Below are 72,089 nucleotides of genomic sequence, written 5' to 3'. Positions count from 1 at the left end.
ACCCTGGTTAGGCGCGTAAGTGTAAAATGTAAACTTGAAATGTTTTTGATCAATTGCCGCGCTCCTGTTTATGGTAGACGGGTGTATGATTCTGATTATAAACGATCAGGTTGTCCTCTAGGTGATACGTTTTGTTTTGTAGGCCGGTATACTTTATTAGCCGGAAACAAAAAAGCGGAAGTTGCTAGGAATTTTGAATTTTTTGGGTTTTCGATGGCCACTCCTCTCTTCAACCCATATAAGACGTTGATAACTCTGCGTAAAGTGCACATGTGCGGCGACCGCAATCAAATAGTTTAATCCGTCTAATTCACCCTGGTTAGGCGCGTAAGTGTAAAATGTAAACTTGAAATGTTTTTGATCAATTGCCGCGCTCCTGTTTATGGTAGACGGGTGTATGATTCTGATTATAAACGGTCAGGTTGTCCTCTAGGTGATACATTATGTTTTAAAGGCCAAAATACTTTATTAGCCGATAAACCAAACCGGAAGTTGCTAGTTATTTTGAATTTTTAGTTTAGTATAAGACGTTGACATCTCTACGTAAAGTGCACATGGGCGGAGACCGCAATCGAATAGTTTAATCCTTCTAATTCACCCTGGTTAGGCGCGTAAGTGTAAAATGTAAACTTGAAATGTTTTTGGTAAATTGCCGCGCTCCTGTTTATGGTAGGCGGGTGTATGACTGTGATTATCAACGATGAGGTTGTCCTCTAGGTGATACATTATGTTTTATAGGCCCGTATACTGTATTAGCCGGAAACAAAAAACCGGAAATTGCTAGGATTTTTGAATTTTTTGGGTTTTCGATTGCCACTCCTCTGTTCAGCACATATAAGACGTTGACATCTCTACGTAAAGTGCACATGGGCGGAGACCGCAATCAAATAGTTTAATCCTTCTAATTCACCCTGGTTAGGCGCTAAAGTGTAAAATGTAAACTTGAAATGTTTTTGGTCAATTGCCGCGCTCCTGTTTATGGTAGGCGGGTGTATGACTGTGATTATCAACGATCAGGTTGTCCTCTAGCTGATACATTATGTTTTAAAGGCCAAAATACTTTATTAGCAGATAAACCAAACCGGAAGTTGCTAGTTATTTTGAATTTTTGGGGTTTTCGATTGCCACTCCCCTGTTCAACACATATAAGACGTTGACATCTCTACGTAAAGTGCACATGGGCGGAGACCGCAATCAAATAGGTTAATCCTTCTATTTCACCCTGGTTAGGCGCTAAAGTGTTACATGTAAACTCGAAACGTTTTTGGTCAATTGCCACGCTCCTGTTTGTTATGAACGGGTGTATGATTGTGATTATGAACGATCGGGTTGTCCTCTAGGTGATACATTATGTTTTATAGGCCCGTATACTGTATTAGCCGGAAACAAAAAACCGGAAGTTGCTAGGATTTTTGAATTTTTTGGGTTTTCGATTGCCACTCCTCTGTTCAGCACATATAAGACGTTGACATCTCTACGTAAAGTGCACATGGGCGGAGACCGCAATCAAATAATTTAATCCTTCTAATTCACCCTGGTTAGGCGCTTAAGTGTTACATGTAAACTTGAAATGTTTTTGGTCAATTGCCGCGCTCCTGTTTATGGTAGGCGGGTGTATGACTGTGATTATCAACGATCGGGTTGTCCTCTAGGTGATACATTATGTTTTATAGGCCCGTATACTGTATTAGCCGGAAACAAAAAACCGGAAGTTGCTAGGATTTTTGAATTTTTTGGGTTTTCGATTGCCACTCCTCTGTTCAGCACATATAAGACGTTGACATCTCTACGTAAAGTGCACATGGGCGGAGACCGCAATCAAATAATTTAATCCTTCTAATTCACCCTTGTTAGGCGCTAAAGTGTTACATGTAAACTTGAAATGTTTTTGGTCAATTGCCGCGCTCCTGTTTATGGTAGGCGGGTGTAGGACTGTGATTATCAACGATCAGGTTGTCCTCTAGGTGATACATTATGTTTTATAGGCCCGTATACTGTATTAGCCGGAAACAAAAAACCGGAAGTTGCTAGGATTTTTGAATTTTTTGGGTTTTCGATTGCCACTCCTCTGTTTAGCACATATAAGACGTTGACATCTCTACGTAAAGGGCACATGGGCGGAGACCGCAATCAAATAATTTAATCCTTCTAATTCACCCTGGTTAGGCGCTAAAGTGTTACATGTAAACTTGAAATGTTTTTGGTCAATTGCCGCGCTCCTGTTTGTTATGAACGGGTGTATGATTGTGATTATGAACGATCGGGTTGTCCTCTAGGTGATACATTTTAATTTATAGGTCCACATACTTTATTAGCCGATAAACAAACCGGAAGTTGCTAGTTATTTTGAATTTTTGGGGTTTTCGATTGCCACTCCTCTGTTCAACACATATAAGACTATGATGTCATTATGTTTTAAAGGCCCACATATTTTATTAGCCGATAAACCAAACCGGAAGTTGCTAGTTATTTTGAATTTTTGGGGTTTTCGATTGCCACTCCTCTGTTCAACACATATAAGACGTTGACATCTCTACGTAAAGTGCACATGGGTGGCGACCGCAATCAAATAGGTTAATCCTTCTAATTCACCCTGGTTAGGCGCTAAAGTGTTACATGTAAACTCGAAACGTTTTTGGTCAATTGCCGCGCTCCTGTTTGTTATGAACGGGTGTATGATTCAGATTATAAACGATCGGGTTGTCCTCTAGGTGATACATTATGTTTTATAGGCCCGTATACTTTATTAGCCGGAAACAAAAACCGGAAGTTGCTAGGATTTTTGAATTTTTTGGGTTTTCGATTGCCACTCCTCTGTTCAACACATATAAGACGATGACATCTCTACGTAAAGTGCACATGTGCGGCGACCGCAATCAAATAGTTTAATCCGTCTAATTCACCCTGGTTAGGCGCGTAAGTGTAAAATGTAAACTTGAAAAGTTTTTGGTCAATTGCCGCGCTCCTGTTTATGGTAGGCGGGTGTATGACTGTGATTATCAACGATCAGGTTGTCCTCTAGCTGATACATTATGTTTTAAAGGCCAAAATACTTTATTAGCAGATAAACCAAACCGGAAGTTGCTAGTTATTTTGAATTTTTGGGGTTTTCGATTGCCACTCCCCTGTTCAACACATATAAGACGTTGACATCTCTACGTAAAGTGCACATGGGCGGAGACCGCAATCAAATAGGTTAATCCTTCTATTTCACCCTGGTTAGGCGCTAAAGTGTTACATGTAAACTCGAAACGTTTTTGGTCAATTGCCACGCTCCTGTTTGTTATGAACGGGTGTATGATTGTGATTATGAACGATCGGGTTGTCCTCTAGGTGATACATTATGTTTTATAGGCCCGTATACTGTATTAGCCGGAAACAAAAAACCGGAAGTTGCTAGGATTTTTGAATTTTTTGGGTTTTCGATTGCCACACCTCAACACATATAAGACGATGACATCTCTACGTAAAGGGCACATATGCGGCGACCGCATTCAAATAGTTTAATCCGGCTAATTCACCCTGGTTAGGCGCTAAAGTGTAAAATGTAAACTTGAAATGTTTTTGGTAAATTGCCGGGCTCCTGTTTATGGTAGGCGGGTGCATGATTGTGATTATCAACGATCAGGTTGTCCTCTAGGTGATACATTATGTTTTAAAGGTCCACATACTTTATTAGCCGATAAAACAAAACCGATAGTTGCTAGTTATTTTGAATTTTTGGGTTTTCGATTGCCACACCTCAACACATATAAGACGATGACATCTCTACGTAAAGGGCACATATGCGGCGACCGCAATCAAATAGTTTAATCCGTCTAATTCACCCTGGTTAGGCGCGTAAGTGTAAAATGTAAACTTGAAATGTTTTTGATCAATTGCCGCGCTCCTGTTTATGGTAGACGGGTGTATGATTCTGATTATAAACGATCAGGTTGTCCTCTAGGTGATACATTATGTTTTATAGGCCCGTATACTTTATTAGCCGGAAACAAAAAACCGGAAGTTGCTAGGATTTTTGAATTTTTTGGGTTTTTCGATTGCCACTCCTCTGTTCAACACATATAAGACGATGACATCTCTACGTAAAGTGCACATGGGCGGCGACCGCAATCAAATAGTTTGATCCGTCTAGTTCACCCTGGTTAGGCGCTAAAGTGTAAAATGTAAACTTGAAATGTTTTTGGTAAATTGCCGCGCTCCTGTTTATGGTAGGCGGGTGCATGATTGTGATTATCAACGATCAGGTTGTCCTCTAGGTGATACATTATGTTTTAAAGGTCCATATACTTTATTAGCCGATAAAACAAAACCGAAAGTTGCTAGTTATTTTGAATTTTTGGGGTTTTCGATTGCCACACCTCAACACATATAAGACGATGACATCTCTACGTAAAGGGCACATATGCGGCGACCGCATTCAAATAGTTTAATCCGGCTAATTCACCCTGGTTAGGCGCTAAAGTGTAAAATATAAACTTGAAAAGTTTTTGGTTAATTGCCGCGCTCCTGTTTATGGTAAGCGGGTGTATGATTGTGATTATAAACGCTCGGGTTGTCCTCTAGGTGATACACTATGTTTTAAAGGTCCACATACCTTATTAGCCGATAAAACAAAACCGGATGTTGCTAGCTATTTTGAATTTTTGGGGTTTTCGATTGCCACACCTCTGTTCAACACATATAAGACGATGACATCTCTACGTAAAGTGCACATGTGCGGCGACCGCAATCAAATAGTTTAATCCGTCTAATTCACCCTGGTTAGGCGCGTAAGTGTAAAATGTAAACTTGAAATGTTTTTGATCAATTGCCGCGCTCCTGTTTATGGTAGACGGGTGTATGATTCTGATTATAAACGATCAGGTTGTCCTCTAGGTGATACGTTTTGTTTTGTAGGCCGGTATACTTTATTAGCCGGAAACAAAAAAGCGGAAGTTGCTAGGAATTTTGAATTTTTTGGGTTTTCGATTGCCACTCCTCTGTTCAATACACATAAGACGTTGACATCTCTACGTAAAGTGCACATGTGCGGCGACCGCAATCAAATAGTTTACTCCTTCTAATTCACCCTGGTTAGGCGCTAAAGTGTAAAATGTAAACTTGAAATGTTTTCGGTCAATTGCCGCGCTCCTGTTTATGGTAGGCGGGTGTATGATTGTGATTATAAACGATCGGGTTGTCCTCTAGGTGATACATTATGTTTTATAGGCCCGTATACTTTATTAGCCGGAAACAAAAAACCGGAAGTTGCTAGGATTTTTGAATTTTTTGGGTTTTTCGATTGCCACTCCTCTGTTCAACACATATAAGACGATGACATCTCTACGTAAAGTGCACATGGGCGGCGACCGCAATCAAATAGTTTGATCCGTCTAGTTCACCCTGGTTAGGCGCTAAAGTGTAAAATGTAAACTTGAAATGTTTTTGGTAAATTGCCGCGCTCCTGTTTATGGTAGGCGGGTGCATGATTGTGATTATCAACGATCAGGTTGTCCTCTAGGTGATACATTATGTTTTAAAGGTCCACATACTTTATTAGCCGATAAAACAAAACCGATAGTTGCTAGTTATTTTGAATTTTTGGGGTTTTCGATTGCCACACCTCAACACATATAAGACGATGACATCTCTACGTAAAGGGCACATATGCGGCGACCGCATTCAAATAGTTTAATCCGGCTAATTCACCCTGGTTAGGCGCTAAAGTGTAAAATATAAACTTGAAAAGTTTTTGGTTAATTGCCGCGCTCCTGTTTATGGTAAGCGGGTGTATGATTGTGATTATAAACGCTCGGGTTGTCCTCTAGGTGATACACTATGTTTTAAAGGTCCACATACCTTATTAGCCGATAAAACAAAACCGGATGTTGCTAGCTATTTTGAATTTTTGGGGTTTTCGATTGCCACACCTCTGTTCAACACATATAAGACGATGACATCTCTACGTAAAGTGCACATGTGCGGCGACCGCAATCAAATAGTTTAATCCGTCTAATTCACCCTGGTTAGGCGCGTAAGTGTAAAATGTAAACTTGAAATGTTTTTGATCAATTGCCGCGCTCCTGTTTATGGTAGACGGGTGTATGATTCTGATTATAAACGGTCAGGTTGTCCTCTAGGTGATACATTATGTTTTAAAGGCCAAAATACTTTATTAGCCGATAAACCAAACCGGAAGTTGCTAGTTATTTTGAATTTTTAGTTTAGTATAAGACGTTGACATCTCTACGTAAAGTGCACATGGGCGGAGACCGCAATCGAATAGTTTAATCCTTCTAATTCACCCTGGTTAGGCGCTAAAGTGTTACATGTAAACTTGAAAGGTTTTTGGTCAATTGAAGCACTCCTGTTGATGGTAGGCGGGTGTATGACTGTGATTTTCAACGATCAGGTTGTCCTCTAGGTGATACATTATGTTTTAAAGGCCAAAATACTTTATTAGCCGATAAACAAACCGGAAGGTGCTAGTTATTTTGAATTTTTGGGGTTTTCGATTGCCACTCCTCTGTTCAACACATATAAGACGTTGATATCTCTACGTAAAGTGCACATGGGCGGAGACCGCAATCAAATAGGATAATCCTTCTAATTCACACTGGTTAGGCGCTAAAGTGTAAAATGTAAACTCGAATCGTTTTTGGTCAATTGCCACGCTCCTGTTTGTGATGAATGGGTGTATGATTGTGATTTTCAACGATCAGGTTGTCCTCTAGGTGATACATTATGTTTTAAAGGTCCACATACCTTATTAGCCGATAAAACAAAACCGGATGTTGCTAGCTATTTTGAATTTTTGGGGTTTTCGATTGCCACACCTCTGTTCAACACATATAAGACGATGACATCTCTACGTAAAGTGCACATGTGCGGCGACCGCAATCAAATAGTTTAATCCGTCTAATTCACCCTGGTTAGGCGCGTAAGTGTAAAATGTAAACTTGAAATGTTTTTGATCAATTGCCGCGCTCCTGTTTATGGTAGACGGGTGTATGATTCTGATTATAAACGATCAGGTTGTCCTCTAGGTGATACGTTTTGTTTTGTAGGCCGGTATACTTTATTAGCCGGAAACAAAAAAGCGGAAGTTGCTAGGAATTTTGAATTTTTTGGGTTTTCGATGGCCACTCCTCTCTTCAACCCATATAAGACGTTGATAACTCTGCGTAAAGTGCACATGTGCGGCGACCGCAATCAAATAGTTTAATCCGTCTAATTCACCCTGGTTAGGCGCGTAAGTGTAAAATGTAAACTTGAAATGTTTTTGATCAATTGCCGCGCTCCTGTTTATGGTAGACGGGTGTATGATTCTGATTATAAACGGTCAGGTTGTCCTCTAGGTGATACATTATGTTTTAAAGGCCAAAATACTTTATTAGCCGATAAACCAAACCGGAAGTTGCTAGTTATTTTGAATTTTTAGTTTAGTATAAGACGTTGACATCTCTACGTAAAGTGCACTTGGGCGGAGACCGCAATCGAATAGTTTAATCCTTCTAATTCACCCTGGTTAGGCGCGTAAGTGTAAAATGTAAACTTGAAATGTTTTTGGTAAATTGCCGCGCTCCTGTTTATGGTAGGCGGGTGTATGACTGTGATTATCAACGATCAGGTTGTCCTCTAGGTGATACATTATGTTTTATAGGCCCGTATACTGTATTAGCCGGAAACAAAAAACCGGAAATTGCTAGGATTTTTGAATTTTTTGGGTTTTCGATTGCCACTCCTCTGTTCAGCACATATAAGACGTTGACATCTCTACGTAAAGTGCACATGGGCGGAGACCGCAATCAAATAGTTTAATCCTTCTAATTCACCCTGGTTAGGCGCTAAAGTGTAAAATGTAAACTTGAAATGTTTTTGGTCAATTGCCGCGCTCCTGTTTATGGTAGGCGGGTGTATGACTGTGATTATCAACGATCAGGTTGTCCTCTAGCTGATACATTATGTTTTAAAGGCCAAAATACTTTATTAGCAGATAAACCAAACCGGAAGTTGCTAGTTATTTTGAATTTTTGGGGTTTTCGATTGCCACTCCCCTGTTCAACACATATAAGACGTTGACATCTCTACGTAAAGTGCACATGGGCGGAGACCGCAATCAAATAGGTTAATCCTTCTATTTCACCCTGGTTAGGCGCTAAAGTGTTACATGTAAACTCGAAACGTTTTTGGTCAATTGCCACGCTCCTGTTTGTTATGAACGGGTGTATGATTGTGATTATGAACGATCGGGTTGTCCTCTAGGTGATACATTATGTTTTATAGGCCCGTATACTGTATTAGCCGGAAACAAAAAACCGGAAGTTGCTAGGATTTTTGAATTTTTTGGGTTTTCGATTGCCACTCCTCTGTTCAGCACATATAAGACGTTGACATCTCTACGTAAAGTGCACATGGGCGGAGACCGCAATCAAATAATTTAATCCTTCTAATTCACCCTGGTTAGGCGCTAAAGTGTTACATGTAAACTTGAAATGTTTTTGGTCAATTGCCGCGCTCCTGTTTATGGTAGGCGGGTGTATGACTGTGATTATCAACGATCGGGTTGTCCTCTAGGTGATACATTATGTTTTATAGGCCCGTATACTGTATTAGCCGGAAAAAAAAACCGGAAGTTGCTAGGATTTTTGAATTTTTTGGGTTTTCGATTGCCACTCCTCTGTTCAGCACATATAAGACGTTGACATCTCTACGTAAAGTGCACATGGGCGGAGACCGCAATCAAATAATTTAATCCTTCTAATTCACCCTTGTTAGGCGCTAAAGTGTTACATGTAAACTTGAAATGTTTTTGGTCAATTGCCGCGCTCCTGTTTATGGTAGGCGGGTGTAGGACTGTGATTATCAACGATCAGGTTGTCCTCTAGGTGATACATTATGTTTTATAGGCCCGTATACTGTATTAGCCGGAAACAAAAAACCGGAAGTTGCTAGGATTTTTGAATTTTTTGGGTTTTCGATTGCCACTCCTCTGTTTAGCACATATAAGACGTTGACATCTCTACGTAAAGGGCACATGGGCGGAGACCGCAATCAAATAATTTAATCCTTCTAATTCACCCTGGTTAGGCGCTAAAGTGTTACATGTAAACTTGAAATGTTTTTGGTCAATTGCCGCGCTCCTGTTTGTTATGAACGGGTGTATGATTGTGATTATGAACGATCGGGTTGTCCTCTAGGTGATACATTTTAATTTATAGGTCCACATACTTTATTAGCCGATAAACAAACCGGAAGTTGCTAGTTATTTTGAATTTTTGGGGTTTTCGATTGCCACTCCTCTGTTCAACACATATAAGACTATGATGTCATTATGTTTTAAAGGCCCACATATTTTATTAGCCGATAAACCAAACCGGAAGTTGCTAGTTATTTTGAATTTTTGGGGTTTTCGATTGCCACTCCTCTGTTCAACACATATAAGACGTTGACATCTCTACGTAAAGTGCACATGGGCGGCGACCGCAATCAAATAGGTTAATCCTTCTAATTCACCCTGGTTAGGCGCTAAAGTGTTACATGTAAACTCGAAACGTTTTTGGTCAATTGCCGCGCTCCTGTTTGTTATGAACGGGTGTATGATTCAGATTATAAACGATCGGGTTGTCCTCTAGGTGATACATTATGTTTTATAGGCCCGTATACTTTTTAGCCGGAAACAAAAAAGCGGAAGTTGCTAGGAATTTTGAATTTTTTGGGTTTTCGATTGCCACTCCTCTGTTCAACACATATAAGACGATGACACCTCTACGTAAAGTGCACATGTGCGGCGACCGCAATCAAATAGTTTAATCCGTCTAATTCACCCTGGTTAGGCGCGTAAGTGTAAAATGTAAACTTGAAAAGTTTTTGGTCAATTGCCGCGCTCCTGTTTATGGTAGGCGGGTGTATGCTTGTGATTATAAACTATCGGCTTGTCCTCTAGGTGATACATTATATTTTATAGGCCCGTATACTTTTTAGCCGGAAACAAAAAAGCGGAAGTTGCTAGGAATTTTGAATATTTGGGGTTTTCGATTGCCACTCCTCTATTCAACACATATAAGACGTTGACATCTCTGCGTAAAGTGCACATGGGCGGCGACCGCAATCAAATAGTTTAATCCTTCTAATTCACCCTGGTTAGGTGCTAAAAAGTTACATGTAAACTTGAAATGTTTTTGGTCAATTGTCGCGCTCCTGTTAATGCTAGATGGGTGTATGATTCTGATTATAAGTGATCGGGTTGTCCTCTAGGTGATACATTATGTTTTACAGGTCCACATACTTTATTGGCCGATAAAACGAAACCGGAAGTTGCTAGTTATTTTGAATTTTTGGGGTTTTCGATTGCCACTCCTCTGTTCAACACATATAAGACGTTGACATCTCTACGTAAAGTGCACATGTGCGGCGACCGCAATCAAATAATTTAATCCTTCTTATTCACCCTGGTTAGGCGCTAAAGTGTTACATGTAAACTCGAAACCTTTTTGGTCAATTGCCACGCTCCTGTTTGTTATGAACGGGTGTATGATTGTGATTATGAACGATCGGGTTGTCCTCTAGGTGATACATTATGTTTTATAGGCCTATATACTGTATTAGCCGGAAACAAAAAACCGGAAGTTGCTAGGATTTGTGAATTTTTTGAGTTTTCGATTGCCACTCCTCTGTTCAGCACATATAAGACGTTGACATCTCTACGTAAAGTGCACATGGGCGGAGACCGCAATCAAATAATTTAATCCTTCTAATTCACCCTGGTTAGGCGCTAAAGTGTTACATGTAAACTTTAAATGTTTTTGGTCAATTGCCGCGCTCCTGTTTATGGTAGGCGGGTGTAGGACTGTGATTATCAACGATCAGGTTGTCCTCTAGGTGATACATTATGTTTTAAAGGCCCACATACTTTATTAGCCGATAAACAAACCGGAAGTTGCTAGTTATTTTGAATTTTTGGGGTTTTCGATTGCCACTCCTCTGTTCAACACATATAAAACGTTGATATCTCTGCGTAAAGTGCACATGGGCGGAGACCGCAATCAAATAGGATAATCCTTCTAATTCACCCTGGTTAGGCGCTAAAGTGTTACATGTAAACTCGAAACGTTTTTGGTCAATTGCCACGCTCCTGTTTGTTATGAACGGGTGTATGATTGTGATTATGAACGATCGCGTTGTCCTCTAGGTGATACATTATGTTTTATAGGCCCGTATACTTTATTAGCCGGAAATAAAAACCGGAAGTTGCTAGGATTTTTGAATTTTTGGGGTTTTCGATTGCCACTCCTCTGTTCAACACATATAAGACGATGACATCTCTACGTAAAGTGCACATGTGCGGCGACCGTAATCAAATAGTTTAATCCGTCTAATTCACCCTGGTTAGGCGCGTAAGTGTAAAATGTAAACTTGAAAAGTTTTTGGTCAATTGCCGCGCTCCTGTTTATGGTAGGCGGGTGTATGCTTGTGATTATAAACTATCGGCTTGTCCTCTAGGTGATACATTATATTTTATAGGCCCGTATACTTTTTAGCCGGAAACAAAAAAGCGGAAGTTGCTAGGAATTTTGAATATTTGGGGTTTTCGATTGCCACTCCTCTATTCAACACATATAAGACGTTGACATCTCTACGTAAAGTGCACATGGGCGGCGACCGCAATCAAATAGTTTAATCCGTTTAATTCACCCTGGTTAGGCGCGTAAGTGTAAAATGTAAATTTGAAATGTATTTGGTCAATTTCCGCGCTCCTGTTTGTGGTAGGCGGGTGTATGATTGTGATTATCAACGATCAGGTTGGCCTCTAGGTGATACATTATGTTTTATAGGTCCACATACTTTATTAGCCGATAAAACAAAACCGGAAGTTGCTAGTTATTTTGAATTTTTTGGGCTTTCGATTGCCACTCCTCTGTTCAACACATATAAGACGTTGACATCTCTACGTAAAGTGCACATGTGCGGCGACCGCAATCAAATAGTTTAATCCGTCTAATTCACCCTGGTTAGGCGCGTAAGTGTAAAATGTAAACTTGAAATGTTTTTGGTCAATTGCCGCGCTCCTGTTTGTGGTAGGCGGGTGTATGATTGTGATTATCAACGATCAGGTTGGCCTCTAGGTGATACATTATGTTTTATAGGTCCACATACTTTATTAGCCGATAAAACAAAACCGGAAGTTGCTAGTTATTTTGAATTTTTGGGGTTTTTGATTGCCACTCCTCTGTTCAACACATAGAAGACGTTGACATCTCTACGTAAAGTGCACATGTGCGGCGACCGCAATCAAATGGTTTAATCCGTTTAATTCACCCTGGTTAGGCGCGTAAGTGTAAAATGTAAACTTGAAATGCTTTTGGTCAATTGCCGCGCTCCTGTTTGTGGTAGGCGGGTGTATGATTGTGATTATCAACGATCAGGTTGGCCTCTAGGTGATACATTATGTTTTATAGGTCCACATACTTTATTAGCCGATAAAACAAAACCGGAAGTTGCTAGTTATTTTGAATTTTTTGGGTCTTCGATTGCCACTCCTCTGTTCAACATATATAAGACGTTGACATCTCTACGTAAAGTGCACATGTGCGGCGACCGCAATCAAATAGTTTAATCCGTCTAATTCACCCTGGTTAGGCGCGTAAGTGTAAAATGTAAACTTGAAATGTTTTTGATCAATTGCCGCGCTCCTGTTTATGGTAGACGGGTGTATGATTCTGATTATAAACGATCGGGTTGTCCTCTAGGTGATACATTTTGTTTTATAGGTCCACATACTTTATTAGCCGATAAAACAAAACCGGAAGTTGCTAGTTATTTTGAATTTTTGGGGTTTTCGATTGCCACTCCTCTGTTCAACACACATAAGACGTTGGCATCTCTACGTAAAGTGCACATGTGCGGCGACCGCAATCAAATAGTTTAATCCGTCTTATTCACCCTGGTTAGGCGCGTAAGTGTAAAATGTAAACTTGAAATGTTTTTGAGCAATTGCCGCGCTCCTGTTTATGGTAGACGGGTGTATGATTCTGATTATAAACGATCGGGTTGTCCTCTAGGTGATACATTTTGTTTTATAGGTCCACATACTTTATTAGCCGATAAAACAAAACCGGAAGTTGCTAGTTATTTTGAATTTTTTGGGTCTTCGATTGCCACTCCTCTGTTCAACATATATAAGACGTTGACATCTCTACGTAAAGTGCACATGTGCGGCGACCGCAATCAAATAGTTTAATCCGTCTAATTCACCCTGGTTAGGCGCGTAAGTGTAAAATGTAAACTTGAAATGTTTTTGATCAATTGCCGCGCTCCTGTTTATGGTAGACGGGTGTATGATTCTGATTATAAACGATCGGGTTGTCCTCTAGGTGATACATTTTGTTTTATAGGTCCACATACTTTATTAGCCGATAAAACAAAACCGGAAGTTGCTAGTTATTTTGAATTTTTGGGGTTTTCGATTGCCACTCCTCTGTTCAACACACATAAGACGTTGGCATCTCTACGTAAAGTGCACATGTGCGGCGACCGCAATCAAATAGTTTAATCCGTCTAATTCACCCTGGTTAGGCGCGTAAGTGTAAAATGTAAACTTGAAATGTTTTTGATCAATTGCCGCGCTCCTGTTTATGGTAGACGGGTGTATGATTCTGATTATAAACGATCGGGTTGTCCTCTAGGTGATACATTTTGTTTTATAGGTCCACATACTTTATTAGCCGATAAAACAAAACCGGAAGTTGCTAGTTATTTTGAATTTTTGGGGTTTTCGATTGCCACTCCTCTGTTCAACACACATAAGACGTTGGCATCTCTACGTAAAGTGCACATGTGCGGCGACCGCAATCAAATAGTTTAATCCGTCTAATTCACCCTGGTTAGGCGCGTAAGTGTAAAATGTAAACTTGAAATGTTTTTGATCAATTGCCGCGCTCCTGTTTATGGTAGACGGGTGTATGATTCTGATTATAAACGATCGGGTTGTCCTCTAGGTGATACATTTTGTTTTATAGGTCCACATACTTTATTAGCCGATAAAACAAAACCGGAAGTTGCTAGTTATTTTGAATTTTTGGGGTTTTCGATTGCCACTCCTCTGTTCAACACACATAAGACGTTGGCATCTCTACGTAAAGTGCACATGTGCGGCGACCGCAATCAAATAGTTTAATCCGTCTAATTCACCCTGGTTAGGCGCGTAAGTGTAAAATGTAAACTTGAAAAGTTTTTGGTCAATTGCCGCGCTCCTGTTTATGGTAGGCGGGTGTATGCTTGTGATTATAAACTATCGGCTTGTCCTCTAGGTGATACATTATATTTTATAGGCCCGTATACTTTTTAGCCGGAAACAAAAAAGCGGAAGTTGCTAGGAATTTTGAATATTTGGGGTTTTCGATTGCCACTCCTCTATTCAACACATATAAGACGTTGACATCTCTACGTAAAGTGCACATGGGCGGCGACCGCAATCAAATAGTTTAATCCGTTTAATTCACCCTGGTTAGGCGCGTAAGTGTAAAATGTAAATTTGAAATGTATTTGGTCAATTTCCGCGCTCCTGTTTGTGGTAGGCGGGTGTATGATTGTGATTATCAACGATCAGGTTGGCCTCTAGGTGATACATTATGTTTTATAGGTCCACATACTTTATTAGCCGATAAAACAAAACCGGAAGTTGCTAGTTATTTTGAATTTTTTGGGCTTTCGATTGCCACTCCTCTGTTCAACACATATAAGACGTTGACATCTCTACGTAAAGTGCACATGTGCGGCGACCGCAATCAAATAGTTTAATCCGTCTAATTCACCCTGGTTAGGCGCGTAAGTGTAAAATGTAAACTTGAAATGTTTTTGGTCAATTGCCGCGCTCCTGTTTGTGGTAGGCGGGTGTATGATTGTGATTATCAACGATCAGGTTGGCCTCTAGGTGATACATTATGTTTTATAGGTCCACATACTTTATTAGCCGATAAAACAAAACCGGAAGTTGCTAGTTATTTTGAATTTTTTGGGTCTTCGATTGCCACTCCTCTGTTCAACATATATAAGACGTTGACATCTCTACGTAAAGTGCACATGTGCGGCGACCGCAATCAAATAGTTTAATCCGTTTAATTCACCCTGGTTAGGCGCGTAAGTGTAAAATGTAAACTTGAAATGCTTTTGGTCAATTGCCGCGCTCCTGTTTATGGTAGACGGGTGTATGATTCTGATTATAAACGATCGGGTTGTCCTCTAGGTGATTCGTTTTGTTTTATAGGCCTGTATACTTTATTAGCCGGAAACAAAAAAGCGGAAGTTGCTAGGAATTTTGAATTTTTGGGGTTTTCGATTGCCACTCCTCTGTTCAACACATATAAGACGTTGACAACTCTGCGCAAAGTGCAAATGTGCGGCGACCGCAATCAAATAGTTTAATCACTCTAATTCACCCTGGTTAGGCGCGTAAGTGTAAAATGTAAACTTGAAATGTTTTTGAGCAACTGCCGCGCTCCTGTTTATGGTAGACGGGTGTATGATTCTGATTATAAATGATCGGGTTGTCCTCTAGGTGATACATTTTGTTTTATAGGTCCACATACTTTATTAGCCGATAAAACAAAACCGGAAGTTGCTAGTTATTTTGAATTTTTGGGGTTTTCGATTGCCACTCCTCTGTTCAACACACATAAGACGTTGGCATCTCTACGTAAAGTGCACATGTGCGGCGACCGCAATCAAATAGTTTAATCCGTCTTATTCACCCTGGTTAGGCGCGTAAGTGTAAAATGTAAACTTGAAATGTTTTTGAGCAATTGCCACGCTCCTGTTTATGGTAGACGGGTGTATGATTCTGATTATAAATGATCGGGTTGTCCTCTAGGTGATACATTTTGTTTTATAGGTCCACATACTTTATTAGCCGATAAAACAAAACCGGAAGTTGCTAGTTATTTTGAATTTTTGGGGTTTTCGATTGCCACTCCTCTGTTCAACACATATAAGACGTTGATAACTCTGCGTAAAGTGCAAATGTGCGGCGACCGCAATCAAATAGTTTAATCCGTCTTATTCACCCTGGTTAGGCGCGTAAGTGTAAAATGTAAACTTGAAATGTTTTTGAGCAATTGCCACGCTCCTGTTTATGGTAGACGGGTGTATGATTCTGATTATAAATGATCGGGTTGTCCTCTAGGTGATACATTTTGTTTTATAGGTCCACATACTTTATTAGCCGATAAAACAAAACCGGAAGTTGCTAGTTATTTTGAATTTTTGGGGTTTTCGATTGCCACTCCTCTGTTCAACACACATAAGACGTTGGCATCTCTACGTAAAGTGCACATGTGCGGCGACCGCAATCAAGTAGTTTAATCCGTCTAATTCACCCTGGTTAGGCGCGTAAGTGTAAAATGTAAACTTGAAATGCTTTTGGTCAATTGCCGCGCTCCTGTTTGTGGTAGGCGGGTGTATGATTGTGATTATCAACGATCAGGTTGGCCTCTAGGTGATACATTATGTTTTATAGGTCCACATACTTTATTAGCCGATAAAACAAAACCGGAAGTTGCTAGTTATTTTGAATTTTTTGGGTCTTCGATTGCCACTCCTCTGTTCAACACATATAAGACGTTGACATCTCTACGTAAAGTGCACATGTGCGGCGACCGCAATCAAATAGTTTAATCCGTCTAATTCACCCTGGTTAGGCGCGTAAGTGTAAAATGTAAACTTGAAATGTTTTTGATCAATTGCCGCGCTCCTGTTTATGGTAGACGGGTGTATGATTCTGATTATAAACGATCGGGTTGTCCTCTAGGTGATACATTTTAATTTATAGGTCCACATACTTTATTAGCCGATAAAACAAAACCGGAAGTTGCTAGTTATTTTGAATTTTTGGGGTTTTCGATTGCCACTCCTCTGTTCAACACATATAAGACGTTGACATCTCTACGTAAAGTGCACATGTGCGGCGACCGCAATCAAATAGTTTAATCCGTCTAATTCACCCTGGTTAGGCGCGTAAGTGTAAAATGTAAACTTGAAATGTTTTTGAGCAATTGCCGCGCTCCTGTTTATGGTAGACGGGTGTATGATTCTGATTATAAATGATCGGGTTGTCCTCTAGGTGATACATTTTGTTTTACAGGTCCACATACTTTATTAGCCGATAAAACAAAACCGGAAGTTGCTAGTTATTTTGAATTTTTGGGGTTTTCGATTGCCACTCCTCTGTTCAACACATATAAGACGTTGACAACTCTGCGTAAAGTGCAAATGTGCGGCGACCGCAATCAAATAGTTTAATCCGTCTAATTCACCCTGGTTAGGCGCGTAAGTGTAAAATGTAAACTTGAAATGTTTTTGAGCAATTGCCGCGCTCCTGTTTATGGTAGACGGGTGTATGATTCTGATTATAAATGATCGGGTTGTCCTCTAGGTGATACATTTTGTTTTATAGGTCCACATACTTTATTAGCCGATAAAACAAAACCGGAAGTTGCTAGTTATTTTGAATTTTTGGGGTTTTCGATTGCCACTCCTCTGTTCAACACACATAAGACGTTGGCATCTCTACGTAAAGTGCACATGTGCGGCGACCGCAATCAAGTAGTTTAATCCGTCTAATTCACCCTGGTTAGGCGCGTAAGTGTAAAATGTAAACTTGAAATGTTTTTGATCAATTGCCGCGCTCCTGTTTATGGTAGACGGGTGTATGATTCTGATTATAAATGATCGGGTTGTCCTCTAGGTGATACATTTTGTTTTATAGGTCCACATACTTTATTAGCCGATAAAACAAAACCGGAAGTTGCTAGTTATTTTGAATTTTTGGGGTTTTCGATTGCCACTCCTCTGTTCAACACATATAAGACGTTGACAACTCTGCGTAAAGTGCAAATGTGCGGCGACCGCAATCAAATAGTTTAATCCGTCTAATTCACCCTGGTTAGGCGCGTAAGTGTAAAATGTAAACTTGAAATGTTTTTGATCAATTGCCGCGCTCCTGTTTATGGTAGACGGGTGTATGATTCTGATTATAAATGATCGGGTTGTCCTCTAGGTGATACATTTTGTTTTACAGGTCCACATACTTTATTAGCCGATAAAACAAAACCGGAAGTTGCTAGTTATTTTGAATTTTTGGGGTTTTCGATTGCCACTCCTCTGTTCAACACATATAAGACGTTGACAACTCTGCGTAAAGTGCAAATGTGCGGCGACCGCAATCAAATAGTTTAATCCGTCTAATTCACCCTGGTTAGGCGCGTAAGTGTAAAATGTAAACTTGAAATGTTTTTGAGCAATTGCCGCGCTCCTGTTTATGGTAGACGGGTGTATGATTCTGATTATAAATGATCGGGTTGTCCTCTAGGTGATTCGTTTTGTTTTATAGGCCTGTATACTTTATTAGCCGGAAACAAAAAAGCGGAAGTTGCTAGGAATTTTGAATTTTTGGGGTTTTCGATTGCCACTCCTCTGTTCAACACATATAAGACGTTGACAACTCTGCGTAAAGTGCAAATGTGCGGCGACCGCAATCAAATAGTTTAATCACTCTAATTCACCCTGGTTAGGCGCGTAAGTGTAAAATGTAAACTTGAAATGTTTTTGAGCAACTGCCGCGCTCCTGTTTATGGTAGACGGGTGTATGATTCTGATTATAAATGATCGGGTTGTCCTCTAGGTGATACATTTTGTTTTATAGGTCCACATACTTTATTAGCCGATAAAACAAAACCGGAAGTTGCTAGTTATTTTGAATTTTTGGGGTTTTCGATTGCCACTCCTCTGTTCAACACATATAAGACGTTGACAACTCTGCGTAAAGTGCAAATGTGCGGCGACCGCAATCAAATAGTTTAATCCGTCTTATTCACCCTGGTTAGGCGCGTAAGTGTAAAATGTAAACTTGAAATGTTTTTGAGCAATTGCCACGCTCCTGTTTATGGTAGACGGGTGTATGATTCTGATTATAAATGATCGGGTTGTCCTCTAGGTGATACATTTTGTTTTATAGGTCCACATACTTTATTAGCCGATAAAACAAAACCGGAAGTTGCTAGTTATTTTGAATTTTTGGGGTTTTCGATTGCCACTCCTCTGTTCAACACACATAAGACGTTGGCATCTCTACGTAAAGTGCACATGTGCGGCGACCGCAATCAAGTAGTTTAATCCGTCTAATTCACCCTGGTTAGGCGCGTAAGTGTAAAATGTAAACTTGAAATGTTTTTGATCAATTGCCGCGCTCCTGTTTATGGTAGACGGGTGTATGATTCTGATTATAAACGATCGGGTTGTCCTCTAGGTGATACGTTTTGTTTTATAGGCCTGTATACTTTATTAGCCGGAAACAAAAAAGCGGAAGTTGCTAGGAATTTTGAATTTTTTGGGTTTTCGATTACCACTCCTCTGTTCAACACATATAAGACGTTGACAACTCTGCGTAAAGTCCAAATGTGCGGCGACCGCAATCAAATAGTTTAATCACTCTAATTCACCCTGGTTAGGCGCGTAAGTGTAAAATGTAAACTTGAAATGTTTGAGCAACTGCCGCGCTCCTGTTTATGGTAGACGGGTGTATGATTGTGATTATCAACGATCAGGTTGTCCTCTAGGTGATACATTATGTTTTATAGGTCCACATACTTTATTAGCCGGAAACAAAAAACCGGAAGTTGCTAGGATTTTTTAATTTTTTGGGTTTTCGACTGCCACTCCTCTGTTTAACACATATAAGACTTTGACATCTCTACGTAAAGTGCACATGTGCGGCGACCACAATCAAATAGTTTAATCCGTCTAATTCACCCTGGTTAGGCGCGTAAGTGTAAAGTGTAAACCTGAAATGTTTTTGGTCAATTGCCGCGCTCCTGTTTATGGTAGGCGGGTGTACGATTGTGATTATGAACGATCGAGTTGCCCTCTAGGTAATACATTATGTTTTATAGGCCCATAGACTTTATTAGCCGGAAACAAAAAACCGGAAGTTGCTAGGATTTTTTAATTTTTTGGGTTTTCGATTGCCACTCCTCTGTTTAACACATATAAGACTTTGACATCTCTACGTAAAGTGCACATGTGCGGCGACTGCAATCAAATAGTTTAATCCGTCTAATTCACCCTGGTTAGGTACGTAAGTGTAAAATGAAAACCTGAAATGTTTTTGGTCAGTTGCCGCGCTCCTGTTTATGGTAGGCGGGTGTACGATTGTGATTATGAACGATCCAGTTGCCCTCTAGGTAATACATTATGTTTTATAGGCCCATATACTTTATTAGCCGGAAACAAAAACCGGAAGTTGCTGGGATTTTTTATTGTTTTGGGTTTTCGATTGCCACTCCTCTGTTTAACACATATAAGACTTTGACATCTCTACGTAAAGTGCACATGTGCGGCGACCGCAATCAAATAGTTTAATCCGTCTAATTCACCTTGGTTAGGCGCGTAAGTGTAAAATGTAAACTTGAAATGTTTTTGGTCAATTGCCGCGCTCCTGTTTGTGGTAGGCGGGTGTATGATTGTGATTATCAACGATCAGGTTGTCCTCTAGCTGATACATTATGTTTTATAGGTCCACATACTTTATTAGCCGATAAAACAAAACCGGAAGTTGCTAGTTATTTTGAATTTTTGGGGTTTTCGATTGCCACTCCTCTGTTCAACACACATAAGACGTTGACATCTCTACGTAAAGTGCACATGTGCGGCGACCGCAATCAAATAGTTTAATCCGTCTAATTCACCCTGGTTAGGCGCGTAAGTGTAAAATGTAAACTTGAAATGTTTTTGATCAATTGCCGCGCTCCTGTTTATGGTAGACGGGTGTATGATTCTGATTATAAACGATCGGGTTGTCCTCTAGGTGATACGTTTTGTTTTATAGGCCTGTATACTTTATTAGCCGGAAACAAAAAAGCAGAAGTTGCTAGGAATTTTGAATTTTTTGGGTTTTCGATTGCCACTCCCCTGTTCAACACAAATAAGACGTTGACAACTCTGCGTAAAGTGCAAATGTGCGGCGACCGCAATCAAATATTTTAATCCGTCTAATTCACCCTGGTTAGGCGCGTAAGTGTAAAATATAAACTTGAAATGTTTTTGATCAATTGCCGCGCTCCTGTTTATGGTAGACGGGTGTATGATTCTGATTATAAACGATCGGGTTGTCCTCTAGGTGATACGTTTTGTTTCATAGGCCTGTATACTTTATTAGCCGGAAACCAAAAAGCGGAAGTTGCTAGGAATTTTGAATTTTTTGGGTTTTCGATTGCCACTCCTCTGTTCAACACATATAAGACTTTGACATCTCTACGTAAAGTGCACATGTGCGGCGACCGCAATCAAATAGCTTAATCCTTCTAATTCACCCTGGTTAGGCGCGCAAGTGTAAAATGTAAACTGGAAATGTTTTTGGTCAATTGCCGCGCTCCTGTTTGTGGTAGGCGGGTGTATGATTGTGATTATCAACGATCAGGTTGTCCTCTAGGAGATACATTATGTTTTATAAGTCCACATAATTTATTAGCCGATAAAACAAAACCGGAAGTTGCTAGTTATTTTGAATTTTTGGGGTTTTCGATTGCCACTCCTCTGTTCAACACATATAAGACGTTGACATCTCTACGTAAAGTGCACATGTGCGGCGACCGCAATCATATAGTTTAATCCGTCTAATTCACCCTGGTTAGACGCGTAAGTGTAAAATGTAAACTTGAAATGTTTTTGATCAATTGCCGCGCTCCTGTTTATGGTAGACGGGTGTATGATTCTGATTATAAACGATCGGGTTGTCCTCTAGGTGATACGTTTTGTTTTATAGGCCTGTAAACTTTATTAGCTGGAAACAAAAAAGCGGAAGTTGCTGGGAATTTTGAATTTTTGGGGTTTTCGATTGCCACACCTCTGTTCAACACATAAAAGTGATGACATCTCTACGTAAAGTGCACATGTGCGGCGACTGCAAACAAATAGTTTAATCCGTCTAATTCACCATGGTTAGGCGTGTAAGTGTGAAATGTAAACTTGAAATGTTTTTGAAAAATTGCCGCGCTCCTGTTTATGCTAGATGGATGTATGATTCTGATTATAAATGATCGGGTTGTCCTCTAGGTGATACGTTTTGTTTTATAGGCCTGTATACTTTATTAGCCGGAAACAAAAAAGCGGAAGTTGCTAGGAATTTTGAATTTTTTGGGTTTTCGATTGCCACTCCCCTGTTCAACACAAATAAGACGTTGACAACTCTGCGTAAAGTGCAAATGTGCGGCGACCGCAATCAAATAGTTTAATCCGTCTAATTCACCATGGTTAGGCGTGTAAGTGTAAAATGTAAACTTGAAATGTTTTTGATCAATTGCCGCGCTCCTGTTTATGGTAGACGGGTGTATGATTCTGATTATAAACGATCGGGTTGTCCTCTAGGTAATACATTATGTTTTATAGGCCCATATACTTTATTAGCCGGAAACAAAAACCGGAAGTTGCTGGGATTTTTTAATTTTTTGGGTTTTCGATTGCCACTCCTCTGTTTAACACATATAAGACTTTGACATCTCTACGTAAAGTGCACATGTGCGGCGACCGCAATCAAATAGTTTAATATTTGTTTTATAGGCCTATAAACCTGTAAACTTTATTAGCTGGAAACAAAAAAGCGGAAGTTGCTGGGAATTTTGAATTTTTGGGGTTTTCGATTGCCACACCTCTGTTCAACACATAAAAGTGATGACATCTCTACGTAAAGTGCACATGTGCGGCGACTGCAATCAAATAGTTTAATCCGTCTAATTCACCATGGTTAGGCGCGTAAGTGTAAAATGTAAACTTGAAATGTTTTTGATCAATTGCCGCGCTCCTGTTTATGGTAGACGGGTGTATGATTCTGATTATAAACGATCGGGTTGTCCTCTAAGTGATACGTTTTGTTTTATAGGCCTGTAAACTTTATTAGCTGGAAACAAAAAAGCGGAAGTTGCTGGGAATTTTGAATTTTTGGGGTTTTCGATTGCCACACCTCTGTTCAACACATAAAAGTGATGACATCTCTACGTAAAGTGCACATGTGCGGCGACTGCAAACAAATAGTTTAATCCGTCTAATTCACCATGGTTAGGCGTGTAAGTGTGAAATGTAAACTTGAAATGTTTTCGAAAAATTGCCGCGCTCCTGTTTATGCTAGATGGATGTATGATTCTGATTATAAATGATCGGGTTGTCCTCTAGGTGATACGTTTTGTTTTATAGGCCTGTATACTTTATTAGCCGGAAACAAAAAAACGGAAGTTGCTAGGAATTTTGAATTTTTTGGGTTTTCGATTTCCACTCCTCTGTTCAACACATATAAGACGTTGACAACTCTGCGTAAAGTGCACATGTGCGGCGACCGCAATCAAATAGTTTAATCCGTCTAATTCACCCTGGTTAGGCGCGTAAGTGTAAAATGTAAACTTGAAATGTTTTTGATCAATTGCCGCGCTCCTGTTTATGGTAGACGGGTGTATGATTCTGATTATAAACGATCGGGTTGTCCTCTAGGTAATACATTATGTTTTATAGGCCCATATACTTTATTAGCCGGAAACAAAAACCGGAAGTTGCTGGGATTTTTTAATTTTTTGGGTTTTCGATTGCCACTCCTCTGTTTAACACATATAAGACTTTGACATCTCTACGTAAAGTGCACATGTGCGGCGACCGCAATCAAATAGTTTAATAGTTGTTTTATAGGCCTATAAACCTGTAAACTTTATTAGCTGGAAACAAAAAAGCGGAAGTTGCTGGGAATTTTGAATTTTTGGGGTTTTCGATTGCCACACCTCTGTTCAACACATAAAAGTGATGACATCTCTACGTAAAGTGCACATGTGCGGCGACTGCAATCAAATAGTTTAATCCGTCTAATTCACCATGGTTAGGCGCGTAAGTGTGAAATGTAAACTTGAAATGTTTTTGAAAAATTGCCGCGCTCCTGTTTATGCTAGACGGGTGTATGATTCTGATTATAAACGATCGGGTTGTCCTCTAGGTGATACGTTTTGTTTCATAGGCCTGTATACTTTATTAGCCGGAAACAAAAAAGCGGAAGTTGCTAGGAATTTTGAATTTTTTGGGTTTTCGATTGCCACTTCCCTGTTCAACACAAATAAGACGTTGACAACTCTGCGTAAAGTGCAAATGTGCGGCGACCGCAATCAAATATTTTAATCCGTCTAATTCACCCTGGTTAGGCGCGTAAGTGTAAAATATAAACTTGAAATGTTTTTGAGCAATTGCCGCGCTCCTGTTTATATTAGACGGGTGTATGATTCTGATTATAAACGATCGGGTTGTCCTCTAGGTGATACGTTTTGTTTCATAGGCCTGTATACTTTATTAGCCGGAAACAAAAAAGCGGAAGTTGCTAGGAATTTTGAATTTTTTGGGTTTTCGATTTCCACTCCTCTGTTCAACACATATAAGACGTTGACAACTCTGCGTAAAGTGCAAATGTGCGGCGACCGCAATCAAATATTTTAATCCGTCTAATTCACCCTGGTTAGGCGCGTAAGTGTAAAATATAAACTTGAAATGTTTTTGAGCAATTGCCGCGCTCCTGTTTATATTAGACGGGTGTATGATTCTGATTATAAACGATCGGGTTGTCCTCTAGGTGATACGTTTTGTTTCATAGGCCTGTATACTTTATTAGCCGGAAACAAAAAAGCGGAAGTTGCTAGGAATTTTGCATTTTTTGGGTTTTCGATTGCCACTCCTCTGTTCAACACATATAAGACTTTGACATCTCTACGTAAAGTGCACATGTGCGGCGACCGCAATCAAATAGTTTAATCCTTCTAATTCACCCTGGTTAGGCGCGCAAGTGTAAAATGTAAACTGGAAATGTTTTTGGTCAATTGCCGCGCTCCTGTTTGTGGTAGGCGGGTGTATGATTGTGATTATCAACGATCAGGTTGTCCTCTAGGAGATACATTATGTTTTATAAGTCCACATAATTTATTAGCCGATAAAACAAAACCGGAAGTTGCTAGGATTTTTTAATTTTTTGGGTTTTCGACTGCCACTCCTCTGTTTAACACATATAAGACTTTGACATCTCTACGTAAAGTACACATGTGCGGCGACCACAATCAAATCGTTTAATCCGTCTAATTCACCCTGGTTAGGCGCGTAAGTGTAAAGTGTAAACCTGAAATGTTTTTGGTCAATTGCCGCGCTCCTGTTTATGGTAGGCGGGTGTACGATTGTGATTATGAACGATCGAGTTGCCCTCTAGGTAATACATTATGTTTTATAGGCCCATAGACTTTATTAGCCGGAAACAAAAAACCGGAAGTTGCTAAGATTTTTTAATTTTTTGGGTTTTCGATTGCCACTCCTCTGTTTAACACATATAAGACTTTGACATCTCTACGTAAAGTGCACATGTGCGGCGACTGCAATCAAAAAGTTTAATCCGTCTAATTCACCCTGGTTAGGCGCGTAAGTGTAAAATGAAAACCTGAAATGTTTTTGGTCAGTTGCCGCGCTCCTGTTTATGGTAGGCGGGTGTACGATTGTGATTATCAACGATCAGGTTGTCCTCTAGCTGATACATTATGTTTTATTAGTCCACATACTTTATTAGCCGATAAAACAAAACCGGAAGTTGCTAGTTATTTTGAATTTTTGGGGTTTTCGATTGCCACTCCTCTGTTCAACACACATAAGACGTTGACATCTCTACGTAAAGTGCACATGTGCGGCGACCGCAATCAAATAGTTTAATCCGTCTAATTCACCCTGGTTAGGCGCGTAAGTGTAAAATGTAAACTTGAAATGTTTTTGATCAATTGCCGCGCTCCTGTTTATGGTAGACGGGTGTATGATTCTGATTATAAACGATCGGGTTGTCCTCTAGGTGATACGTTTTGTTTTATAGGCCTGTATACTTTATTAGCCGGAAACAAAAAAGCGGAAGTTGCTAGGAATTTTGAATTTTTTGGGTTTTCGATTGCCACTCCCCTGTTCAACACAAATAAGACGTTGACAACTCTGCGTAAAGTGCAAATGTGCGGCGACCGCAATCAAATATTTTAATCCGTCTAATTCACCCTGGTTAGGCGCGTAAGTGTAAAATGTAAACTTGAAATGTTTTTGATCAATTGCCGCGCTCCTGTTTATGGTAGACGGGTGTATGATTCTGATTATAAACGATCGGGTTGTCCTCTAGGTAATACATTATGTTTTATAGGCCCATATACTTTATTAGCCGGAAACAAAAACCGGAAGTTGCTGGGATTTTTTAATTTTTTGGGTTTTCGATTGCCACTCCTCTGTTTAACACATATAAGACTTTGACATCTCTACGTAAAGTGCACATGTGCGGCGACCGCAATCAAATAGTTTAATCCGTCTAATTCACCCTGGTTAGGCGCGTAAGTGTAAAGTGTAAACCTGAAATGTTTTTGGTCAATTGCCGCGCTCCTGTTTATGGTAGGCGGGTGTACGATTGTGATTATGAACGATCGAGTTGCCCTCTAGGTAATACATTATGTTTTATAGGCCCATATACTTTATTAGCCGGAAACAAAAACCCGAAGTTGCTGGGATTTTTTAATTTTTTGGGTTTTCGATTGCCACTCCTCTGTTTAACACATATAAGACTTTGACATCTCTACGTAAAGTGCACATGTGCGGCGACCGCAATCAAATAGTTTAATCCGTCTAATTCACCCTGGTTAGGCGCGTAAGTGTAAAGTGTAAACCTGAAATGTTTTTGGTCAATTGCCGCGCTCCTGTTTATGGTAGGCGGGTGTACGATTGTGATTATGAACGATCGAGTTGCCCTCTAGGTAATACATTATGTTTTATAGGCCCATATACTTTATTAGCCGGAAACAAAAACCCGAAGTTGCTGGGATTTTTTAATTTTTTGGGTTTTCGATTGCCACTCCTCTGTTTAACACATATAAGACTTTGACATCTCTACGTAAAGTGCACATGTGCGGCGACCGCAATCAAATAGTTTAATAGTTGTTTTATAGGCCTATAAACCTGTAAACTTTATTAGCTGGAAACAAAAAAGCGGAAGTTGCTGGGAATTTTGAATTTTTGGGGTTTTCGATTGCCACACCTCTGTTCAACACATAAAAGTGATGACATCTCTACGTAAAGTGCACATGTGCGGCGACTGCAATCAAATAGTTTAATCCGTCTAATTCACCATGGTTAGGCGCGTAAGTGTGAAATGTAAACTTGAAATGTTTTTGAAAAATTGCCGCGCTCCTGTTTATGCTAGATGGATGTATGATTCTGATTATAAACGATCGGGTTGTCCTCTAGGTGATACGTTTTGTTTTATAGGCCTGTAAACTTTATTAGCCGGAAACAAAAAAGCGGAAGTTGCTAGGAATTTTGAATTTTTTGGGTTTTCGATTTCCACTCCTCTGTTCAACACATATAAGACGTTGACAACTCTGCGTAAAGTGCAAATGTGCGGCGACCGCAATCAAATAGTTTAATTCGTCTAATTCACCCTGGTTAGGCGCGTAAGTGTAAAATGTAAACTTGAAATGTTTTTGATCAATTGCCGCGCTCCTGTTAATGGTAGACGGGTGTATGATTCTGATTATAAACGATCGGGTTGTCCTCTAGGTGATACGTTTTGTTTTATAGGCCCATATACTTTATTAGCCGGAAAAAAAAACCGGAAGTTGCTGGGATTTTTTAATTTTTTGGGTTTTCGATTGCCACTCCTCTTTTTAACACATATAAGACTTTGACATCTCTACGTAAAATGCACATGTGCGGCGACCGCAATCAAATAGTTTAATCCGTCTAATTCACCCTGGTTAGGCGCGTAAGTGTAAAGTGTAAACCTGAAATGTGTTTGGTCAATTTGCCGCGCTCCTGTTTATGGTAGGCGGGTGTACGATTGTGATTATGAACGATCGAGTTGCCCTCTAGGTAATACATTATGTTTTATAGGCCCATATACTTTATTAGCCGGAAACAAAAACCCGAAGTTGCTAGGATTTTTTAATTTTTTGGGTTTTCGATTGCCACTCCTCTGTTCAACACATATAAGACGTTGACATCTCTACGTAAAGTGCACATGTGCGGCGACCTCAATCATATAGTTTAATCCGTCTAATTCACCCTGGTTAGGCGCGTAAGTGTAAAATGAAAACCTGAAATGTTTTTGGTCAGTTGCCGCGCTCCTGTTTATGGTAGGCGGGTGTACGATTGTGATTATGAACGATCGAGTTGCCCTCTAGGTAATACATTATGTTTTATAGGCCCATATACTTTATTAGCCGGAAACAAAAACCGGAAGTTGCTGGGATTTTTTAATTTTTTGGGTTTTCGATTGCCACTCCTCTGTTTAACACATATAAGACTTTGACATCTCTACGTAAAGTGCACATGTGCGGCGACCGCAATCAAATAGTTTAATCCGTCTAATTCACCCTGGTTAGGCGCGTAAGTGTAAAATTTAAACTTGAAATGTTTTTGGTCAATTGCCGCGCTCCTGTTTGTGGTAGGCGGGTGTATGATTGTGATTATCAACGATTAGGTTGTCCTCTAGCTGATACATTATGTTTTATAGGTCCACATACTTTATTAGCCGATAAAACAAAACCGGAAGTTGCTAGTTATTTTGAATTTTTGGGGTTTTCGATTGCCACTCCTATATTCAACACATATAAGACGTTGACATCTCTGCGTAAAGTGCAAATGTGCGGCGACCGCAATCAAATAGTTTAATCCTTCTAATTCACCCTGGTTAGGTGCTAAAAAGTTACATGTAAACTTTAAATGTTTTTGGTCAATTGCCGCGCTCCTCTTTATGGTAGGCGGGTGTATGATTGTGATTATAAACGCTCGGGTTGTCCTCTAGGTGATACAGTATGTTTTAAAGGTCCATATACTTTATTAGCCGGAAACAAAAAACCGGAAGTTGCTAGGATTTTTTAATTTTTTGGGGTTGCGATTGCCACTCCTCTGTTTAACACATATAAGACTTTGACATCTCTACGTAAAGTGCACATGTGTGGCGACCGCAATCAAATAGTTTAATCCGTCTAATTCACCCTGGTTAGGCGCGTAAGTGTAAAATGTAAACTTGAAATGTTTATGGTCAATTGCCGCGCTCCTATTTGTGGTAGACGGGTGTATGATTCTGATTATAAACGATCGGGTTGTCCTCTAGGTGATACGTTTTGTTTTATAGGCCTGTATACTTTATTAGCCGGAAACAAAAAAAAGGAAGTTGCTAGGAATTTTGAATTTTTTGGGTTTTCGATTTCCACTCCTCTGTTCAACACATATAAGACGTTGACAACTCTGCGTAAAGTGCAAATGTGCGGCGACCGCAATCAAATAGTTTAATCCGTCTAATTCACCCTGGTTAGGCGCGTAAGTGTAAAATGTAAACTTGAAATGTTTTTGATCAACTGCCGCGCTCCTGTTTATGATAGGCGGGTGTACGATTGTGATTATGAACGATCGAGTTGCCCTCTAGGTAATACATTATGTTTTATAGGCCCATATACTTTATTAGCCGGAAACAAAAAACCGGAAGTTGCTAGGATTTTTTAATTTTTTGGGGTTGCGATTGCCACTCCTCTGTTTAACACATATAAGACTTTGACATCTCTACGTAAAGTGCACATGTGTGGCGACCGCAATCAAATAGTTTAATCCGTCTAATTCACCCTGGTTAGGCGCATAAGTGTAAAATGTAAACTTGAAATGTTTATGGTCAATTGCCGCGCTCCTATTTGTGGTAGACGGGTGTATGATTCTGATTATAAACGATCGGGTTGTCCTCTAGGTGATACGTTTTGTTTTATAGGCCTGTATACTTTTTAGCCGGAAACAAAAAAAAGGAAGTTGCTAGGAATTTTGAGTATTTGGGGTTTTCGATTGCCACTCCTATATTCAACACATATAAGACTTTGACATCTCTACGTAAAGTGCACATGTGCGGCGACCGCAATCAAATAGTTTAATCCGTCTAATTCACCCTGGTTAGGCGCGTAAGTGTAAAATGTAAACTTGAAATGTTTTTGGTCAATTGCCGCGCTCCTGTTTGTGGTAGGCGGGTGTATGATTGTGATTATCAACGATCAGGTTGTCCTCTAGGTGATACGTTTTGTTTTATAGGCCTGTATACTTTATTAGCCGGAAACAAAAAAGCGGAAGTTGCTAGGAATTTTGAATTTTTTGGGTTTTCGATTGCCACTCCCCTGTTCAACACAAATAAGACGTTGACAACTCTGCGTAAAGTGCAAATGTGCGGCGACCGCAATCAAATATTTTAATCCGTCTAATTCACCCTGGTTAGGCGCGTAAGTGTAAAATATAAACTTGAAATGTTTTTGAGCAATTGCCGCGCTCCTGTTTATATTAGACGGGTGTATGATTCTGATTATAAACGATCGGGTTGTCCTCTAGGTGATACGTTTTGTTTCATAGGCCTGTATACTTTATTGGCCGGAAACAAAAAAGCGGAAGTTGCTAGGAATTTTGAATTTTTTGGGTTTTCGATTGCCACTCCTCTGTTCAACACATATAAGACTTTGACATCTCTACGTAAAGTGCACATGTGCGGCGACCGCAATCAAATAGTTTAATCCTTCTAATTCACCCTGGTTAGGCGCGCAAGTGTAAAATGTAAACTGGAAATGTTTTTGGTCAATTGCCGCGCTCCTGTTTGTGGTAGGCGGGTGTATGATTGTGATTATCAACGATCAGGTTGTCCTCTAGGAGATACATTATGTTTTATAAGTCCACATAATTTATTAGCCGATAAAACAAAACCGGAAGTTGCTAGTTATTTTGAATTTTTGGGGTTTTCGATTGCCACTTCTCTGTTCAACACATATAAGACGTTGACATCTCTACGTAAAGTGCACATGTGCGGCGACCGCAATCATATAGCTTAATCCGTCTAATTCACCCTGGTTAGACGCGTAAGTGTAAAATGTAAACTTGAAATGTTTTTGATCAATTGCCGCGCTCCTTTTTATGCTAGATGGATGTATGATTCTGATTATAAACGATCGGGTTGTCCTCTAGGTGATACGTTTTGTTTTATAGGCCTGTAAACTTTATTAGCTGGAAACAAAAAAGCGGAAGTTGCTAGGAATTTTGAATTTTTTGGGTTTTCGATTTCCACTCCTCTGTTCAACACATATAAGACGTTGACAACTCTGCGTAAAGTGCAAATGTGCGGCGACCGCAATCAAATAGTTTAATCCGTCTAATTCACCCTGGTTAGGCGCGTAAGTGTTAAATGTAAACTTGAAATGTTTTTGATCAATTGCCGCGCTCCTGTTTATAGTAGACGGGTGTATGATTCTGATTATAAACGATCGGGTTGTCCTCTAGGTAATACATTATGTTTTATAGGCCCATATACTTTATTAGCCGGAAACAAAAACCGGAAGTTGCTGGGATTTTTTAATTTTTTGGGTTTCCGATTGCCACTCCTCTGTTTAACACATATAAGACTTTGACATCTCTACGTAAAGTGCACATGTGCGGCGACCGCAATCAAATAGTTTATTCCGTCTAATTCACCCTGGTTAGGCGCGTAAGTGTAAAGTGTAAACCTGAAATGTTTTTGGTCAATTGCCGCGCTCCTGTTTATGGTAGGCGGGTGTACGATTGTGATTATGAACGATCGAGTTGCCCTCTAGGTAATACATTATGTTTTATAGGCCCATATACTTTATTAGCCGGAAACAAAAACCCGAAGTTGCTGGGATTTTTTAATTTTTTGGGTTTTCGATTGCCACTCCTCTGTTTAACACATATAAGACTTTGACATCTCTACGTAAAGTGCACATGTGCGGCGACCGCAATCAAATAGTTTAATAGTTGTTTTATAGGCCTATAAACCTGTAAACTTTATTAGCTGGAAACAAAAAAGCGGAAGTTGCTGGGAATTTTGAATTTTTGGGGTTTTCGATTGCCACACCTCTGTTCAACACATAAAAGTGATGACATCTCTACGTAAAGTGCACATGTGCGGCGACTGCAATCAAATAGTTTAATCCGTCTAATTCACCATGGTTAGGCGCGTAAGTGTGAAATGTAAACTTGAAATGTTTTTGAAAAATTGCCGCGCTCCTGTTTATGCTAGATGGATGTATGATTCTGATTATAAACGATCGGGTTGTCCTCTAGGTGATACGTTTTGTTTTATAGGCCTGTAAACTTTATTAGCCGGAAACAAAAAAGCGGAAGTTGCTAGGAATTTTGAATTTTTGGGGTTTTCGATTTCCACTCCTCTGTTCAACACATATAAGACGTTGACAACTCTGCGTAAAGTGCAAATGTGCGGCGACCGCAATCAAATAGTTTAATTCGTCTAATTCACCCTGGTTAGGCGCGTAAGTGTAAAATGTAAACTTGAAATGTTTTTGATCAATTGCCGCGCTCCTGTTAATGGTAGACGGGTGTATGATTCTGATTATAAACGATCGGGTTGTCCTCTAGGTGATACGTTTTGTTTTATAGGCCCATATACTTTATTAGCCGGAAAAAAAAACCGGAAGTTGCTGGGATTTTTTAATTTTTTGGGTTTTCGATTGCCACTCCTCTTTTTAACACATATAAGACTTTGACATCTCTACGTAAAATGCACATGTGCGGCGACCGCAATCAAATAGTTTAATCCGTCTAATTCACCCTGGTTAGGCGCGTAAGTGTAAAGTGTAAACCTGAAATGTGTTTGGTCAATTGCCGCGCTCCTGTTTATGGTAGGCGGGTGTACGATTGTGATTATGAACGATCGAGTTGCCCTCTAGGTAATACATTATGTTTTATAGGCCCATATACTTTATTAGCCGGAAACAAAAACCCGAAGTTGCTAGGATTTTTTAATTTTTTGGGTTTTCGATTGCCACTCCTCTGTTCAACACATATAAGACGTTGACATCTCTACGTAAAGTGCACATGTGCGGCGACCGCAATCATATAGTTTAATCCGTCTAATTCACCCTGGTTAGGCGCGTAAGTGTAAAATGAAAACCTGAAATGTTTTTGGTCAGTTGCCGCGCTCCTGTTTATGGTAGGCGGGTGTACGATTGTGATTATGAACGATCGAGTTGCCCTCTAGGTAATACATTATGTTTTATAGGCCCATATACTTTATTAGCCGGAAACAAAAACCGGAAGTTGCTGGGATTTTTTAATTTTTTGGGTTTTCGATTGCCACTCCTCTGTTTAACACATATAAGACTTTGACATCTCTACGTAAAGTGCACATGTGCGGCGACCGCAATCAAATAGTTTAATCCGTCTAATTCACCCTGGTTAGGCGCGTAAGTGTAAAATTTAAACTTGAAATGTTTTTGGTCAATTGCCGCGCTCCTGTTTGTGGTAGGCGGGTGTATGATTGTGATTATCAACGATTAGGTTGTCCTCTAGCTGATACATTATGTTTTATAGGTCCACATACTTTATTAGCCGATAAAACAAAACCGGAAGTTGCTAGTTATTTTGAATTTTTGGGGTTTTCGATTGCCACTCCTCTGTTCAACACACATAAGACGTTGACATCTCTACGTAAAGTGCACATGTGCGGCGACCGCAATCAAATAGTTTAATCCGTCTAATTCACCCTGGTTAGGCGCGTAAGTGTAAAATGTAAACTTGAAATGTTTTTGATCAATTGCCGCGCTCCTGTTTATGGTAGACGGGTGTATGATTCTGATTATAAACGATCGGGTTGTCCTCTAGGTGATACGTTTTGTTTTATAGGCCTGTATACTTTTTAGCCGGAAACAAAAAAAAGGAAGTTGCTAGGAATTTTGAGTATTTGGGGTTTTCGATTGCCACTCCTATATTCAACACATATAAGACGTTGACATCTCTGCGTAAAGTGCAAATGTGCGGCGACCGCAATCAAATAGTTTAATCCTTCTAATTCACCCTGGTTAGGTGCTAAAAAGTTACATGTAAACTTTAAATGTTTTTGGTCAATTGCCGCGCTCCTCTTTATGGTAGACGGGTGTATGATTCTGATTATAAACGATCGGGTTGTCCTCTAGGTGATACGTTTTGTTTTATAGGCCTGTATACTTTATTAGCCGGAAACAAAAAAAAGGAAGTTGCTAGGAATTTTGAATTTTTTGGGTTTTCGATTTCCACTCCTCTGTTCAACACATATAAGACGTTGACAACTCTGCGTAAAGTGCAAATGTGCGGCGACCGCAATCAAATAGTTTAATCCGTCTAATTCACCCTGGTTAGGCGCGTAAGTGTAAAATGTAAACTTGAAATGCTTTTGATCAACTGCCGCGCTCCTGTTTATGATAGGCGGGTGTACGATTGTGATTATGAACGATCGAGTTGCCCTCTAGGTAATACATTATGTTTTATAGGCCCATATACTTTATTAGCCGGAAACAAAAAACCGGAAGTTGCTAGGATTTTTTAATTTTTTGGGGTTGCGATTGCCACTCCTCTGTTTAACACATATAAGACTTTGACATCTCTACGTAAAGTGCACATGTGTGGCGACCGCAATCAAATAGTTTAATCCGTCTAATTCACCCTGGTTAGGCGCGTAAGTGTAAAATGTAAACTTGAAATGTTTATGGTCAATTGCCGCGCTCCTATTTGTGGTAGACGGGTGTATGATTCTGATTATAAACGATCGGGTTGTCCTCTAGGTGATACGTTTTGTTTTATAGGCCCATATACTTTATTAGCCGGAAACAAAAACCGGAAGTTGCTGGGATTTTTTAATTTTTTGGGTTTTCGATTGCCACTACTCTGTTTAACACATATAAGACTTTGACATCTCTACGTAAAATGCACATGTGCGGCGACCGCAATCAAATAGTTTAATCCGTCTAATTCACCCTGGTTAGGCGCGTAAGTGTAAAGTGTAAACCTGAAATGTTTTTGGTCAATTGCCGCGCTCCTGTTTATGGTAGGCGGGTGTACGATTGTGATTATGAACGATCGAGTTGCCCTCTAGGTAATACATTATGTTTTATAGGCTCATATACTTTATTAGCCGGAAACAAAAAACCGGAAGTTGCTAGGATTTTTTAATTTTTTGGGTTTTCGATTGCCACTCCTCTGTTTAACACATATAAGACTTTGACATCTCTACGTAAAGTGCACATGTGCGGCGACTGCAATCAAAAAGTTTAATCCGTCTAATTCACCCTGGTTAGGCGCGTAAGTGTAAAATGAAAACCTGAAATGTTTTTGGTCAGTTGCCGCGCTCCTGTTTATGGTAGGCGGGTGTACGATTGTGATTATGAACGATCGAGTTGCCCTCTAGGTAATACATTATGTTTTATAGGCCCATATACTTTATTAGCCGGAAACAAAAAACCGGAAGTTGCTAGGATTTTTTAATTTTTTGGGTTTTCGATTGCCACTCCTCTGTTTAACACATATAAGACTTTGACATCTCTACGTAAAGTGCACATGTGCGGCGACCGCAATCAAATAGTTTAATAGTTGTTTTATAGGCCTATAAACCTGCAAACTTTATTAGCTGGAAACAAAAAAGCGGCAGTTGCTGGGAATTTTGAATTTTTGAGGTTTTCGATTGCCACACCTCTGTTCAACACATAAAAGTGATGACATCTCTACGTAAAGTGCACATGTGCGGCGACTGCAATCAAATAGTTTAATCCGTCTAATTCACCATGGTTAGGCGCGTAAGTGTGAAATGTAAACTTGAAATGTTTTTAAAAAATTGGCGCGCTCCTGTTTATGCTAGATGGATGTATGATTCTGATTATAAACGATCGGGTTGTCCTCTAGGTGATACGTTTTGTTTTATAGGCCTGTAAACTTTATTAGCCGGAAACAAAAAAGCGGAAGTTGCTAGGAATTTTGAATTTTTTGGGTTTTCGATTTCCACTCCTCTGTTCAACACATATAAGACGTTGACAACTCTGCGTAAAGTGCAAATGTGCGGCGACCGCAATCAAATAGTTTAATTCGTCTAATTCACCCTGGTTAGGCGCGTAAGTGTAAAATGTAAACTTGAAATGTTTTTGATCAATTGCCGCGCTCCTGTTAATGGTAGACGGGTGTATGATTCTGATTATAAACGATCGGGTTGTCCTCTAGGTGATACGTTTTGTTTTATAGGCCCATATACTTTATTAGCCGGAAAAAAACCGGAAGTTGCTGGGATTTTTTAATTTTTTGGGTTTTCGATTGCCACTCCTCTGTTCAACACATATAAGACGTTGACATCTCTACGTAAAGTGCACATGTGCGGCGACCGCAATCATATAGTTTAATCCGTCTAATTCACCCTGGTTAGGCGCGTAAGTGTAAAATGTAAACTTGAAATGTTTTTGGTCAATTGCCGCGCTCCTGTTTGTGGTAGGCGGGTGTATGATTGTGATTATCAACGATTAGGTTGTCCTCTAGCTGATACATTATGTTTTATAGGTCCACATACTTTATTAGCCGATAAAACAAAACCGGAAGTTGCTAGTTATTTTGAATTTTTGGGGTTTTCGATTGCCACTCCTCTGTTCAACACACATAAGACGTTGACATCTCTACGTAAAGTGCACATGTGCGGCGACCGCAATCAAATAGTTTAATCCGTCTAATTCACCCTGGTTAGGCGCGTAAGTGTAAAATGTAAACTTGAAATGTTTATGGTCAATTGCCGCGCTCCTATTTGTGGTAGACGGGTGTATGATTCTGATTATAAACGATCGGGTTGTCCTCTAGGTGATACGTTTTGTTTTATAGGCCTGTATACTTTTTAGCCGGAAACAAAAAAAAGGAAGTTGCTAGGAATTTTGAGTATTTGGGGTTTTCGATTGCCACTCCTATATTCAACACATATAAGACGTTGACATCTCTGCGTAAAGTGCAAATGTGCGGCGACCGCAATCAAATAGTTTAATCCTTCTAATTCACCCTGGTTAGGTGCTAAAAAGTTACATGTAAACTTTAAATGTTTTTGGTCAATTGCCGCGCTCCTCTTTATGGTAGGCGGGTGTATGATTGTGATTATAAACGCTCGGGTTGTCCTCTAGGTGATACAGTATGTTTTAAAGGTCCATATACTTTATTAGCCGATAAAACAAAACCGGAAGTTGCTAGGAATTTTGAATTTTTTGGGTTTTCGATTTCCACTCTTCTGTTCAACACATATAAGACGTTGACAACTCTGCGTAAAGTGCAAATGTGCGGCGACCGCAATCAAATAGTTTAATCCGTCTAATTCACCCTGGTTAGGCGCGTAAGTGTAAAATGTAAACTTGAAATGTTTTTGATCAACTGCCGCGCTCCTGTTTATGATAGGCGGGTGTACGATTGTGATTATGAACGATCGAGTTGCCCTCTAGGTAATACATTATGTTTTATAGGCCCATATACTTTATTTTCCGGAAACAAAAAACCGGAAGTTGCTAGGATTTTTTAATTTTTTGGGGTTGCGATTACCACTCCTCTGTTTAACACATATAAGACTTTGACATCTCTACGTAAAGTGCACATGTGTGGCGACCGCAATCAAATAGTTTAATCCGTCTAATTCACCCTGGTTAGGCGCGTAAGTGTAAAATGTAAACTTGAAATGTTTATGGTCAATTGCCGCGCTCCTATTTGTGGTAGACGGGTGTATGATTCTGATTATAAACGATCGGGTTGTCCTCTAGGTGATACGTTTTGTTTTATAGGCTTATATACTTTATTAGCCGGAAACAAAAACCGGAAGTTGCTGGGATTTTTTAATTTTTTGGGTTTTCGATTGCCACTCCTCTGTTTAACACATATAAGACTTTGACATCTCTACGTAAAATGCACATGTGCGGCGACCGCAATCAAATAGTTTAATCCGTCTAATTCACCCTGGTTAGGCGCGTAAGTGTAAAGTGTAAACCTGAAATGTTTTTGGTCAATTGCCGCGCTCCTGTTTATGGTAGGCGGGTGTACGATTGTGATTATGAACGATCGAGTTGCCCTCTAGGTAATACATTATGTTTTATAGGCCCATATACTTTATTAGCCGGAAACAAAAAACCGGAAGTTGCTAGGATTTTTTAATTTTTTGGGTTTTCGATTGCCACTCCTCTGTTTAACACATATAAGACTTTGACATCTCTACGTAAAGTGCACATGTGCGGCGACTGCAATCAAAAAGTTTAATCCGTCTAATTCACCCTGGTTAGGCGCGTAAGTGTAAAATGAAAACCTGAAATGTTTTTGGTCAGTTGCCGCGCTCCTGTTTATGGTAGGCGGGTGTACGATTGTGATTATGAACGATCGAGTTGCCCTCTAGGTAATACATTATGTTTTATAGGCCCATATACTTTATTAGCCGGAAACAAAAACCGGAAGTTGCTGGGATTTTTTAATTTTTTGGGTTTTCGATTGCCACTCCTCTGTTTAACACATATAAGACTTTGACATCTCTACGTAAAGTGCACATGTGCGGCGACCGCAATCAAATAGTTTAATCCGTCTAATTCACCCTGGTTAGGCGCGTAAGTGTAAAATGTAAACTTGAAATGTTTTTGGTCAATTTCCGCGCTCCTGTTTGTGGTAGGCGGGTGTATGATTGTGATTATCAACGATCAGGTTGTCCTCTAGCTGATACATTATGTTTTAAAGGTCCACATACTTTATTAGCCGATAAAACAAAACCGGAAGTTGCTAGTTACTTTGAATTTTTGGGGTTTTCGATTGCCACTCCTCTGTTCAACACACATAAGACGTTGACATCTCTACGTAAAGTGCACATGTGCGGCGACCGCAATCAAATAGTTTAATCCGTCTAATTCACCCTGGTTAGGCGCGTAAGTGCAAAATGTAAACTTGAAATGTTTTTGATCAATTGCCGCGCTCCTGTTTATGGTAGACGGGTGTATGATTCTGATTATAAACGATCGGGTTGTCCTCTAGGTGATACGTTTTGTTTTATAGGCCTGTATACTTTTTAGCCGGAAACAAAAAAAAGGAAGTTGCTAGGAATTTTGAGTATTTGGGGTTTTCGATTGCCACTCCTATATTCAACACATATAAGACGTTGACATCTCTGCGTAAAGTGCACATGTGCGGCGACCGCAATCAAATAGTTTAATCCGTCTAATTCACCCTGGTTAGGCGCGTAAGTGTAAAATTTAAACTTGAAATGTTTTTGGTCAATTGCCGCGCTCCTCTTTATGGTAGGCGGGTGTATGATTGTGATTATAAACGCTCGGGTTGTCCTCTAGGTGATACATTATGTTTTAAAGGTCCATATACTTTATTAGCCGATAAAACAAAACCGGAAGTTGCTAGGAATTTTGAATTTTTTGGGTTTTCGATTTCCACTCCTCTGTTCAACAAATATAAGACGTTGACAACTCTGCGTAAAGTGCAAATGTGCGGCGACCACAATCAAATGGTTTAATCCGTCTAATTCACCCTGGTTAGGCGCGTAAGTGTAAAATGTAAACTTGAAATGTTTTTGATCAACTGCCGCGCTCCTGTTTATGATAGGCGGGTGTACGATTGTGATTATGAACGATCGAGTTGCCCTCTAGGTAATACATTATGTTTTATAGGCCCATATACTTTATTAGCCGGAAACAAAAAACCGGAAGTTGCTAGGATTTTTTAATTTTTTGGGGTTGCGATTGCCACTCCTCTGTTTAACACATATAAGACTTTGACATCTCTACGTAAATTGCACATGTGTGGCGACCGCAATCAAATAGTTTAATCCGTCTAATTCACCCTGGTTAGGCGCGTAAGTGTAAAATGTAAACTTGAAATGTTTTTGGTCAATTGCCGCGCTCCTATTTGTGGTAGGCGGGTGTATGATTGTGATTATCAACGATCAGGTTGTCCTCTAGCTGATACATTATGTTTTAAAGGTCCATATACTTTATTAGCCGATAAAACAAAACCGGAAGTTGCTCCGTCTAATTCACCCTGGTTAGGCGCGTAAGTGTAAAATGTAAACTTGAAATGTTTTTGATCAATTGCCGCGCTCCTGTTTTTGATAGGCGGGTGTACGATTGTGATTATGAACGATCGAGTTGCCCTCTAGGTAATACATTATGTTTTATAGGCCCATATACTTTATTAGCCGGAAACAAAAAACCGGAAGTTGCTAGGATTTTTTAATGTTTTGGGGTTGCGATTGCCACTCCTCTGTTTAACACATATAAGACTTTGACATCTCTACGTAAATTGCACATGTGTGGCGACCGCAATCAAATAGTTTAATCCGTCTAATTCACCCTGGTTAGGCGCGTAAGTGTAAAATGTAAACTTGAAATGTTTTTGGTCAATTTCCGCGCTCCTGTTTGTGGTAGGCGGGTGTATGATTGTGATTATCAACGATCAGGTTGTCCTCTAGCTGATACATTATGTTTTAAAGGTCCACATACTTTATTAGCCGATAAAACAAAACCGGAAGTTGCTAGTTACTTTGAATTTTTGGGGTTTTCGATTGCCACTCCTCTGTTCAACACACATAAGACGTTGACATCTCTACGTAAAGTGCACATGTGCGGCGACCGCAATCAAATAGTTTAATCCGTCTAATTCACCCTGGTTAGGCGCGTAAGTGTAAAATTTAAACTTGAAATGTTTTTGGTCAATTGCCGCGCTCCTCTTTATGGTAGGCGGGTGTATGATTGTGATTATAAACGCTCGGGTTGTCCTCTAGGTGATACATTATGTTTTAAAGGTCCATATACTTTATTAGCCGATAAAACAAAACCGGAAGTTGCTAGGAATTTTGAATTTTTTGGGTTTTCGATTTCCACTCCTCTGTTCAACAAATATAAGACGTTGACAACTCTGCGTAAAGTGCAAATGTGCGGCGACCACAATCAAATGGTTTAATCCGTCTAATTCACCCTGGTTAGGCGCGTAAGTGTAAAATGTAAACTTGAAATGTTTTTGATCAACTGCCGCGCTCCTGTTTATGATAGGCGGGTGTACGATTGTGATTATGAACGATCGAGTTGCCCTCTAGGTAATACATTATGTTTTATAGGCCCATATACTTTATTAGCCGGAAACAAAAAACCGGAAGTTGCTAGGATTTTTTAATTTTTTGGGGTTGCGATTGCCACTCCTCTGTTCAACAAATATAAGACGTTGACATCTCTACGTAAATTGCACATGTGTGGCGACCGCAATCAAATAGTTTAATCCGTCTAATTCACCCTGGTTAGGCGCGTAAGTGTAAAATGTAAACTTGAAATGTTTTTGGTCAATTTCCGCGCTCCTGTTTGTGGTAGGCGGGTGTATGATTGTGATTATCAACGATCAGATTGTCCTCTAGCTGATACATTATGTTTTAAAGGTCCACATACTTTATTAGCCGATAAAACAAAACCGGAAGTTGCTAGTTACTTTGAATTTTTGGGGTTTTCGATTGCCACTCCTCTGTTCAACACACATAAGACGTTGACATCTCTACGTAAAGTGCACATGTGCGGCGACCACAATCAAATGGTTTAATCCGTCTAATTCACCCTGGTTAGGCGCGTAAGTGTAAAATTTAAACTTGAAATGTTTTTGGTCAATTGCCGCGCTCCTCTTTATGGTAGGCGGGTGTATGATTGTGATTATAAACGCTCGGGTTGTCCTCTAGGTGATACATTATGTTTTAAAGGTCCATATACTTTATTAGCCGATAAAACAAAACCGGAAGTTGCTAGGAATTTTGAATTTTTTGGGTTTTCGATTTCCACTCCTCTGTTCAACAAATATAAGACGTTGACATCTCTACGTAAATTGCACATGTGTGGCGACCGCAATCAAATAGTTTAATCCGTCTAATTCACCCTGGTTAGGCGCGTAAGTGTAAAATGTAAACTTGAAATGTTTTTGGTCAATTGCCGCGCTCCTATTTGTGGTAGGCGGGTGTATGATTGTGATTATCAACGATCAGGTTGTCCTCTAGCTGATACATTATGTTTTAAAGGTCCATATACTTTATTAGCCGATAAAACAAAACCGGAAGTTGCTCCGTCTAATTCACCCTGGTTAGGCGCGTAAGTGTAAAATGTAAACTTGAAATGTTTTTGATCAATTGCCGCGCTCCTGTTTTTGATAGGCGGGTGTACGATTGTGATTATGAACGATCGAGTTGCCCTCTAGGTAATACATTATGTTTTATAGGCCCATATACTTTATTAGCCGGAAACAAAAAACCGGAAGTTGCTAGGATTTTTTAATGTTTTGGGGTTGCGATTGCCACTCCTCTGTTTAACACATATAAGACTTTGACATCTCTACGTAAATTGCACATGTGCGGCGACCGCAATCAAATAGTTTAATCCGTCTAATTCACCCTGGTTAGGCGCGTAAGTGCAAAATGTAAACTTGAAATGTTTTTGATCAATTGCCGCGCTCCTGTTTATGGTAGACGGGTGTATGATTCTGATTATAAACGATCGGGTTGTCCTCTAGGTGATACGTTTTGTTTTATAGGCCTGTATACTTTTTAGCCGGAAACAAAAAAAAGGAAGTTGCTAGGAATTTTGAGTATTTGGGGTTTTCGATTGCCACTCCTATATTCAACACATATAAGACGTTGACATCTCTGCGTAAAGTGCACATGTGCGGCGACCGCAATCAAATAGATTAATCCGTCTAATTCACCCTGGTTAGGTGCTAAAAAGTTACATGTAAACTTGAAATGTTTTTGGTCAATTGCCGCGCTCCTCTTTATGGTAGGCGGGTGTATGATTGTGATTATAAACGCTCGGGTTGTCCTCTAGGTGATACATTATGTTTTAAAGGTCCATATACTTTATTAGCCGATAAAACAAAACCGGAAGTTGCTAGGAATTTTGAATTTTTTGGGTTTTCGATTTCCACTCCTCTGTTCAACAAATATAAGACGTTGACAACTCTGCGTAAAGTGCAAATGTGCGGCGACCACAATCAAATGGTTTAATCCGTCTAATTCACCCTGGTTAGGCGCGTAAGTGTAAAATGTAAACTTGAAATGTTTTTGATCAACTGCCGCGCTCCTGTTTATGATAGGCGGGTGTACGATTGTGATTATGAACGATCGAGTTGCCCTCTAGGTAATACATTATGTTTTATAGGCCCATATACTTTATTAGCCGGAAACAAAAAACCGGAAGTTGCTAGGATTTTTTAATTTTTTGGGGTTGCGATTGCCACTCCTCTGTTTAACACATATAAGACTTTGACATCTCTACGTAAATTGCACATGTGTGGCGACCGCAATCAAATAGTTTAATCCGTCTAATTCACCCTGGTTAGGCGCGTAAGTGTAAAATGTAAACTTGAAATGTTTTTGGTCAATTGCCGCGCTCCTATTTGTGGTAGGCGGGTGTATGATTGTGATTATCAACGATCAGGTTGTCCTCTAGCTGATACATTATGTTTTAAAGGTCCATATACTTTATTAGCCGATAAAACAAAACCGGAAGTTGCTCCGTCTAATTCACCCTGGTTAGGCGCGTAAGTGTAAAATGTAAACTTGAAATGTTTTTGATCAATTGCCGCGCTCCTGTTTTTGATAGGCGGGTGTACGATTGTGATTATGAACGATCGAGTTGCCCTCTAGGTAATACATTATGTTTTATAGGCCCATATACTTTATTAGCCGGAAACAAAAAACCGGAAGTTGCTAGGATTTTTTAATGTTTTGGGGTTGCGATTGCCACTCCTCTGTTTAACACATATAAGACTTTGACATCTCTACGTAAATTGCACATGTGTGGCGAACGCAATCAAATAGTTTAATCCGTCTAATTCACCCTGGTTAGGCGCGTAAGTGTAAAGTGTAAACCTGAAATGTTTTTGGTCAATTGCCGCGCTCCTGTTTATGGTAGGCGGGTGTACGATTGTGATTATGAACGATCGAGTTGCCCTCTAGGTAATACATTATGTTTTATAGGCCCATATACTTTATTAGCCGGAAACAAAAACCGGAAGTTGCTGGGATTTTTTAATTTTTTGGGTTTTCGATTGCCACTCCTCTGTTTAACACATATAAGACTTTGACATCTCTACGTAAAGTGCACATGTGCGGCGACCGCAATCAAATAGTTTAATCCGTCTAATTCACCCTGGTTAGGCGCGTAAGTGTAAAATGTAAACTTGAAATGTTTTTGGTCAATTGCCGCGCTCCTGTTTGTGGTAGGCGGGTGTATGATTGTGATTATCAACGATCAGGTTGTCCTCTAGCTGATACATTATGTTTTATAGGTCCACATACTTTATTAGCCGATAAAACAAAACCGGAAGTTGCTAGTTATTTTGAATTTTTGGGGTTTTCGAATGCCACTCCTCTGTTCAACACACATAAGACGTTGACATCTCTACGTAAAGTGCACATGTGCGGCGACCGCAATCAAATAGTTTAATCCGTCTAATTCACCCTGGTTAGGCGCGTAAGTGTAAAATGTAAACTTGAAATGTTTTTGATCAATTGCCGCGCTCCTGTTTATGGTAGACGGGTGTATGATTCTGATTATAAACGATCGGGTTGTCCTCTAGGTGATACGTTTTGTTTTATAGGCCTGTATACTTTTTAGCCGGAAACAAAAAAAAGGAAGTTGCTAGGAATTTTGAGTATTTGGGGTTTTCGATTGCCACTCCTATATTCAACACATATAAGACGTTGACATCTCTGCGTAAAGTGCAAATGTGCGGCGACCGCAATCAAATAGTTTAATCCTTCTAATTCACCCTGGTTAGGTGCTAAAAAGTTACATGTAAACTTGAAATGTTTTTGGTCAATTGCCGCGCTCCTCTTTATGGTAGGCGGGTGTATGATTGTGATTATAAACGCTCGGGTTGTCCTCTAGGTGATACATTATGTTTTAAAGGTCCATATACTTTATTAGCCGATAAAACAAAACCGGAAGTTGCTAGGAATTTTGAATTTTTTGGGTTTTCGATTTCCACTCCTCTGTTCAACACATATAAGACGTTGACAACTCTGCGTAAAGTGCACATGTGCGGCGACCACAATCAAATAGTTTAATCCATCTAATTCACCCTGGTTAGGCGCGTAAGTGTAAAATGTAAACTTAAAATGTTTTTGATCAACTGCCGCGCTCCTGTTTATGATAGGCGGGTGTACGATTGTGATTATGAACGATCGAGTTGCCCTCTAGGTAATACATTATGTTTTATAGGCCCATATACTTTATTAGCCGGAAACAAAAAACCGGAAGTTGCTAGGATTTTTTAATTTTTTGGGGTTGCGATTGCCACTCCTCTGTTTAACACATATAAGACTTTGACATCTCTACGTAAATTGCACATGTGTGGCGACCGCAATCAAATAGTTTAATCCGTCTAATTCACCCTGGTTAGGCGCGTAAGTGTAAAATGTAAACTTGAAATGTTTTTGGTCAATTGCCGCGCTCCTATTTGTGGTAGGCGGGTGTATGATTGTGATTATCAACGATCAGGTTGTCCTCTAGCTGATACATTATGTTTTAAAGGTCCATATACTTTATTAGCCGATAAAACAAAACCGGAAGTTGCTCCGTCTAATTCACCCTGGTTAGGCGCGTAAGTGTAAAATGTAAACTTGAAATGTTTTTGATCAATTGCCGCGCTCCTGTTTTTGATAGGCGGGTGTACGATTGTGATTATGAACGATCGAGTTGCCCTCTAGGTAATACATTATGTTTTATAGGCCCATATACTTTATTAGCCGGAAACAAAAAACCGGAAGTTGCTAGGATTTTTTAATGTTTTGGGGTTGCGATTGCCACTCCTCTGTTTAACACATATAAGACGTTGACATCTCTGCGTAAAGTGCAAATGTGCGGCGACCGCAATCAAATAGTTTAATCCGTCTAATTCACCCTGGTTAGGTGCTAAAAAGTTACATGTAAACTTGAAATGTTTTTGGTCAATTGCCGCGCTCCTCTTTATGGTAGGCGGGTGTATGATTGTGATTATCAACGATCAGGTTGTCCTCTAGCTGATACATTATGTTTTAAAGGTCCATATACTTTATTAGCCGATAAAACAAAACCGGAAGTTGCTCCGTCTAATTCACCCTGGTTAGGCGCGTAAGTGTAAAATGTAAACTTGAAATGTTTTTGATCAATTGCCGCGCTCCTGTTTTTGATAGGCGGGTGTACGATTGTGATTATGAACGATCGAGTTGCCCTCTAGGTAATACATTATGTTTTATAGGCCCATATACTTTATTAGCCGGAAACAAAAAACCGGAAGTTGCTAGGATTTTTTAATGTTTTGGGGTTGCGATTGCCACTCCTCTGTTTAACACATATAAGACGTTGACATCTCTGCGTAAAGTGCAAATGTGCGGCGACCGCAATCAAATAGTTTAATCCGTCTAATTCACCCTGGTTAGGTGCTAAAAAGTTACATGTAAACTTGAAATGTTTTTGGTCAATTGCCGCGCTCCTATTTGTGGTAGGCGGGTGTATGATTGTGATTATCAACGATCAGGTTGTCCTCTAGCTGATACATTATGTTTTAAAGGTCCATATACTTTATTAGCCGATAAAACAAAACCGGAAGTTGCTCCGTCTAATTCACCCTGGTTAGGCGCGTAAGTGTAAAATGTAAACTTGAAATGTTTTTGATCAATTGCCGCGCTCCTGTTTTTGATAGGCGGGTGTACGATTGTGATTATGAACGATCGAGTTGCCCTCTAGGTAATACATTATGTTTTATAGGCCCATATACTTTATTAGCCGGAAACAAAAAACCGGAAGTTGCTAGGATTTTTTAATGTTTTGGGGTTGCGATTGCCACTCCTCTGTTTAACACATATAAGACGTTGACATCTCTGCGTAAAGTGCAAATGTGCGGCGACCACAATCAAATAGTTTAATCCGTCTAATTCACCCTGGTTAGGCGCGTAAGTGTAAAATGTAAACTTGAAATGTTTTTGATCAACTGCCGCGCTCCTGTTTATGATAGGCGGGTGTACGATTGTGATTATGAACGATCGAGTTGCCCTCTAGGTAATACATTATGTTTTATAGGCCCATATACTTTATTAGCCGGAAACAAAAAACCGGAAGTTGCTAGGATTTTTTAATTTTTTGGGGTTGCGATTGCCACTCCTCTGTTTAACACATATAAGACTTTGACATCTCTACGTAAATTGCACATGTGTGGCGACCGCAATCAAATAGTTTAATCCGTCTAATTCACCCTGGTTAGGCGCGTAAGTGTAAAATGTAAACTTGAAATGTTTTTGGTCAATTGCCGCGCTCCTATTTGTGGTAGGCGGGTGTATGATTGTGATTATCAACGATCAGGTTGTCCTCTAGCTGATACATTATGTTTTAAAGGTCCATATACTTTATTAGCCGATAAAACAAAACCGGAAGTTGCTCCGTCTAATTCACCCTGGTTAGGCGCGTAAGTGTAAAATGTAAACTTGAAATGTTTTTGATCAATTGCCGCGCTCCTGTTTTTGATAGGCGGGTGTACGATTGTGATTATGAACGATCGAGTTGCCCTCTAGGTAATACATTATGTTTTATAGGCCCATATACTTTATTAGCCGGAAACAAAAAACCGGAAGTTGCTAGGATTTTTTAATGTTTTGGGGTTGCGATTGCCACTCCTCTGTTTAACACATATAAGACTTTGACATCTCTACGTAAATTGCACATGTGTGGCGACCGCAATCAAATAGTTTAATCCGTCTAATTCACCCTGGTTAGGCGCGTAAGTATAAAGTGTAAACCTGAAATGTTTTTGGTCAATTGCCGCGCTCCTGTTTATGGTAGGCGGGTGTACGATTGTGATTATGAACGATCGAGTTGCCCTCTAGGTAATACATTATATTTTATAGGCCCATATACTTTATTAGCCGGAAACAAAAACCGGAAGTTGCTGGGATTTTTTAATTTTTTGGGTTTTCGATTGCCACTCCTCTGTTTAACACATATAAGACGTTGACATCTCTGCGTAAAGTGCAAATGTGCGGCGACCGCAATCAAATAGTTTAATCCTTCTAATTCACCCTGGTTAGGTGCTAAAAAGTTACATGTAAACTTGAAATGTTTTTGGTCAATTGCCGCGCTCCTCTTTATGGTAGGCGGGTGTATGATTGTGATTATAAACGCTCGGGTTGTCCTCTAGGTGATACATTATGTTTTAAAGGTCCATATACTTTATTAGCCGATAAAACAAAACCGGAAGTTGCTAGGAATTTTGAATTTTTTGGGTTTTCGATTTCCACTCCTCTGTTCAACACATATAAGACGTTGACAACTCTGCGTAAAGTGCACATGTGCGGCGACCACAATCAAATAGTTTAATCCGTCTAATTTACCCTGGTTAGGCGCGTAAGTGTAAAATGTAAACTTGAAATGTTTTTGATCAACTGCCGCGCTCCTGTTTATGATAGGCGGGTGTACGATTGTGATTATGAACGATCGAGTTGCCCTCTAGGTAATACATTATGTTTTATAGGCCCATATACTTTATTAGCCGGAAACAAAAAACCGGAAGTTGCTAGGATTTTTTAATTTTTTGGGGTTGCGATTGCCACTCCTCTGTTTAACACATATAAGACTTTGACATCTCTACGTAAATTGCACATGTGTGGCGACCGCAATCAAATAGTTTAATCCGTCTAATTCACCCTGGTTAGGCGCGTAAGTGTAAAATGTAAACTTGAAATGTTTTTGGTCAATTGCCGCGCTCCTATTTGTGGTAGGCGGGTGTATGATTGTGATTATCAACGATCAGGTTGTCCTCTAGCTGATACATTATGTTTTAAAGGTCCATATACTTTATTAGCCGATAAAACAAAACCGGAAGTTGCTCCGTCTAATTCACCCTGGTTAGGCGCGTAAGTGTAAAATGTAAACTTGAAATGTTTTTGATCAATTGCCGCGCTCCTGTTTTTGATAGGCGGGTGTACGATTGTGATTATGAACGATCGAGTTGCCCTCTAGGTAATACATTATGTTTTATAGGCCCATATACTTTATTAGCCGGAAACAAAAAACCGGAAGTTGCTAGGATTTTTTAATGTTTTGGGGTTGCGATTGCCACTCCTCTGTTTAACACATATAAGACTTTGACATCTGTACGTAAAGTGCACATGTGCGGCGACCACAATCAAATAGTTTAATCCGTCTAATTCACCCTGGTTAGGCGCGTAAGTGTAAAATGTAAACCTGAAATGTTTTTGGTCAATTGCCGCGCTCCTGTTTATGGTAGGCGGGTTTACGATTGTGATTATGAACGATCGAGTTGCCCTCTAGGTAATACATTATGTTTTATAGGCCCATATACTTTATTAGCCGGAAACAAAAAACCGGAAGTTGCTAGGATTTTTTAATGTTTTGGGGTTGCGATTGCCACTCCTCTGTTTAACACATATAAGACTTTGACATCTGTACGTAAAGTGCACATGTGCGGCGACCACAATCAAATAGTTTAATCCGTCTAATTCACCCTGGTTAGGCGCGTAAGTGTAAAATGTAAACCTGAAATGTTTTTGGTCAATTGCCGCGCTCCTGTTTATGGTAGGCGGGTTTACGATTGTGATTATGAACGATCGAGTTGCCCTCTAGGTAATACATTATGTTTTATAGGCCCATATACTTTATTAGCCGGAAACAAAAAACCGGAAGTTGCTAGGATTTTTTAATTTTTTGGGGTTGCGATTGCCACTCCTCTGTTTAACACATATAAGACTTTGACATCTGTACGTAAAGTGCACATGTGCGGCGACCACAATCAAATAGTTTAATCCGTCTAATTCACCCTGGTTAGGCGCGTAAGTGTAAAATGTAAACCTGAAATGGTGTTGGTCAATTGTCGCGCTCCTGTTTATGGTAGGCGGGTTTACGATTGTGATTATGAACGATCGAGTTGCCCTCTAGGTAATACATTATGTTTTAGAGGCCCATATACTTTATTAGCCGGAAACAAAAACCGGAAGTTGCTGGGATTTTTTAATTTTTTGGGTTTTCGATTGCCACTCCTCTGTTAAACACATATAAGACTTTGACATCTCTACGTAAAGTGCACATGTGCGGCGACCGCAATCAATTAGTTTAATCCGTCTAATTCACCCTGGGTAGGCGCGTAAGGGTAAAATGTAAACTTGAAAAGTTTTTGATCAATTGCCGCGCTCCTGTTTATGGTAGGCGGGTGTACGATTGTGATTATGAACGATCGAATTGCCCTCAAGGTAATACATTAAGTTTTATAGGCCCATATACTTTATTAGCCGGAAACAAAAAACCGGAAGTTGCTAGGATTTTTTAATTTTTTGGGTTTTCGATTGCCACTCCTCTGTTTAACACATATAAGACTTTGACATCTCTACGTAAAGTGCACATGTGCGGCGACCGCAATCAAATAGTTTAATCCGTCTAATTCACCCTGGTTAGGCGCGTAAGTGTAAAATGAAAACCTGAAATGTTTTTGGTCAATTGATGCGCTCCTGTTTATGGTAGGCGGGTGTACGATTGTGATTATGAACGATCGAGTTGCCCTCTAGGTAATACATTATGTTTTATAGGCCCATATAATTTATTAGCCGGAAACAAAAACCGGAAGTTGCTGGGATTTTTTAATTTTTTGGGTTTTCGATTGCCACTCCTCTGTTTAACACGTATAAGACTTTGACATCTCTACGTAAAGTGCACATGTGCGGCGACCGCAATCAAATAGTTTAATCCGTCTAATTCACCCTGGTTAGGCGCGTAAGTGTAAAATGTAAACTTGAAATGTTTTTGGTCAATTGCCGCGCTCCTGTTTGTGGTAGGCGGGTGTATGATTGTGATTATCAACGATCAGGTTGTCCTCTAGCTGAAACATTATGTTTTATAGGTCCACATACTTTATTAGCCGATAAAACAAAACCGGAAGTTGCTAGTTATTTTGAATCTTTGGGGTTTTCGATTGCCACTCCTCTGTTCAACACATATAAGACGTTGACATCTCTACGTAAAGTGCACATGTGCGGCGACCGCAATCAAATAGTTTAATCCGTCTAATTCACCCTGGTTAGGCGCGTAAGTGTAAAATGTAAACTTGAAATGTTTTTGGTCAATTGCCGCGCTCCTGTTTGTGGTAGGCGGGTGTATGATTGTGATTATCAACGATCAGGTTGTCCTCTAGCTGATACATTATGTTTTATAGGTCCACATACTTTATTAGCCGATAAAACAAAACCGGAAGTTGCTAGAAATTTGGAATTTTTGGGGTTTTCGATTGCCACTCCTCTGTTCAACACATATAAGACGCTGACATCTCTACGTAAAGTGCACATGTGCGGCGACCGCAACAAAATAGTTTAATCCGTCTAATTCACCCTGGTTAGGCGCGTAAGTGTAAAATGTAAACTTGAAATGTTTTTGGTCAATTGCCGCGCTCCTGTTTGTGGTAGGCGGGTGTATGATTGTGATTATCAACGATCAGGTTGTCCTCTAGCTGAAACATTATGTTTTATAGGTCCACATACTTTATTAGCCGATAAAACAAAACCGGAAGTTGCTAGTTATTTTGAATCTTTGGGGTTTTCGATTGCCACTCCTCTGTTCAACACATATAAGACGTTGACATCTCTACGTAAAGTGCACATGTGCGGCGACCGCAATCAAATAGTTTAATCCGTCTAATTCACCCTGGTTAGGCGCGTAAGTGTAAAATGTAAACTTGAAATGTTTTTGGTCAATTGCCGCGCTCCTGTTTGTGGTAGGCGGGTGTATGATTGTGATTATCAACGATCAGGTTGTCCTCTAGCTGATACATTATGTTTTATAGGTCCACATACTTTATTAGCCGATAAAACAAAACCGGAAGTTGCTAGTTATTTTGAACTTTTGGGGTTTTCGATTGCCACTCCTCTGTTTAACACATATAAGACGTTGACATCTCTACGTAAAGTGCACATGTGCGGCGACCGCAATCAAATAGTTTAATCCGTCTAATTCACCCTGGTTAGGCGCGTAAGTGTAAAATGTAAACTTGAAATGTTTTTGGTCAATTGCCGCGCTCCTGTTTGTGGTAGGCGGGTGTATGATTGTGATTATCAACGATCAGGTTGTCCTCTAGCTGATACATTATGTTTTATAGGTCCACATACTTTATTAGCCGATAAAACAAAACCGGAAGTTGCTAGAAATTTGGAATTTTTGGGGTTTTCGATTACCACTCCTCTGTTCAACACATATAAGACGCTGACATCTCTACGTAAAGTGCACATGTGCGGCGACCGCAACAAAATAGTTTAATCCGTCTAATTCACCCTGGTTAGGCGCGTAAGTGTAAAATATAAACTTGAAATGTTTTTGGTCAATTGCCGCGCTCCTGTTGATGGTAGGCGGGTGTATGACTGTGATTATCAACGATCAGGTTGTCCTCTAGGTGATACATTATGTTTTATAGGTCCACATACTTTATTAGCCGATAAAAAAAAACCGGAGTTGCTAGTTATTTTGAATTTTTGGGGTTTTCGATTGCCACACCTCTGTTCAACACATATAAGACGATGACTTCTCTACGTAAGGTGCACATGGGCGGCGACCCCAATCAAATAGTTTAATCCTTCTAATTCACCCTGGTTAGGTGCTAAAAAGTTACATGTAAAGTTGAAATGTTTTTGGTCAATTGCCGCGCTCCTGTTTATGGTAGGCGGGTGTATGATTGTGATTATAAACGCTCAGGTTGTCCTCTACGTGATACATTATGTTTTAAAGGTCCACATACTTTATTAGCCGATAAAATAAAACCGGAAGTTGCTAGTTATTTTGAATTTTTGGGGTTTTCGATTGCCACTCCTCTGTTCAACACATCTAAGACGTTGATATCTCTACGTAAAGTGCACATGGGCGGCGACCGCAATCAAATAGGTTAATCCTTCTAATTCACCCTGGTTAGGCGCTAAAGTGTTACATGTAAACTCGAAACGTTTTCGGTCAATTGCCACGCTCCTGTTTGTGGTGAACGGGTGTATGATTGTGATTATGAACGATCGGGTTGTCCTCTAGGTGATACATTATGTTTTATAGGCCCGTATACTTTATTAGCCGGAAACGAAAAAGCGGAAGTTGCTAGTAATTTTGAATTTTTGGGGTTTTCGATTACCACACCTCTGTTCAACACAGAAAAGTGATGACATCTCTACGCAAAGTGCACATGTGCGGCGACTGCAATCAAATAGTTTAATCCGTCTAATTCACCCTGGTTAGCGCGTAAGTGTAAAATGTAAACTTGAAATGTTTTTGGTCAATTGCCGCGCTCCTGTTTGTGGTAGGCGGGTGTATGATTGTGATTATCAACGATCAGGTTGTCCTCTAGCTGATACATTATGTTTTATAGGTCCACATACTTTATTAGCCGATAAAACAAAACCGGAAGTTGCTAGTTATTTTGAATTTTTGGGGTTTTCGATTGCCACACCTCTGTTCAACACAGAAAAGTGATGACATCTCTACGCAAAGTGCACATGTGCGGCGACTGCAATCAAATAGTTTAATCCGTCTAATTCACCCTGGTTAGGCGCTAAAGTGTTACATGTAAACTCGAAACGTTTTCGGTCAATTGCCACGCTCCTGTTTGTGGTGAACGGGTGTATGATTGTGATTATGAACGATCGGGTTGTCCTCTAGGTGATACATTATGTTTTATAGGCCCGTATACTTTATTAGCCGGAAACGAAAAAGCGGAAGTTGCTAGTTATTTTGAATCTTTGGGGTTTTGGATTGCCACTCCTCTGTTCAACACATATAAGACGTTGACATCTCTACGTAAAGTGCACATATGTGGCGACCGCAATCAAATAGTTTAATCCGTCTAATTCACCCTGGTTAGGCGCGTAAGTGTAAAATGTAAACTTGAAATGTTTTTGGTCAATTGCCGCGCTCCTGTTTGTGGTAGGCGGGTGTATGATTGTGATTATCAACGATCAGGTTGTCCTCTAGCTGATACATTATGTTTTATAGGTCCACATACTTTATTAGCCGATAAAACAAAACCGGAAGTTGCTAGTTATTTTGAATTTTTGGGGTTTTCGATTGCCACTCCTCTGTTTAACACATATAAGACGTTGACATCTCTACGTAAAGTGCACATGTGCGGCGACCGCAATCAAATAGTTTAATCCGTCTTGGCTAAATGAGTTACGCCTCCCCCCTCCATACGCGCCACTGAGCGCCAACACACCACACCAACACGATCCACAAGAAGACTCCACCCACTAACACACACCATCACACCACGCAGACATCACACCCCACAGACAACCACACATACACATCACATCACACAACTCTACACAACTCAACCTTCAAAAGGGGCTAACAGAGGACAAAACGGCCTTTTTCGTTAGCGATCAAACCGAAGAGACGTACGAGACATTCCGCCCGTGCTACCTTTTTTGTATACGCCGTGTTTTTTATTTTAAAGTGAAAAAGGTGAGTGAAACGAATAAATAATGGTCCTTCGAGCCCTAGTGGACGGCACTATGGGCAATTAAAAAAAAAAAAAAAAAAAAAAAAAAAAAAAAACATCAAAGTGCAGTGACAAAGTGCCAAAAAGTGAACAAAAACGAAAAAAGTGTGAGAAACAAAAAAAAAAAAAAAAAAAAGTAACAAACATATAGTGCAGTGCAGTGACACAAACATACATATATACATAGCTATATAAAAAACAAAAAAAAAAAAAAAAAAAAAAAAACATAAGTGCTGTGCAGTGCAGTGGAAAAACATATACACATACAAAAAACAAAAAAGAAAAAAAAAAAAAAATATATATATATATATATACATATATAAACATATATGAAAGAAGTGCGGTGCAAAGTGGCATACATATAATACATACACACATAGAAAAAAAAACAACAAAACCAACAACGTGCGCGAAATAATAAAAAAAAAAAAAAAAAAAAAAAAATTACAAACGGGCGCGAATTTCAACAAAAAAAAAAAAAAACAACAAAATTACATACAAAAAAAAAAAAACGGGCGCGAATTAAATAAAAAAAACATGCCACTCTACAATAACAACCACACCAGCTCAACATAGTCAGCGCAGCCAAGCAGCAGAGGACTGGGCCACAGAAAGCACACGCACAAGCACATACGCATACAAATACCCCCAAATACCCTTGAGGCGGTACAAAGTGAGTTGTATCGATTCCATGTAGCATATGTATATATTCTCTTTTTGTATGTATGTTGAAATTTATGCCTAAAAAACCCATCTTTATGTACAAAAACCCATCTTAATAAAGGCAATAACAAAAAAGAGCGGTTACCAAACTGTTTCTATATTTCGGTTTATTTTCCGGTAAAAACCGAAATACCGCTACAAGATAAAACAGTTTGGTAAAAAATATATATCGAACGAACTCTTGATTGCCTAACTGCTTACCGTTGTGTTCAAATACACAAAATATCTCTAAAACAAATAATTCAAGTATTTACTTGCACAAATTTCCAGCAATACCCCTTATACTTTATCAAGTATAAGCAGGATTGCGTAAAATAAGCAAAGGCAATCAAAAGCAAAAAAAAAAAAAAAAAAAAAAAAACAAAAAAAAATCGAAAACGTACAAAATAAATTTAAACATACATATACATATTATATTTAACATATATAAATATATACATACATACTATATTAGGAGAAAAACCTACAACATACATATAATACTAATACTTGCTATATACATATATTATTAATAATTGATATACATACGTATATAAATAAATTTTAATCGTATACCTGCGGTAAATTTTTCTACTTTTCGCGGTCTTTTCGCACTGCGTACATATATTCCGCACAAATATATTACGTGATATACATACACATATACATACATTTACAAGAATACCTGCGGTATATTTTTTTTCCTTTTCGCGGTCCTTTCGCACTGCGTATATATATACACGCTCAGGTATACAAAAATACGTTAATACTTCGCTTCAAAGTCCACATTGGCAAATATTCCGAAATACCCCTTGTTCTTTGTTAAACAAAAACAAGTAGGATTGCATATATACATATAATATTCTAAGTCCACATTGGCACATACTCGCAATACCCCTTGTTCTTTGACCAACAAAAACAAGCAGGATTGCGCAAAGCATATTAAAATACAATATTACATACATACTTTATGTACAAAGTGCATTGATCTCTAAGACGAGCTCTCAATTGTGCATAACGACAAGTACATATGTATCAGCTGATCCGCTTATAGGTATACCCTATAGGAATTACGGACACATTATACATACAAATAAAAGTAAAAATAAAAACATTTGCGATTAATATTAATTAATTAAATAATATAAAAAAAAAAAAAACGATAAAAACCACGAAATACGCGTAATATATTCATTCAATTAAATAAAAACTCTTACTATCATAAAAGAGTTAGGTACTCAAACGAGTTTAAAAAGGATAATTATTTTGTTAAAAAAAAAAAAAAAAAAAACCCTTATTTTCTTAAAAGAGGTTTCAAATATACATATATTTCTTATATTGAAAATATTTTATTTTATTTCGGTACATCTTTTAAATGAGCTCAGACTCAAAAGAATCAAAAACATCTCAATTGCTAAAAGTACCTAAAATGATTTCTGACGAAAAAAGTCCATGTACACCTGCAGAAGCTACACGCTCAAAGCAAGGTGCTACAAAACAAAAACGGATGAAAGATATTTCATACACCAAATTTATATCTGAGAGTGACAGTCTAATACGATACTGCACTCGATTTTCATCTTCGCCGATTCAGGATAATTCTGAATCGGTATTAGAAATCAAAAAGGAAAATCTTGATAATTTCTGGACACGTCTCCAAGCTGCATATGACGCAATAGTAGAATCTGACGACTCAGATCTACCTGAAAATTTTAAATCCTCGGCTTACGCCAAGTACGAAAACTGCTTAGACCAGTTTGAAGAAACAAAAGCAATGATTTCGGATCAATTAAAATTAATTAAAGCCATAGCACCTGCTCCACATCCGAGAGTAGAGCTGCCACAAACTCAATGTCAAGAGTCAAATTCAGGCATCCATCTCAAGGTGCCCACATGTGATACCGAAGTCTTTCATGGTGGCTATGAACAATGGCCGTCCTTCCGGGACATGTTTACAGCCGTTTACATAAACCACCCAAAATTAACAAATGCACAAAAATTGTATCACCTCCGATACAAAACAAAAGGTCAAGCAGGCGTCATAGTCAAACAGTTCGCACTAAATGACGATAATTTCAATCTGGCTTGGGAAGCTCTAAAAGCGAGATACGAGAATGAAAGAATATTGGTCGATAAACAAATATCGATATTAATGAACTTGCCAAAAATTCAAAGGGAAACTAGTGAAGAATTTATCAAACTTCAATCCACTGTTTCAAATTGTTTGTCGGTTTTATCGACACAAAATATTCCCACAGACAGCTGGGATCCAATACTGGTAAACATATGCACTGCCGCATTACCAGAAAAATCATTACTTCTATGGGAACAATCGCTCTCATCACGAAGAAAATGCCCCACGTGGCAACAAATGAAAGATTTCCTAACTACCCAATATGAAATCGCAGAAAGGGTAGATAAAAAAATGGTCAGAACGAAACCCGTTCAACATGACCTAAATAGAAGCTTCCACAGACCCCAAGCCAGTAGCAACAACAATTTAAATAGAAGCTTCTTCAAAAATCAAACGTTCACATCCGAACAGTACAAGCAAACGTCATGCGAACTGTGTACAGGGGGGCATAAGCTCAAATCTTGCGAGAAATTCAAAAAAATGAATATTACCGATCGAAACAATTATGTACGAACAAAAAGGCTTTGTACAAATTGCCTTTCACATGCACATACACTTAAAGAGTGCGAAAGCAAATTTAATTGCGTTTATTGTCATAAACGACATCATTCAATGCTGCATTACAGCACATTTACCAGCTCATCCCCAAACAGCGCAAATATGAAAAGAGCCACGGGTTTAGTTGCAACAGCAAATCCCGAAGTGCGAAATCCCGAAAATTGCCAAGAAGCACCATGCTGCTCAAAGGCATTAAAAACCCAAACGCTACACAGCGAAAATCAAAGTAGAGTACTACTACCCACAGCAGTTGTCTCCATCGAACACCGAGGAGAACTGTTTAAACTTAGGGCCTTAATAGACCAAGGATCACAACGATCCTTCATAGCGTCTAGGGCACAAAATAGGCTACAACTGCCAACAAAACAAGCCAACTTTGAAATTACAGGAATGGGCGGAAGAGTAGTTCAAAACTCTAATAAAATCTGCTCCATTACCTTAATTTCCCCCCAAGCGGATAAGCACATACAAGCAGAAGCTATAGTCTTACCGCAACTTACAAATATGCTTCCAAGCTATCACATAAATAGCAAGCATTGGCAAAAGGTTTCACACCTAAAGCTGGCAGATCCCAACTGCAACACTCCCGCTCAAATAGACCTTCTATTAGGCAGCGATCTCATACCACAGATAATACTCGAAGGTATTGAGAAAATTTCAAATACACTTCTGGCACAAAATACTATTTTCGGTTGGATCCTAAGTGGACTAGTTCCGGAACCAGTTACAACCATGACTACTCAGGTTGAGGAAATCTCAAACGAATACCTCAATTCACAATTAAAGAAATTTTGGGAGTTAGAAGAGCTCCCCCCTATATCAATTACAACCCCAGAAGATCAGTATTGTGAAGACTTTTACAAAGCCACAACTACTAGATCAGATAATGGTCGGTATGTCGTACGACTACCACTAAAACAACAATTTCCCAACACAATCGCCTTAGGTCACTCTCGCACCTCTGCTATGCAGCAGTTTTTAAGTATGGAAAAAAACTTACTTAAAAAAGGTGAGCTTAAGCCAGAATACGATGGCGTGTTGGAAGAATACCTCCATTTAGACCACATGGAGGAAGTAAGCCCATGCGAAAAAATCGTAAATGGCAAATATTATTCATTTTACTTGCCTCATCACGCAGTAGTAAAGCCAGACAAAAAAACAACTAAAGTAAGAGTTGTCTTTAATGCATCAAGATCCACCAGCTCGGGGAATTCCCTAAATGATATTCTATTTACGGGACCCACGCTCCAACCAGATTTAATGCTCCTCATATTAAATTGGCGTATATTCAAATACGTATTTAACGGAGACGTCGAAAAAATGTATAGACAAATAGTCGTACATAAAGACGATCAAGATTTTCAGCGAATTATTTTCCGAAAATCTCCCAATAGTCCACTCCGCGACTATAAATTAAAAACAGTTACCTTTGGCGTCAACTGTGCTCCATATTTAGCCATTCGAACACTGCACGAATTGGCAGAAAACACCAAGTCAGAATTTCCTCTGGCAACCCAGGTGTTAAAAACACAAACGTATGTAGACAATATCTTGTCTGGAAGTCACAGTCTTCCGCAAGCATACGATTCACTATCACAAGTGATACAAGCCCTCAAAACCGCAGGGTTTCCGTTGAAAAAGATAACGGCGAACCACCCTAATATTCTAAAAAATATACCACATGAAAATTTGTTAGATACTAATTTCCTTAAATTCGAAAAGGAAAGTACAACAAAAACTCTGGGGATCCAATGGAATGCGATATCTGACCAGTTTTCATACACTACAGAGTCAATATCTGCATTATCTGCCATAACAAAGCGGCAAATTCTATCCTCTGTGGCGAAACTTTTCGACCCCGCAGGATGGCTTTCGCCAGTTATGATACAAGCCAAAATTCTAATACAAGAATTATGGTTAGATGGTACCGACTGGGACGAACAAGTAAAACCACTGCGTTTAGAAAAGTGGTCCCAGTTTGCGAGCAATCTACATGATATCTCACAGATACAAATCCCACGATGGGTAAATTATGCCCCAGAGCACAAAGTCGAACTACACGGCTTCTGTGACGCTTCTGAAAAGGCATATTGCGCAACTATATATGTTCGCGCACAAAGCGACAATGCGACCACATGCCACTTACTAGTAGCAAAAGCAAAAGTAGCTCCGTTAAAAACAATAAGTCTGCCACGACTTGAACTGTGTGGAGCGCTACTACTAGCGAAACTAGTATCCATGGTGCGAATGCGTTTAAACATGGCAAAATACAAACTATATCTGTGGTCCGATTCTGAAATCGTACTCGCCTGGTTAGAAAAACCACCACATGCATGGAAGACGTATATTTCCAATCGAACGTCTCAAATCCTTGACCTAGTAGGATCAGCCACGTGGCGACATGTAGCCAGTGCTGACAATCCGGCTGATCTAGGTACAAGAGGATGCAAACCCCTGCATCTTGCCACCACCACCCTCTGGTGGAATGGCCCCCGTTGGTTAACAGAATCTCCCGATTCTTGGCCACAATCGCCCATGCGCAATATAATTGCCCCAGAAAGTCGAAAAATCGACTCTTTTCACACAACAGTGGATGATACTGACATCCTCGAACGATTTTCATCGTATCCCCGAGCACTCAGGGTAATCGCTTACATGCTCAAGTTCATAGAGCGACTCAAAATTAAACTTCAGGGAGTAACTTCATTACACTCCCAATGCGATACAGTGACGCACCTAGACTTACAAAAAGCAAAGGTCGCTCTTATCGCATCTACGCAAGCGCGCTACTTCAGCCGCGATATATCACTTTTGAGAGAATCAAAACCTATTGACAAGAGAAGTCCCCTCTTAGTTCTAAACCCATTCCTCGACACGAAAGGTCTTCTTCGTGTGAATGGTCGGCTTGCCAATTCAAGCCTAACGTATAACGAACGCCATCCCATAATTGTTCCAGAGAAGTCTCGACTTGCCACACTACTCATCAATTATATCCACATATTAATGCTTCATGCCGAACATCGCCTCATGCAACATATGGTCCGCCAGGAATTTTACATTCCCCGACTTAAGCCCCAAATAAAGAAGTGCATTTTCTTGTGCAAAATCTGTACCACGCACAAGCAAAAGATGAGAACACAGATTATGGCAGCACTTCCCCCGGAACGCTGCAACTTCGCTCTGCCTTTCTCCATCACAGGTGTCGACTTTGCTGGGCCTTTTCAAATAAAGGCGTCCATGTTAAGGTCTCCCACTCTGATGAAAGGCTATGTGGCTGTTTTTGTCTGTTTTACGACAAAAGCAGTGCACCTTGAGCTTTGTACTAATCTGACGAAGGAGGCTTTCCTTGCGGCATTTGCCCGCTTCGTCGGTCGACGCGGCTTTCCATCGAAAATCATGAGCGATAATGGTAAAACATTTATCGGTGCTCAAAGAGCCACCGAAAAACAATTTGTGGACTTTATCAAACAAGTCTCACCTGAGATTGTACAAAAGTACGCGCCCCAAGGCATTAATTGGCAATTCATCCCCCCAAGCGCTCCTCATATGGGTGGTTTATGGGAATCAGCTGTAAAAAGCTTCAAATCCCACTTCAAAAAAGTAGCTGGAAATTATAAATTCAATTATGAAGAATTCACTACCTTATTAACTCGAATTGAAGCCGTTCTCAATTCACGGCCACTCACAACACTCTCGCAAGATCCCTCCGACTTCACAGCCCTAACTCCAGGGCATTTTCTCAAAGGAGCACCCATTCTGGCCATACCTGAGCCAGGCGTGGGGTCGCTATCCCTATTAAATCGATGGGAAAGAATCAAAATTCTCCATCATGATTTCAGCTGCCGATGGAAGGAAGAATACATCAAGGACCTTCATAAAAGGTACCGATGGAAAACTCCAGAAAAGGCACCACAGCTTGGAGACTGTGTTATCATACACGATGATTGTCTACCCCCCACAGAATGGCGGCTTGGCCGCATAGAAAAACTATATTACGGTTCCGACGGTCATATACGAGTAGTTTATCTCCGTACTCAAAGCGGAACGCTGACAAGACCGCTCGTGAAATTATGTTTTCTGCCAACCGTATCTAATGACAAAACCGCAAATAACAAACAATCCGCTGATATTACCGCGACGCAAATGAATTAGTCGTATAACTAACCAATAAACCCGCAAACGACAAAACCGTTATAAACCAACCATTCTAACCGCAATGATCGATCAAATTGACGATCCATTCCTGCCACATACCGTGGCACATTCGCCATACATTTACATGCCACAAATGTATAATCATTCCAACTTCTTCATACAGATCAATATGGAAGTAGATATGGCAGCAACACCGACGCCAGCTGTGAGGTCCGCCATGAATGTGCCGCGCCCTGGGGCAGCTCCAACACCACGAACCGCAGCGGCAATCGTCCCTGCAACCGCTCCCCGTAATGGCGCGCGACCACTACCACCTTCATCAGCACCGGCAACGGTGCCGCAACGCAGCCGATGCCCACTGTGTCGACGCACACACCGGCTGCAACACTGCAGCATTTTCCGAAGCATGCAGCCACCACAACGTCAGCAGGTTGCCCAAGCGCACGGGCACTGCCTAAACTGTTTGGCTACGCTCCACACGACACAGGAGTGTACGTCGTTTACGCTGTGCCAACTGTGCAATAGACAGCATCACACCATGCTGCACCGCACCCCAAAGCGGACCGTCGGGCGACAACTCGCCCCAAGCCGTAGATCGCAGCAGAGCAGCCATCAGGATCGCCCCCGAAGACAGGCGGCTCCACCTCCCTCCAGACCACGGCGACAGGAGGCATCAACGCGGCGTCGGCAGCCCAGGCCAACATACCGCCGCTCCACTGGCCTCAGCAGTGTAGTTGCTACGCTGCAGCAACTACAGCGATTGCTAGGCTAAAATTCGCCTAGGGGGGCCGGGATGGCTAAATGAGTTACGCCTCCCCCCTCCATACGCGCCACTGAGCGCCAACACACCACACCAACACGATCCACAAGAAGACTCCACCCACTAACACACACCATCACACCACGCAGACATCACACCCCACAGACAACCACACATACACATCACATCACACAACTCTACACAACTCAACCTTCAAAAGGGGCTAACAGAGGACAAAACGGCCTTTTTCGTTAGCGATCAAACCGAAGAGACGTACGAGACATTCCGCCCGTGCTACCTTTTTTGTATACGCCGTGTTTTTTATTTTAAAGTGAAAAAGGTGAGTGAAACGAATAAATACGTCTAATTCACCCTGGTTAGGCGCGTAAGTGTAAAATGTAAACTTGAAATGTTTTTGTTCAATTGCCGCGCTCCTGTTTGTGGTAGGCGGGTGTATGATTGTGATTATCAACGATCAGGTTGTCCTCTAGGTGATACATTATGTTTTATAGGTCCACATACTTTATTAGCCGATTAAACAAAACCGGAAGTTGCTAGTTATTTTGAATTTTTGGGGTTTTCGATTGCCACTCCTCTGTTCAATACATATAAGACGCTGACATCTCTACGTAAAGTGCACATGTGCGGCGACCGCAATAAAATAGTTTAATCCGTCTAATTCACCCTGGTTAGGCGCGTAAGTGTAAAATTTAAACTTGTAATGTTTTTGGTCAATTGCCGCGCTCCTGTTGATGGTAGGCGGGTGTATGACTGTGATTATCAACGATCAGGTTGTCCTCTAGGTGATACATTATGTTTTATAGGTCCACATACTTTATTAGCCGATAAAAAAAAACCGGAGTTGCTAGTTATTTTGAATTTTTGGGGTTTTCGATTGCCACACCTCTGTTTAACACATATAAGACGATGACATCTCTACGTAAAGCGCACATGGGCGGCGACCCCAATCAAATAGTTTAATCCTTCTAATTCACCCTGGTTAGGGGCTAAAAAGTTACATGTAAACTTGAAATGTTTTTGGTCAATTGCCGCGCTCCTGTTTATGGTAGGCGGGTGTATGATTGTGATTATAAACGCTCAGGTTGTCCTCTACGTGATACATTATGTGTTAAAGGTCCACATACTTTATTAGCCGATAAAATAAAACCGGAAGTTGCTAGTTATTTTGAATTTTTGGGGTTTTCGATTGCCACTCCTCTGTTCAACACATCTAAGACGTTGATATCTCTACGTAAAGTGCACATGGGCGGCGACCGCAATCAAATAGGTTAATCCTTCTAATTCACCCTGGTTAGGCGCTAAAGTGTTACATGTAAACTCGAAAGGTTTTTGGTCAATTGCCACGCTCCTGTTTGTGGTGAACGGGTGTATGATTGTGATTATGAACGATCGGGTTGTCCTCTAGGTGATACATTATGTTTTATAGGCCCGTATACTTTATTAGCCGGAAACAAAAAAGCGGAAGTTGCTAGTCATTTTGAATTTTTGGGGTTTTCGATTACCACACCTCTGTTCAACACATAAAAGTGATGACATCTCTACGTAAAGTGCACATGTGCGGCGTCTGCAATCAAATAGTTTAATCCGTCTAATTCACCCTGGTTAGGCGCGTAAGTGTAAAATGTAAACTTGAAATGTTTTTGATCAATTGCCGCGCTCCTGTTTATGGTAGACGGGTGTATGATTCTGATTATAAATGATCGGGTTGTCCTCTAGGTGATACGTTTTGTTTTATAGGCCCGTATACTTTATTAGCCGGAAACAAAAAAGCGGAAGTTGCTAGTCATTTTGAATTTTTGGGGTTTTCGATTGCCACACCTCTGTTTAACACATATAAGACGTTGACAACTCTGCGTAAAGTGCAAATGTGCGGCGACCGCAATCAAATAGTTTAATCCGTCTAATTCACCCTGGTTAGGCGCGTAAGTGTAAAATGTAAACTTGAAATGTTTTTGATCAATTGCCCCGCTCCTGTTTGTTATGATCGGGTGTATGATTGTGATTATGAACGATCGGGTTGTCCTCTAGGTGATACATTATGTTTTATAGGCCCGTATACTTTATTAGCCGGAAACAAAAAACCGGAAGTTGCTAGGAATTTTGAATTTTTTGGGTTTTCGATTGCCACTCCTCTGTTCAACACATATAAGACGTTGACATATTTTCGTAAAGTGCACATGGGCGGAGACCGCAATCAAATAATTTAATCCTTCTAATTCACCCTGGTTAGGCGCTAAAGCGTTACATGTAAACTTGAAATGTTTTTGGTCAATTGCCGCGCTCCTGTTGATGGTAGGCGGGTGTATGATTGTGATTATCAACGATCAGGTTGTCCTCTAGGTGATACATTATATTTTAAAGGTCCACATACTTTATTAGCCGATAAAACAAAACCGGATGTTGCTAGTTATTTTGAATTATTGGGGTTTTCGATTGCCACACCTCTGTTCAACACATATAAGACGTTGACATCTCTACGTAAAGTGCACATGGGCGGAGACCGCAATCAAATAATTTAATCCTTCTAATTCACCCTGGTTAGGCGCTAAAGTGTTACATGTAAACTTGAAATGTTTTTGCTCAATTGCCGCGCTCCTGTTGATGGTAGGCGGGTGTATGACTGTGATTATCAACGATCAGGTTGTCCTCTAGGTGATACATTATGTTTTAAAGGTACACATACTTTATTAGCCGATAAACAAACCGGAAGTTGCTAGTTATTTTGAATTTTTGGGGTTTTCGATTGCCACTCCTCTGTTCAACACATATAAGACGTTGACATCTCTACGTAAAGTGCACATGTGCGGCGACCGCAATCAAATAGTTTAATCCGTCTTATTCACCCTGGTTAGGCGCGTAAGTGTAAAATGTAAACTTGAAATGGTTTTGGTCAATTGCCGCGCTCCTGTTTGTGGTAGGCGGGTGTATGATTGTGATTATCAACGATCAGGTTGTCCTCTAGCTGATACATTATGTTTTATTGGTCCACATACTTTATTAGCCGATAAAACAAAACCGGAAGTTGCTAGTTATTTTGAATTTTTGGGGTTTTCGATTGCCACTCCTCTGTTCAACACATATAAGACGTTGACATCTCTACGTAAAGTGCACATGTGCGGCGACCGCAATCAAATAGTTTAATCCGTCTAATTCACCCTGGTTAGGCGCGTAAGTGTAAAATGTAAACTTGAAATGTTTTTGATCAATTGCCGCGCTCCTGTTTATGGTAGACGGGTGTATGATTCTGATTATAAACGATCGGGTTGTCCTCTAGGTGATACATTATGTTTTCTAGGTCCACATACTTTATTAGCCGATAAAACAAAACAGGAAGTTGCTAGTTATTTTGAATTTTTGGGGTTTTCGATTGCCACTCCTCTTTTCAACACATATAAGACGTTGACATCTCTACGTAAAGCGCACATGTGCGGCGACTGCAATCAAATAGTTTTATCCTTCTAATTCACCCTGGTTAGGCGCGTAAGTGTAAAATGTAAACTTGAAATAATTTTGATCAATTGCCGCGCTCCTATTTATGGTAGACGGGTGTATGATTGTGATTATAAACACTCTGGTTGTCCTCTGGGTGATACATTATGTTTTAAAGGTCCACATACTTTATTAGCCGATAAAACAAAACCGGATGTTGCTAGTTATTTTGAATTTTTGGGGTTTTCGATTGCCACACCTCTGTTCAACACATATAAGACGATGACATCTCTACGTAAAGTGCACATGTGCGGCGACCGCAATAAAATAGTTTAATCCTTCTAATTCACCCTGGTTAGGCGCTAAAGTGTTACATGTAAACTCGAAACGTTTTTGGTCAATTGCCACGCTCCTGTTTGTGGTGAACGGGTGTATGATTGTGATTATGAACGATCGGGTTGTCCTCTAGGTGATACATTATGTTTTATAGGCCCGTATACTTTATTAGCCGGAAACGAAAAAGCGGAAATTGCTAGTCATTTTGAATTTTTGGGGTTTTCGATTACCACACCTCTGTTCAACACATAAAAGTGATGACATCTCTACGCAAAGTGCACATGTGCGGCGACTGCAATCAAATAGTTTAATCCGTCTAATTCACCCTGGTTAGGCGCGTAAGTGTAAAATGTAAACTTGAAATGTTTTTGGTCAATTGCCGCGCTCCAGTTTGTGGTAGGCGGGTGTATGATTGTGATTATCAACGATCAGGTTGTCCTCTAGCTGATACATTATGTTTTATAGGTCCACATACTTTATTAGCCGATAAAACAAAACCGGAAGTTGCTAGTTATTTTGAATCTTTGGGGTTTTCGATTGCCACTCCTCTGTTCAACACATATAAGACGTTGACATCTCTACGTAAAGTGCACATGTGTGGCGACCGCAATCAAATAGTTTAATCCGTCTAATTCACCCTGGTTAGGCGCGTAAGTGTAAAATGTAAACTTGAAATGTTTTTGGTCAATTGCCGCGCTCCTGTTTGTGGTAGGCGGGTGTATGATTGTGATTATCAACGATCAGGTTGTCCTCTAGCTGATACATTATGTTTTATAGGTCCACATACTTTATTAGCCGATAAAACAAAACCGGAAGTTGCTAGTTATTTTGAATTTTTGGGGTTTTCGATTGCCACTCCTCTGTTTAACACATATAAGACGTTGACATCTCTACGTAAAGTGCACATGTGCGGCGACCGCAATCAAATAGTTTAATCCGTCTAATTCACCCTGGTTAGGCGCGTAAGTGTAAAATGTAAACTTGAAATGTTTTTGATCAATTGCCCCGCTCCTGTTTGTTATGATCGGGTGTATGATTGTGATTATGAACGATCGGGTTGGCCTCTAGGTGATACATTATGTTTTATAGGCCCGTATACTTTATTAGCCGGAAACAAAAAACCGGAAGTTGCTAGGAATTTTGAATTTTTTGGGTTTTCGATTGCCACTCCTCTGTTCAACACATATAAGACGTTGACATATTTTCGTAAAGTGCACATGGGCGGAGACCGCAATCAAATAATTTAATCCTTCTAATTCACCCTGGTTAGGCGCTAAAGCGTTACATGTAAACTTGAAATGTTTTTGGTCAATTGCCGCGCTCCTGTTGATGGTAGGCGGGTGTATGATTGTGATTATCAACGATCAGGTTGTCCTCTAGGTGATACATTATATTTTAAAGGTCCACATACTTTATTAGCCGATAAAACAAAACCGGATGTTGCTAGTTATTTTGAATTATTGGGGTTTTCGATTGCCACACCTCTGTTCAACACATATAAGACGTTGACATCTCTACGTAAAGTGCACATGGGCGGAGACCGCAATCAAATAATTTAATCCTTCTAATTCACCCTGGTTAGGCGCTAAAGTGTTACATGTAAACTTGAAATGTTTTTGCTCAATTGCCGCGCTCCTGTTGATGGTAGGCGGGTGTATGACTGTGATTATCAACGATCAGGTTGTCCTCTAGGCTGATACATTATGTTTTAAAGGTACACATACTTTATTAGCCGATAAACAAACCGGAAGTTGCTAGTTATTTTGAATTTTTGGGGCTTTCGATTGCCACTCCTCTGTTCAACACATATAAGACGTTGACATCTCTACGTAAAGTACACATGTGCGGCGACCGCAATCAAATAGTTTAATCCGTCTTATTCACCCTGGTTAGGCGCGTAAGTGTAAAATGTAAACTTGAAATGGTTTTGGTCAATTGCCGCGCTCCTGTTTGTGGTAGGCGGGTGTATGATTGTGATTATCAACGATCAGGTTGTCCTCTAGCTGATACATTATGTTTTATTGGTCCACATACTTTATTAGCCGATAAAACAAAACCGGAAGTTGCTAGTTATTTTGAATTTTTGGGGTTTTCGATTGCCACTCCTCTGTTCAACACATATAAGACGTTGACATCTCTACGTAAAGTGCACATGTGCGGCGACCGCAATCAAATAGTTTAATCCGTCTAATTCACCCTGGTTAGGCGCGTAAGTGTAAAATGTAAACTTGAAATGTTTTTGATCAATTGCCGCGCTCCTGTTTATGGTAGACGGGTGTATGATTCTGATTATAAACGATCGGGTTGTCCTCTAGGTGATACATTATGTTTTCTAGGTCCACATACTTTATTAGCCGATAAAACAAAACAGGAAGTTGCTAGTTATTTTGAATTTTTGGGGTTTTCGATTGCCACTCCTCTTTTCAACACATATAAGACGTTGACATCTCTACGTAAAGCGCACATGTGCGGCGACTGCAATCAAATAGTTTTATCCTTCTAATTCACCCTGGTTAGGCGCGTAAGTGTAAAATGTAAACTTGAAATAATTTTGATCAATTGCCGCGCTCCTGTTTATGGTAGACGGGTGTATGATTGTGATTATAAACACTCTGGTTGTCCTCTGGGTGATACATTATGTTTTAAAGGTCCACATACTTTATTAGCCGATAAAACAAAACCGGATGTTGCTAGTTATTTTGAATTTTTGGGGTTTTCGATTGCCACACCTCTGTTCAACACATATAAGACGATGACATCTCTACGTAAAGTGCACATGTGCGGCGACCGCAATAAAATAGTTTAATCCTTCTAATTCACCCTGGTTAGGCGCTAAAGTGTTACATGTAAACTCGAAACGTTTTTGGTCAATTGCCACGCTCCTGTTTGTGGTGAACGGGTGTATGATTGTGATTATGAACGATCGGGTTGTCCTCTAGGTGATACATTATGTTTTATAGGCCCGTATACTTTATTAGCCGGAAACGAAAAAGCGGAAATTGCTAGTCATTTTGAATTTTTGGGGTTTTCGATTACCACATCTCTGTTCAACACATAAAAGTGATGACATCTCTACGCAAAGTGCACATGTGCGGCGACTGCAATCAAATAGTTTAATCCGTCTAATTCACCCTGGTTAGGCGCGTAAGTGTAAAATGTAAACTTGAAATGTTTTTGGTCAATTGCCGCGCTCCAGTTTGTGGTAGGCGGGTGTATGATTGTGATTATCAACGATCAGGTTGTCCTCTAGCTGATACATTATGTTTTATAGGTCCACATACTTTATTAGCCGATAAAACAAAACCGGAAGTTGCTAGTTATTTTGAATCTTTGGGGTTTTCGATTGCCACTCCTCTGTTCAACACATATAAGACGTTGACATCTCTACGTAAAGTGCACATGTGTGGTGACCGCAATCAAATAGTTTAATCCGTCTAATTCACCCTGGTTAGGCGCGTAAGTGTAAAATGTAAACTTGAAATGTTTTTGGTCAATTGCCGCGCTCCTGTTTGTGGTAGGCGGGTGTATGATTGTGATTATCAACGATCAGGTTGTCCTCTAGCTGATACATTATGTTTTATAGGTCCACATACTTTATTAGCCGATAAAACAAAACCGGAAGTTGCTAGTTATTTTGAATTTTTGGGGTTTTCGATTGCCACTCCTCTGTTTAACACATATAAGACGTTGACATCTCTACGTAAAGTGCACATGTGCGGCGACCGCAATCAAATAGTTTAATCCGTCTAATTCACCCTGGTTAGGCGCGTAAGTGTAAAATGTAAACTTGAAATGTTTTTGTTCAATTGCCGCGCTCCTGTTTGTGGTAGGCGGGTGTATGATTGTGATTATCAACGATCAGGTTGTCCTCTAGGTGATACATTATGTTTTATAGGTCCACATACTTTATTAGCCGATAAAACAAAACCGGAAGTTGCTAGTTATTTTGAATTTTTGGGGTTTTCGATTGCCACTCCTCTGTTCAACACATATAAGACGCTGACATCTCTACGTAAAGTGCACATGTGCGGCGACCGCAATAAAATAGTTTAATCCGTCTAATTCACCCTGGTTAGGCGCGTAAGTGTAAAATTTAAACTTGTAATGTTTTTGGTCAATTGCCGCGCTCCTGTTGATGGTAGGCGGGTGTATGACTGTGATTATCAACGATCAGGTTGTCCTCTAGGTGATACATTATGTTTTATAGGTCCACATACTTTATTAGCCGATAAAAAAAAAACCGGAGTTGCTAGTTATTTTGAATTTTTGGGGTTTTCGATTGCCACACCTCTGTTTAACACATATAAGACGATGACATCTCTACGTAAAGTGCACATGGGCGGCGACCCCAATAAAATAGTTTAATCCTTCTAATTCACCCTGGTTAGGTGCTAAAAAGTTACATGTAAACTTGAAATGTTTTTGGTCAATTGCCGCGCTCCTGTTTATGGTAGGCGGGGGTATGATTGTGATTATAAACGCTCAGGTTGTCCTCTACGTGATACATTATGTTTTAAAGGTCCACATACTTTATTAGCCGATAAAATAAAACCGGAAGTTGCTAGTTATTTTGAATTTTTGGGGTTTTCGATTGCCACTCCTCTGTTCAACACATCTAAGACGTTGATATCTCTACGTAAAGTGCACATGGGCGGCGACCGCAATCAAATAGGTTAATCCTTCTAATTCACCCTGGTTAGGCGCTAAAGTGTTACATGTAAACTCGAAAGGTTTTTGGTCAATTGCCACGCTCCTGTTTGTGGTGAACGGGTGTATGATTGTGATTATGAACGATCGGGTTGTCCTCTAGGTGATACATTATGTTTTATAGGCCCGTATACTTTATTAGCCGGAAACAAAAAAGCGGAAGTTGCTAGTCATTTTGAATTTTTGGGGTTTTCGATTACCACACCTCTGTTCAACACATAAAAGTGATGACATCTCTACGCAAAGTGCACATGTGCGGCGACTGCAATCAAATAGTTTAATCCGTCTAATTCACCCTGGTTAGGCGCGTAAGTGTAAAATGTAAACTTGAAATGTTTTTGATCAATTGCCGCGCTCCTGTTTATGGTAGACGGGTGTATGATTCTGATTATAAATGATCGGGTTGTCCTCTAGGTGATACGTTTTGTTTTATAGGCCCGTATACTTTATTAGCCGGAAACAAAAAAGCGGAAGTTGCTAGTCATTTTGAATTTTTGGGGTTTTCGATTGCCACACCTCTGTTTAACACATATAAGACGTTGACAACTCTGCGTAAAGTGCAACTGTGCGGCGACCGCAATCAAATAGTTTAATCCGTCTAATTCACCCTGGTTAGGCGCGTAAGTGTAAAATGTAAACTTGAAATGTTTTTGATCAATTGCCCCGCTCCTGTTTGTTATGATCGGGTGTATGATTGTGATTATGAACGATCGGGTTGTCCTCTAGGTGATACATTATGTTTTATAGGCCCGTATACTTTATTAGCCGGAAACAAAAAACCGGAAGTTGCTAGGAATTTTGAATTTTTTGGGTTTTCGATTGCCACTCCTCTGTTCAACACATATAAGACGTTGACATATTTTCGTAAAGTGCACATGGGCGGAGACCGCAATCAAATAATTTAAT

At 39.9% G+C, this 72,089-nt stretch overlaps 1 long non-coding RNA gene across 1 annotated transcript; it reads left to right on the top strand.

The window, feature by feature from the left end:
- Positions 1 to 54,035: 54,035 nt before the first annotated feature.
- Positions 54,036 to 62,789, top strand: LOC138857458 (uncharacterized). Its single transcript, XR_011396550.1, has 2 exons — positions 54,036 to 54,344; positions 62,094 to 62,789. It is a non-coding gene; the product is annotated as an uncharacterized lncRNA (long non-coding RNA).
- Positions 62,790 to 72,089: the final 9,300 nt, after the last annotated feature.

The sequence above is a fragment of the Bactrocera oleae genome, chromosome 5, assembly GCF_042242935.1.
Source record: "Bactrocera oleae isolate idBacOlea1 chromosome 5, idBacOlea1, whole genome shotgun sequence".
In the NCBI taxonomy this organism is placed as follows: Eukaryota; Metazoa; Arthropoda; class Insecta; order Diptera; family Tephritidae; genus Bactrocera; species Bactrocera oleae.
The sequence above is the reverse complement of the archived record's forward strand: the minus strand, read 5'-3'. Positions and strand labels throughout refer to the sequence as shown.